We start from the raw sequence: 71349 nt of genomic DNA on the forward strand, positions 1-71349 counted from the left end.
GCAATGATTTTAGTTTTAAAAATTACAGCTGTAGCAATAATTTCAATCAAAATCGATTAATACAAACACTAAACTGAATAAATTATTTCAGCAAATAACTACCAGTTTAGCACATGAATTAGACACCATAAAATTCAAATCAGGCACCTAAAGTTTCAAAACCTCGACTTTGTAAACACAATTAAATTTGAGAAAAGTACCATAAAGGCTATTGTACTAAGAGTTAAATTTTATTTTATCCCGTCTACTTAAAAATTTGACAAATTAGTCCATGTATGTTAGATCAAAGAGTAAATTGGTCGTTCTGTTAAATATTTTATCGATTTCTGCTGTTAAAAACTAATCTATATACATCAGCATGAGGTTGGAGTAGCACACCACTTGTAAGTATTTGATTATTTCATCGGCCACCTCAATTTTTAACAATAAAAATAAGTGAAATTTTTTATCAAAAAGAACTAATTTATTATTTTTAATTTAATATAAAAATTATTTTTTTAATTTTTTAATAAAAGAAGCAAAAATATAACGTGTTTATTAGTACTAAAATTTCTATAGTACTTTTACCGCCAAATTCTTATCCACAGTCATGTATAATGATTGAAAAATAAAGGGGTAAGTAATTAATTCCACTAGGGGCTACAAAAAAGTATAGTTTGTTTCACCACTTTCACCAATTTTCTTGCAATGTCATGGGTTAAAGATCCAACGTCCCATCTCTCTCCACGTGTTGAAAAACCATGGATGATGATGCTGATGATGTGACATACACATCCAGCCATACAAACTCCAACCCCCCCCCATAATTTTTTTCCTTTTTATATCATTGAGGGTTTCCCTCTTTCTTACTTTCTTCTTTCTCTCTCACTCTCCTCTATTTCTTAACAAACATCAACTCCAGAGATCGCCAAACATGCTAGGAACTGAGCATGATTTGAACTTCAAAGAGACCGAGCTGTGTCTCGGCCTGCCTGGTGGAAGTGGTGGAGGAGGAGGAGCTGCCGCCGCCGGTGGTGGTGGTGGTGGTAAAAATGAAGTGGAAAGTTCCCCAAAGACCACCGGGAAAAGAGGCTACTCCGAGACTGTTGATTTGAAGCTTAATCTTCAGTCTAAAGAAGGTTGCATGGATCTGAATCAGAACCTAGAAAATGGTTCAAAAGAAAAGAATCATCTCACTGCAAAACCACCAGCCAAGTATGTCAAAAAAAAAACTACCATTGAAACATATTATATTTGTTTTTTTTCTATATTTGTGTGTATATATTGATTTGTGGTTGGATTTTAAGGGCACAAGTATTGGGTTGGCCACCAGTTCGATCTTATAGGAAGAACATTATGGCTAACCAGAAGAACAACAGTGACGAAATTAGTGACAGAGCTAGCAGTGGCAGTGGGGGTGCAGCGTTTGTGAAGGTTTGCATGGATGGTGCACCATATTTGCGTAAAGTAGATTTGAAGATGTACAACAGCTACCAAAAGTTATCCGATGCCTTGGCTAAGATGTTCAGTTCCTTCACCATGGGTAAGTTTTACGGTTCGAACCTTAACATGCAGCTTAGGGTTGATACTTCATCATCATGGATAGATATAACATTTGTTTTTTACGACAATGATATGATATTTTGAGGGTTGTAATAGTAAGAAATCTGAGTAAATTGGTGGGTTTTTTTTTTTGAAGGGAGTTATGGATGTGAAGGAATGATAGACTTCATGAATGAGAGCAAGTTGATGGATCTTCTCAACAGTTCTGATTATGTGCCAACCTATGAAGATAAGGATGGCGACTGGATGCTCGTGGGCGATGTCCCATGGGAGTATGTTTCACATAATTTATATATATATATATATATATGCATGCTAGTCTTCATTAGATATCTCCCCACAGACATGCATGCACATCTTTTAGCAGCTCACCTCACCTACAAATTAATCTGCTTTCCTTTCGATATATATTCTAGTACACCCACTTAGGTGAAAAAATTAACATTTCTAGTATATAATTGAGTTTTTATTAATTTGTTAAACGTAAAATGATAAAAATATTTTCATAATTATATAACTTACTTTATACATAAAAGAATGTTTTAATAATTTCTCAGATTATAGTACGTAGTTCTATGCACTTAACACATCTACATCAAAAAATTTTAAATCTAAATTTACTTAACTTCATTTTTTAACAAAATCTCATCATATTATTTCTTATTTTTTCACAGGATGTTTGTTGAATCGTGTAAACGTTTGCGCATAATGAAAGGATCAGAGGCAATAGGGCTTGGTATGTTTGATTTTTTATTACTTATATACATACATGAATTCAATTCACAAATCTAAAGTTAATTTGTTGATATTAATTTCAGCTCCAAGAGCAATGGAGAAATGCAAGAGCAGAGTCTAAACCCATTCAAGATCATGTAGAGCAAAGGGGGCAGTTGTCCCCTACAACTTTGTTGAGATGGTGTCATTGTATTGTATTAAATATTTCATGTATTTGGTATATATAGATATATATAATAATTTTATTAAAAAAAAAGAAGAAAGAAGAAGATTTGGGACATTTGTAATGGACAAGAAGCAAGAAACTTAACAGTATTGTCTGGCTTTGTTTATTACTAATGGGGGGGAGAATTGTTGAATGATCACATGTTTTTGCCATTGTCTGGTCGTCTTTTACTGTCATAGTTTCTTGTCTATGTGTTTTGTTCTTCCCCCCCTTAGTTTTTAATGCTAAAATTTTCCTTTCCACCCAATCAGAAAGATTCTTTATTCTCTGTAATTCCATCACTTTATTATCAAAGATAATATGCTGAAGAATAATTTTAATATAATATTATTAATTCTTATACATATTATTAGAGACATAAATAAATGGTTTGAAGTTTTTATTAAAATATCAGGACCCTACCAGAGATGGGGGAACATTACCATGTGCAGGCTGATGGTGGCATTCATTCATTGCCATTAATGCAGGTTTAATTTATATGTTTTTTATGATTTTTTTAATAATAAAAAACATAAAATAAATCACGGGAGTTCTCTCCTATTTTAATTAGTGGTAGAAGTTTCGATCCTCGCTTTGGGTATAAAGCAGCTTTAAAATTCGTGATAAATATCTATTGCTTTAATGAGCCAACAAAATTATTGTGGTTAGAATTTTCTATTCAAAATAGCATCGTAAATTTGTAATCATACAATGCAATTATTTTTATTAAAAAAATCGTCTATTATATTTTACGCTTATATTTAAACAATTAATAATTGTTTTAGAGGACTACAATTATAAATATAGTGTAATTATAAGTATAAATATATTTTAGATGAATTGTAATGTAGAATTAAATCAATATAAAGTATAATTGATGAAGAATAGGAAATAACTATATCAACTCAGTTATAAAATTACTAAAATCCTCGCTTATATACTAATTAATTTATATTTTTAAGAGGGTGTTTGTATCTTTTTAATATAATAGTCAATAAAAATATTTGAATTCGGAACACTATGCGTGATAAATGATTAAATTTATCATTCTAATCAAAACATCAATTAATTTTTATGTGAATTTTTAATAAATATATTTGTTATATAACTTTTTTACTGTAAAAAGACATTTCTAATTTCTCTCAATTTCAAAATTGAGCAAGTTAGTCCCTCTTAAAAAAAACTGGAGCAATTTAATCACTGTCAATTTTGAAAGTGAGTAATTAAGGACAATTAATCACAATATTAATGTATTTCATGAATTGTGCATAACTTTGATTGGTATAAAAACAAATTTAGCCCTTGATGTTTACATATTTTGTTAATTTTGTCTTGATTCTAAAAAATTTAACAAATTTAACCTTAATATTTACACATTTACAAAAATACGGTTAAATTTGCTGAATCATGAACAAATTGATAGAATATGTAAATTATGAGGGTAAATTTATCATTATACCAATAAATTTTATGTAAGATCAATAAAAAATATTAACATCGTGATTAATTATCCTTAATTACTCACTTTCGAAATTGATAAAGATTATATTGATCGAACCTTTTTAAAAGAATCCAATTTACTTAATAACGAATTTTTTTTAATGTTTTTTTACCTAAATAATGAGTAACATTTATGTCATTTATACGAAGTTGTTTCTTAAAATATATATTTTAATTTTTTTTAATTGTTTATTGGATCTGACAGAAGCAGCAGTCTAATGTTCATTATGTTATATATAATAAGTGCAATTTGGTCATGTTATATATATACAACCGAATCATTGTGGGAGGCAGCAAAAATCTCTTTTAATATGCTGCCAACTACTTTATTAGCTTTTCTTCATATTTTGTCAAAGCAAAAGGGTCTTTGTGAGGGAAAATGGTTTTACTGATATTAACCATGTTAACTTTATCATATTAAAATTTATGGATTAGATAATAAATTTAAAATATCATTAATATAATTATACAAAAATATGAGACAAATCAAAATTTAATATCGATAAGTTGAGGTGATAGTTAACTCGGCGTTGTAAGGTTAAGAATACAAATTCAAACCTCGAGAAAATTACTTATTGGGAGGGTTTTAACTTAAGCACTCATAATTGAAATAAAATATAATTTTAAGTCCAATGTAATTAAGCTCTTGAGACTGACTTTTCCATTGGAGCCCGATAAAATAATTTAAAAATTAATTAAGTCCATGATCGAATGTCACACTCAAATTGTGGTTTTATTTAAAAATTAGCAATTAATTAAGTCCTTAAAATTAGTTTTTCCATCGAAGCACCTTACATATGTTAAGTGATGACTTAATGACTTACATGGCAATTGATATTGAAAAAAATATATAGTGTGACGGTTGAATATAAAATTAAAGATGAGACTTATTTTGTTTTATATGTCACGTTAATCAATATTTAAAAATTAAAAATGTTAAATATATATATATATTAAATATTCTGAAATTTTATCAAAATTCCTTAAAAATAGATTGGAAAATTTTAATCTATTTTTAAAAAAATTAAAACATATTCAATAAATTTATAAAAATTTAATCATCACATTTTTAACTTACCCTTAAGGAAATTTCTTTGCACAACAAAGTACTCATTATGCAAAACTTGAATAAAATGATCAAGATCAAACATTCCACCCGAAATTTAAAGTTGCTTAAACATGATTGTAGTTACATGAGATATAGTTATAATTTTGAGTTAATTGACATGTTTTATAATTTCTTAGTATTTTTCTTGAATTTTTATTTTTTTAAATCTTTTTTATAATTTTTTAATGATATTATAATTTATTTTTATTTTTAAAAAAAATATTTTATATAATTTTTTAATCAAATTAATACTCAATCAATTCAATTAAATGCAATTTTCAATTAGAAACTAGATTAATTTTTAATTATTTTATCCCTTAACATTTAAGCCTCTAATGTAAGTAACAAAATGGCCAGCCAGACGAAGCACCGACCCAAATGGATTAAAATTTGTACACATACATCGTACCAAGTTTCCAGATGAGCATTAATAAAAGTTATAATGGAGCATTGTAGGTCCAAAAATCTCCTTTTAATTTTCATATATGAAATTTCTTTTTAAGAAAAACCTATTTCAAATAATTATAAACATTCAAACAAACATAGAAATTGTAAGTTGATAAACTTAAACTCTTAAATATTGTTAGGATAAACTACACCAGTTGTCCCTAAACTTTGATTAACACTATATTTCGGTCCATGTTTTGAGCAATGAATTCAGAATTGAGCTCAAACAGCTTACTACTTTGGCTCAGACTCAACTTGATTTCAACACATCCCTGATCATCTCTCATTCATCATGTATGAGAAACAAAGACATGTCCCACTGGCTTTTAACATGCCTGTAGTAATAAATTCATGGTTTAAGCTTGAACTTATTGCTACATCTACTATGCAATATGGCCCCAACCTTGAGTTAGACTTTAATCACATTCTACTCGGATAAAACTTCTGATCTTCAGTTTGACCGAGTGAATTAACTTTTAAATAGTGTTTGAATGAATTTGACTACTGATTCCAAGTTCAATTGGTTCGACGGGCTGACCTTATTTTTTTTATTCAACGGCATCCATCTTCATTTTCTGGGCTGCAAGTAGAAATATCAGGTTTAAAGAACAAGTCGAAAAGCTCAAAGACAAAGCGGTCTCCCAAAAGTGATGGCAAAGACAGAACAATGGACCAGTCTGGAACCAAAAGGGTCACTAAATTCAACTTTAATGGCAAGATCTTGACGAACTATAAAGCAATATGATCCTACTACTAGACATCAGGAATATTGTACTCACTCAGAAGGCAGTAAAGCTTATTGATTGAATCAATGAAAGCACTTCCCCTCAGATAATTTGCTGGATGCGTTAGATGTTAGTTTGTATGGTACAACGACAATACATGTCGCTAGTTGTTATTGTCTAAGCTAAAAGGGAAGTTGGCTAATCACCAGGAACCATCTTATACTTTTCTAAGCTAAAAGGGAAGTAGGCTTAACAATAATGTTACATCAATATCAAAGCTATATACACTTCAATGTCTGAGACAAGATGACAAACATTGAGAGCAGACACCAAAGAGTTCGACTAGAAATTTGAGAGAACTTCTTGAAATAAAAGTAAAGAAATAAATCATATGGCAATCCTAGCATATATCAGAGCACAAAAGTTAAATTAAATTGTTGTTTTTAGAAGGCCTGCAAAATGGCATGGATGAACATAACCATACTGCTCAGACGATTAGAAAGGACCAAATAGCAATACCTTCGTATTTACTGTATTTGATTTTGAGGCAGAGAAAAGAATTCCTTGGCATTATGTGCCACCTCGGCCTCCACTACTGCTTCCAACACAAGGTCTGATCCTTTTGCACTTTCTGCCATCAAGATTGACAGGTACTTATATGAGTATATATGTACTTTACATGCATCATGAAGAAGTACTAAAATCTCATCTTTGAAATGCTTGTGCATGCATATCAGGTGGCTCTAAAAAGAAGTACTAAAATCTTATCAGCTGGTGTACCACATAGAATATGGTTGCAAAAGCAATTAAACATGGAAATATTTTGATTCCATTGGTAAATGTACATTTTTTGCTGGAAAGGGAGTCCAAATGGAAGGACGGGGAAAGGGGCTGTTAGGGGTAATTATATTATGACTTCTTCACATCAACAGGAAGTTAACACTAGCATCACGAGTTAAAAAGAGAAATAATGCGATAAAAATATGATGCGGGAACCTGAGGTTTTCATCAAAATATACACATCCATGTTAAAACATCCCCAAATGAACATTTTATGTAAAAGCATGGTATGTTTAGTGATTTAGCAGCTCGAGACAATTTAGAAGAGCACCTACAATAATAAACCAAAGCAAAACAACATCTAATAAATGATTCTAGGAAATATTATGACCTTTCCGATCTGGAAGGAGTCCAGCACTTTCAGCTGAAATTGGAAGAACCGAGAAATCACCAATTTCATAATTAAGATTTTTGTCTTCTACACTGAATCTCCCTGAACCAGCTTTAACAGCTTCGGATTCGGCCAATCTTGCATAGGCAGTTGCTTTGCTATGCAAATCAGTTGAAGCCAAAGACTTTGGAGTATGATCCTGAGAAGGATGAATGTGAAAGAATAATGAATAAATCAAAACAAACAAATATAAAGTAAAAAAAAAGGGTATAGTCAATAGGTAACTAGATTACCTTCTTCACAGCATCAGCTGAATTCTTGTCTTCTTCACATTTCTCAGATGGAACTGTACCTACAAAAGAAAATGGTGGGGGAGGATGTTAACAAATGTGAAGTAGAATGAGATAGAATGCAACGGAATGCACATGACTAAACTAAAACTAATACCATTACTATCAGAAGCAAGCTCTGGAGGATTTTCCATCAGTCTTCTAGTCATAGGACCAGGATTCATAAGAGATAAACTCCGTATTTCATGCCGAATTGCATCTAGTTGTGCCATTGTATCTTGAAGCTCTTTGGTAACCTAAAATCGACAGATTCTCATAAGGTGAAATAGAAAACCTCCCTAAATTTGTCTTCACTACTATCTTCACAGTCAAAGCATGCTATAAACAATTCATTTTCTATAACCTATATAACATACAAGATGGTATAGAAATTCTTCTTCCAATGGACATTAAAGCACTTCCAATTCTTGGCAGGAAGAAGAACAAGAACATAAAATTTAATTTGGTAAAGAGGGGTTTTCTTCAACTTTGTTATATTATTCAAAGAAAAAGAAGTACCTGACGAGCTTGAGATTGTTGCATAACATTATCGAACTGACCACGAGCTAATTGAACATATCCAATTGATCGACCTGCTAATCTTCCAGCTACTTTTGCAATTTTAGGCAGATCCTTCGGTCCTACAATCGATAATACAGTAAAACCCATTTCAGCTTTGGATTCAAAATGGAAGTATACCTTCAAATCCCATTGTCCCAATTAGCTCAAATACCTAAAAGATATAGAAATATAAAGCGAGAGAAGAATTACCAACTAGAGCAGCAGTGGCTCCGATCAAAAGGAAGAGCTCCCCGTATGAGATACCAAACATATCGAGATACTTCAAAGGAAAATGTGTTCTTTATTAGTATAAGCTTAGAGGTTGCAAGATTTGGTATTTACTGGTCTGGGTTGGAATACAAGTATCCATAACAAAACTGCAGCCCATGTGTTTGTTAAATTGTCCCAGAGAGTTCAAACCTAAAAAAGACTGTTTTCTCAATATGTACAGACCAGGGAGTTCCCAGATAATAGGATATTCGTATATTGTCAATAGGTATCTAAATTATATAACCTTTCTCATTTAAGTATCTAAAAATAAAAATTTTGTCAAAGTAATTACCTAAAATTTTATTCCTTACCACTTTAATATTTAACACCTTCAAATCAATCAAATTATAGCACTTAACATTTTTAAGTAAAAATATTTAAAATTATGATTAAGTAAAATTTTAAATTAAATTAAAAAAATATTTTTATTGAACATTAATTTTAAATATTTTTTTAATTTTTTAAAATAATTTCATTATAGTTTTTGATCATATCTGCTCTGTAATGATGGTTATATGACAAGTTCAACATGTTAACGTGATATTGCACGAGACCATCACCTATAAATATCTCCAAGAACAATGTAAAGGGGATCGACCCTTCAAGAATTCTAAGCTTATACTCTTTCAAGATTTTTGTAACACGCTTGCCCAGAATGAACAGATACGTTCCAAGCAAAAGATGTCACATTTGGACACTGAAGCTAATTTAACTCAAGCATCAATATTAAGACTTCACTTTAACATAATTTACTCATTTGAAGATATTTAAGTAATTTTTAAGTTTACTTAAAGTTTGGTTACAATTTGGGGTCGTTCGGGGTTTAGTCGGTGCAAAACAAGGTCAATGTCACGACACTGGGCTTTGGATATCGCGACGCCGAAAATAGAATGTTCCAATGACTCCAATTTTGTGACACTAAAAGTTGGGTGTCGCGACACTAGGCTTTGAATTTCGCAACACCAAAAACAGATTACTTAGAACATATTTGAATCATCTAAAAACATGTTCAATCTATCATCAACCTTCCTATAAACACATCTAAACACTTTAGGAACTCAAAATATACTAGATTATCATTCAAAAACTTTACCTAACACATGAATATACTCATCTAAAGAAGTTCAATTCCAAAGCACAAAATGATAATCAACACCTATGGCATAGTTTTAGAACCACATGACAATTTATAATAAAAATTTATATGATTCTAACCCTAAGTACATGCCACTATAACTAATATTTAAGTTTCAAACTCTTCAATCCTTGCTTGATGATGAGATGAGGATGAGGAAAGCCACTTCAAAATTTACCTTCAAAACGATCTTTACCTATGTATTTTAAAACAACGTGTTAACCTTATGAAAACTTAGTAAGTACTAAAGAATTCAAACCTTACTATTGAGTTTAATTAACAATTTTAATAAATAAATAAACATTTTAACATGACCACAGTAATTAGTCTTAGTGAATAGCAACAAGGTCATTCTTTATTTTTCCGCTTACCATACTTTTATTATTTACACATTGATCATGTATCATTCAACATCGCCCATTGTACACATAACTTCTCAACATTATACAATTTGGTCATTTTCTCTTCACTCTTAAATCACATTCACAATATTCACATTCACTTACTACTTCCTTGAGTAGTTCATATATAAATTAAGTTAATAATACTAAATTGCATGAAAATAACATGTTCATTAATTTTATTATTTTCAAAAATCTAATTAGGTAAGGAAAATTCTAAAGTACTTACAAATTTTGCTAAACTAGACTTCCTTCAAGCTTTGTCTACTTGCTTCCCTTTGTCTACACCCCTTCTATCTTCTTCCTTCTCTTTCTCTTCGTTTCACATAAATATCATAAAATATGAAAAATCAATATTCATCCACAACACTTTCATGTTTAAATAATCAAAGTAGACATGAAACTATCCCGAAAACATGAAGATATTACCTTAAAAGCTTAGTTCATCACATTATCTAGATTTTCTCCCTCCTCAAGTCTGAACACTTCATTTCTATTCAAAAATTTGAGCTTGTTAGGTTGTGGGTGACTTGATTTAGCTAAGGTTTTGAATGGTAATTTGATCATTTTTAGCTTGGAATGGCCATAATGGTGATGGAGGATGAAATTGAAGAGAAAAGAAAATCTTCTTCTCCCCAACAATAGTGGCAACGTGAGAAAGAAAAGAAAGATGGGGAACTTTCACCAATAATAAAAAAATAATTTAATACTATAATAATAGTAGTAATGATGATGAGTAAATAAATATTATTATAACTAAAAAAAATCTATCAATCATCATTATCCATTAGATCTTGTTGAAATTGTTTTCCATGTCCTCACATATTCCACCGATAATTCAATTTAATCTTTTTTACTTTTAATTTCTTAATTTGACCTCAATATTTTGTAAAACCTTACAATTTAGTCTATACATCGGTGTAATATCTCCCACTACATCAGTCTTTTAAATTTTCTCCAGTCATCTACTTCTTTCTCCATTAACGCTTATAAATTTTATTTTATTTTATTTATTTAGAATAAATTCGATTCATAATGACTCAAAATTATACTGTTACGATCAACGGATTTTCGAGGATGTTACAATTTTCTCAGCCCTCAGCCTTCAAACTTTTTCAACTGTCATTCTTTATAGCCTTTAACTCTCAACCCCAGCTAGGTAAATTGACCTTCTTAGCAACCATTCTTCTCTCCTCTACATCTTTCCCTTGCTGAGTCTAGTATCAATAAAGTTAAATGCCTTGATTAAAATGAAAAAAATAATAATAAGAGGAGGGAAGGAAAAGTCTCCCATCTTCTTCATGCATTCAAGGGGAGAGAAGCCATAAGCCATACTTGTTATTCGAACACACGAAAAAAATTGTCTTAAGTTTTGGTTAAGTTAGAGAGAAAGAAAGAAGAATTTAATGAAACAATGGTTACTTATACTTACCACCTTCATCCTTCCATCGTTTGGCTTAGGAGAGGGAAGAACCATTCCAACCCATTCAAGGGTATGAAAGCCATCTCTTTTAAATTCTAATTGAATTTTAGTTGAAGCTCTTGTTTGAGATGAATCCATTACTCAATTTTTGTTATTCAATGAATTAGTGTAAGATGTATTTAAGGAGAACATGAAGTTTCTAAGCTTGAAAATATGAGATATATGGTAGTTTAAGCTTGATTTTGAAATAAAAAATACATCTTGTTAAAGCTTTAAAGTTAATGTTGAAATTAGGTACCTATGTGTAAGGGATAAGAACTTTGGGGTTAAATTTCATTAATTGATAGCTCGAGGTCTTTAGAATATAATTATACAATATGATTTAGTTTCAATTGAGTAAATTATAAAATATGGAAATTCAAATATGAAGGCTAAAAGAGACCTAATTGAAAAGAATGTATAAAGGTTTAATATGAAATTATTTCATTATTGACTAAATATTATAGCTTGTGGATATAATGTGTTAATACTAGTTTAACCATTATTATATTTGTTGTTGGATGTGTATAAGTAGCAAATATTGATTTGAATGTTAAACGTATGATGATATATTAGTGAATATGTACACTCGTAATATGATGTGAAAATGGGAGTGCAATTCATCGCGTAATTTGCCTAGAGCACTAGGTGTCCGTGGGAAATGTGTTACTAGCTCCACAGTACTGGTGTCTGTGAACGAATGTTGATAAGTTCTCCAAAGCACTGGGTGTCCGTGAGAATATATTATTAGTTTCAGACTGAATGTCAATTAATGTAAATTAATATATTCAAGAGCATTGGGTGTCCATGAGCATATGTCGATCAATCGATCAATTAGTTAGTATCCCCATGTGTGTATGGGAAGTAATGTTAGTGCTAGAGTTTTGGGGGTCAGTGAGCATATATTGATATAATGATCCATGTATTCATTTGTGAAATTAGAATCAATAATAAAAGCTATTGGTATGAAAATTGTTATTAGTTATTAAAAGTATATTGATAACAGTACTCTAGAATTGAATAGTTATTAAAAAAATGTATTTGTGATTAGTAGTGATAAAATAGTGAAATTGAAAGAACATAGTGAATATGTGTTATGATTCTTGAAATCAAGATGCACATACGTTAGAGTGCATCAATTTATTAATATGTGAAACAGATAACAAGCCATAATCTTAATATAATCAGGTTGTCAAACATTTGTAAGGCATGATTACATTTGTGATTGATGATTACATTTGTGATTGATATTGGTTTAATTTTATGCCATGTAAATATGTTTAATTATTTCGTAATTGATTTGAATTAGTTTTAGTTGTTTCAACAACGTAATGTGACATCATGCATTCGGATTCGTGATCAAGTTGAGTGTGGGGTGTCACAATGGTGGCTAAGGTGGAGAGAGAGAGAGAGAGATCTCCTTTCATGGATAGGTTGATTGGTTTTATACCCTTAACACTGATCCTGAGGTGTCATGTGTTGTCTTTCTATTGATGGCTATGAAACAAGTTGGTCAAATAGTCTGTCACCGATAACCTAAGTAGGGTGACGATTAGATTGTCTAATCACTTCAGATAAGTGGTTGGTTGGTGTTAGAGGTGGCGGGTAATATGCGGGACCCATATGGCCTTATGGTCAACGAGTATGGTAATGAGTTATTCTTAAGGATCTTTTCGAGAAGTATCCCCGAAGAGTGAGCTCTTGAGGGGCGCATCCGTAGAGGAGAGATGTATCATATATAAATATATATAAATATGTGATAATTTAAGTATGAAATAAAAAAAATATATACATTGAAAAAAATTATTATAGCACAAACATCCCGCTTATCTTTCATTGTCTAAAACAAATTTTGGCCCAAACCCAAACAGTGATGACTTGAATAATTAATTTGAAACCTAAAGGTCAACATCTTCATTTAATACCTAGAATGAGATATTGGTGATTGTAAGCTATTTGAGTCTCGATTGAAAAAAAAAAACTTAAACTCTATTCAGTAATTATCGAGACGAGCTCGAGCAACTTGAGATATCGATTGAGTCAAATTCAAGCTTAGTAATACTTGGCTTGAACTACTCATGAGTTTTTTTTAATATAAATTTTTTTAATACTTTATATTATTAAATTACGTTATTACCTTTAATATATATTATTAATCCTAAGCTTAATTATCGTGCCGAGCTCGAGCACATATAAGCTTAATTTTGGGGTAAGATAAGGCAAGATCAAAGAAGTTATTTCATAATTGGATTGACATGAAAATTTTAAATACAATCATACTCAAAAGAGATCAAGGCGAGAAATATAAAAATCGAATCGAATCGAGGTGAACAAAAAATAATCTCGCCTTACCTGTTATCCTACCTAATATTGTATCTCCCCACTTTAATACTTTTGAGATGTCTTTAAATTTTAAACCCTTTCAAAATATTAAAAAATAAACAAATAATCAGTTGAATATATATTTTTAATATTAATCTCGAGTTCAATTCCTAATCCTTCCGAGTAAATAAAGAATGGGTACATACAACAAGTTGTGGTGGGCTAACTAAGAGCTAAAAAAAAAACTCATGCCCAATTTCAACAAAAAGGTCCAAAACCCTAAGACCACTTGGGGTTACTATTTGAGTCAAAGACATTGACCTCGGACAAATCGCCTACAACGAAGTGAAAGAAAAATCAACGCTTTGAACAATTTTCATTTTTGGTAACCAGTTTGAAAATATTTTTCAACTCAAGCAATATGGACTAAAACCGTCATCATCATCCTATATAAACGTGTCAAGTTCAAATCGAAACTTCTTTAAGTTCCCCATGACCAAAAACAGGAAAGAAAGAAAGAAAACGAAAACCCCACCATGGATGAGCTGATAAAACTACTATTAGGTGAACATGGAACAATATGGTACGAAACAACCCCTGTTCTTCAACCTGTTAGACCAAGCGCTTTTCAGCCATATCCAAAAACACCAAGAACCGAACCATGGTTGGAAGCCGATGGATGTAATAATGGAGTGAGATCAGGGAACATAAACAAGAGATTGATCGAGTTCTTGAGGAAAACAAATTGGGTTTCAGTCATATCCAAAGACGAAAAAAAACAGAGGTGTCTTAAGCACATGATGAAAGAGAGAATAAGAAGAGAAAAGCAGAAAAAATGCTACTTCGCCTTGTATTCAATGCTTCCTCTTGGAACAAAGGTGGGTATTTTTTTTGTTTTTGTACGAGTGTTGATTATGTTTTTTTTGAGCTTTTTGGTTGGTCATTAATGGCAGAACGATAAGAACTCGATAGTTCAAACGGCAACCATGACAGTTCGAGAGCTGGAAATGGAGAGGGAGGAATTGCAGAGGAACAACAACGAATTGCTTGTAAATTTGGGTGGCAATGCCAATAATGAAGGAGCCAAGATTAGAGCAAGGATAGATGATCCAAGTTATGAGATTGATTACATGTTGGCGGTTTTGAAGTGCTTGAAGACATTGGATTCGAAACGCGGAATGATCCGAACAACGGTTTATAATCAAGAACTGGTTTTGGATCTTGCAACTAAGGTTTGCCCTCTTTTCTCTTTGCATCATTACAAATTGAGTTTACTAATTGCATCATTTGTTGTTTATTTTGATAGATGAAAGCTGCCGATGTAGAAAATGCTATAAATAGAACATTGCAAGAAGTGGAGAGGAAGCTTGAGGAACGTAGGAGCATATGATTTGATGTCAAATCAGAGACAAGGTTCAAAATTTCTAATCTTACACCACTGGATAAACAAAAGATTAGATCCCGAACATGATTTTGTTCTGATAATTAAATTCTGCTTGTAGTGATGACAATAAGATGAGATTTGATCTAATGAAATGTTGCATATTTACCAATAAAATTTTGGACATTCATTCCGCACTTTCATCATCATTTAAAACCCTAAATTTGTGTAATTGAAGATTTAATATCTTTTACTACTCCACCTATGGTTCAATCGAGAAAATAAACAAACTTCATCTTCATCACAAAATCTAAAGACATCTCCAGCTATCATAACTAATAGATGAAACAAAACACTCTTTAAAACATTGTCAAGTCTCATTATCTAAAGAAGCAACCAAAAGGGTGTGAAATTTTCATTACTAAGAGTGCAACAAACAAAATTTAACTCTCAAATAGTAAACCCCAAATTGAGGCTCCAAGCAGCATGAAAGGGCTTCACTTCAGAGGGATGAACCTTGAAGAATGAGTAGCACCGATACCGGGTCTCCCGTGCTTAACTGGCTTGTACGAAATAGAGAACTCAGCAAGGTAATGGCTGATCATTTCGGGCTTGATCTCAACCTGATTGAATGTCTTGCCATTGTACACACCGATAATGCTACCAATCATTTCGGGTACGATGATCATATTTCGGAGGTGGGTTCTGACTGGTTCTGGCTTCTCACCTGGTGGAGCCTCCCTTTTCTGGGTTAAGACATCCGAACAAAGATTATGCTTTAAGTATAATATTTAACTCAAATAGAACTATCAAACACTAATGAGATTTTATCAAGATAATATCCTGTAAAGCTGGATTTAGAACGAAAATTCTGCAACAAAAACGCTACACCAACAATGAATCATTCTAACATTATACAATTACCCCTAACCATCCAACAATGATCAGAAGTATAAAATTAAAAGGAAAATGAACTAGCAAAATGCAAAAATATGGAGCAGATAGTTGTCATAATTTATCATGTTCTATTATGCACATTCACGGATTGGGATATAATTGAAAATATAAACAAATGAAATGCAACCAATTGAAGTACAAGCATTAACATAAGGCTTCAGTTGCTAGAATTTGGCAGAAAACAAATTTCCAAATAAAAATGAATACATCCATCAAAAATGATAAATGAAAATGGAGAAATAGAGCAAGCCATGGAAAACAATCCTAACATAACTATGAATACTCAAAATTAAGTCAAAATTCTCAACTTTCACATCAAATTTTAGATCTAAGATAAATCCAAAATTGATAAACATAAGAAATGAAAAGAGGAAAGGGAAGAACAAATTACCGCCTTGCGAAGTTTCTTGATTAAAGCCATGGGCTTTCTCTTGAGACCCCTCTGGAACCTATAATAATAATAATAATAATAATAATAATAATAATAATGATAATAATAATAAGGAAAACCCATTTCATATTTTTCACTAATAGCAATTAAAAAAACATATTTTGCAAAAAAAAATGAAACTTGCTTCTGTTTTCTTATTACCTTCTGCGAGCACGGGCAGGAAAGAGCTTGACAAGCTCATCAGTGGACATATCAAGGAGAGCATCCAAATCAACACCTCTGAAGCTAAACTTCTTGAATGTTCTCTTCTTGGGCACTCCAGCCGCCGCTACCTCCGTCTCAACATCCGCCTGTCAGAAAAAAACCATTTTCCCCACCATAAGAGCAACAAAGAATAAGAAGAAAGATGAAGCAGAGGATAGAGATCACTTACCATGGTCGAAAGGCTTGAATTCTAGAGCTGTAGCCGTTAGGGTTTTGTTTGGGGGAGGTTAGTGAAATTTATTTTTGATAAGTAGTTTTGTATATAAAGGCTGAAACCCTAAAGTAAGCTTTTTAGAAATAGTGTAAGTGTTGGCTATTTGTTGGGCTGGGCCTGTAACATAAGTTTTTCAAAAAACTTATATCAAAGTATTTTTACACTTTTGGGTCGGGTTATTTATTCAGTTCTAAAAATTCGTCTGAATAGTGAGAAATAGTAAGAAGATTTAAATAAAAATATAGGCTCGAAAAAAGTCTTGAATAAAAAATAAGATCCTTTTTTTAAATGGGCCAGGCCTTATGTAGATTTTTAACTCAAGCTTAGCTCAAACAAACTATTTTATTACTATTTCGCTATTATATTACTATTATTTTATTATTATTATTAAAATTTCAACTCAAGAACTTCGGTAATTTAGATATTACGTGTTTTTAGCTTAAACTCAAATTTGAAACTTAACTCGAATTTAATTAATTTTTATTTTTAAACATTTAACTCAAATTGAAAAAAAAAAGAATTTATAATTATTAAAATGAGCACGTGGCAGTTATTCATTGGACAGTATCCTTGTAATTTTCCTTTATAAAAAAAAAATCTCTTTCCAATCCCAAATCACATTTCACAGAAAGAAACTTTCTTCTTAACTGATTACCGACTTTTTCCCGCCATATTTTTCACAAAAGAACCGAAGAAACGAGTTGAATCAATGGAGTCGACTGTTGCAGAAGAAGTTTCAGAGAGCCCTATGGCCCAAGAAGAAGCCAAGAACGAAGCGACCATCATCGCCGGCGACGATGGCAACATGGAGAACGGCAAGAACCCAGTATTAGTCGCTGTAGTTACCGCTGCCGAGGTTGCTTCCCTCATTTCTCCTGCGAGAACTGTCGAGTCGCCACAAGAGATCGAGAATATGAAGAATGAAAAGAAGAAGAAGCAGAAGAAGGAGGTCCAAGTTTCCAATACCAAGAAACCCTTCATCTTCTATCTCAATCGTGCTAAGGTAAAAAAAAAAAAGAACATTGTTTCAATTTTGGGGTTAATGATTTTCTTGGAGTAGAAGTTGAGATTTCTTTCTTTTCACTGGTTTTCTATGCTTTTGCATCTTTTCCGAACTGGGTTTTAGTTTCTTCTTCTGTTTCTTGGTGCTCAAATTGGTTTCTGATGTTTTTTTTTTCATATCATGGGATCTTTAATATTTTTTGGCTCTAATAATCATTGGATAAGACTTGGTTTGTTTTAATGCATTTAGTTGAGTTCTGTTCATTGATTAAATTGCATATACACCTTCCTTCTTTATAACTTTATGGGGTTTTAGTTAATCTAATCTAATGCTTCCTTTGTTGCAGAGGTACATAAATGAGTTCAATGAAGTTGAGCTTTGCGGCTTAGGAATGGGTATAATTTTCTCTGATCTTTTTACTTGATTCTTCTTGTAATCAAATAGGATGATCAGTCTTGTTACAAAATCTTGGTCAAGTTCTTCTTCGAGTATTATTAGCCATATGTATGTATGTATGTATGTATGTATGTATGTATGTATGTTTAATGATTTGGACCATATGGTGTAGTTTGTCATTGGAACTTTTGCTGATACTTAAGAGTTATTTAACCGCAGCTATTCCAACTGTTGTCACTATAGCTGAGATCCTCAAGCGAAATGGATTCGCAATCCAAAAAGGTAATAGAAGCCTCAAGTTTTTCTTTCTTAAATTACGGCCACAAAATTTATCATGATAGCTAACATAATGAAATGCTATCACAAAGCAGAGGGCATTAAATCCGCAAAATAAGAGCCATAACATCATATTATCATTGCTGTTTAACTACCTGCTTGGTATGTTGTCACTGATTCAGATTGTTTGGCAATGAAAACAGGGATAATGACATCAACTGTACTCAGCACCCAGGAGGATCGAAAGGGCCGTCAGATTGAGAAAGCTAAGGTTAGTTAGTTGCCTTGCTTGTATACCATCCTAATTGACAAGTCCTTGTTGTTCATATGTCTAATTCTCCGTTTGTGTTTGTCTTTGTTTTTTTGGAAGATTGAGATTGTGCTGGGAAAAGCTGAGAAATTTGGTGCCATGAATGCAGTTGTAACCCCAAAGAAAGCTGCTGATTAGAAGGCATAGATATTAAAGAAAAGCAGTAGCATTGGGAATTAACTACTTGTATAGCATCATGGATGATCTTTCCATGAAGTAGGAGATAGTGGAACTACTTTTCTGTCTGTCTGCGTTTTTTTCTTCTTTTTTCAGTCTTTTATAATAGTTGAGTACCAATCAATTGTACAGTTTGTACAAAAAGTTTAAAAGAGGATGTATTTTGTGAATATCAGTTTGAGCACAGCTGCATTGTCATCTTAAGTCTCAATACTACACTATGATCTCATCTGAATCGAATTCATAAAGAAGCAAGCTTTGCTATTCTCTTAGCACTTTCTATGTTAAGCAGAAAAGAGAGGAGTTATGGCAGATGATTGATATGTTCACATTGGTATTAATATTACAAGAAACAGCCTTTTTCAGATAACCTCTGGAAGGGACTCGAGAGCTGCACGACATTGTTCATCCTTCATGGCAAGGCGTAGCAGTAATGAAGTGACTCCTTCATCTGCTGAGAAATTCCTTCTGCGCATTTCTTCCAAACGATTCATTGCTTTTTCAACCTCCTTTTCACGTAAGAGTCCATGAATAAGGGTATTAAATGAGATCGAGTCGGGTATGCAGCCTTTTTCTTCCATTTCCATGAGCAATTTATTGGCTTCCAGTGACATACTTTGCTTGCAGAGGCCGCTGAGCATTATGTTATATGTTACAACATCAAGAGACAACCCTTTCTCAGAAATTTCAGTAAACATTTTCCTAGCTTCTTCTGATTTTCCAGCTCTCCACATTCCATCAATTAGTATGCTGAAATGTTCAATGCTCAGTTTTTTATTGGTACTTTCAAGCGAATGAAAGAGATCAAGAGCCTCCTCAATGTGGCCATGCTTGCATAGCCCATCCAACATGACAGTATATGTAGATAACGCTGGAGACTGACCATAAACATGCATCTCATTAAACATCTTTTCTGCAGTGCTCACTTGCCCTTCTTGGAAAAGCATTCCTATGAGTGTGTTGTAAGTCACTATAGTCGGCTTAATTCCATTGTCATGCATCTTCTGAAAGAGTTCAAAAGCTTCATCCATCTTCCAACTCTTGCAATAGCCACTAATCATTATATTGTAGCTAAATGCGTCAAGCTTAAGACCTTGATCAACTATCAAACCAAAGAGTTTGGTTGCCTCATCTAAGTGACCGTTTGAACATAATCCACTCAAGAGTGAATTATAAGTTCGTATGTCTGGCTTCGCCCCCCGTCGAATCATCAAATCAAGTATCCTTTGAGCTTCTCCTGTCTTTCCTTCTTTGCCTAGAGAATCTATCAAAGTTGTGAAGGTTACCACATCCGGAGAAATTCCATTTTCAACCATCCGATTGAAAATTTTCACAGCTTCTCCCCACATTCCCACTTGGCAAAAACCATGAATCAAAGTGTTATACATGATCAAATCCGGAGTGAGTCCTCGACTAACCATTTCATCAAAAACATTAACAGCTTCTTTCAACCTACCTAGACGACAAAACCCATGGATCAAAGAACCATAAACAACAGCATCAGGACTAATTTGTTTCAAAACCATTTCGGAAAACACACTCGCTGCCTCATCAACCATCCCATCTTTACAAAAAGCATCAATAACCATACTAAACGTCAGCAAAGTCCCTTGACAGTTACTATTTTCCATCTTCCTGTGCAATTCTAGAGCCATACCCGGATGACCAAAAGAACAAAGCCCGTTAATTAGAATCCCATATATAACACCGTCCCCTTGAAACCCTCTTTCACACATTTTATCAAATACTTGAACTGCATCTAAAACCTTACCATCCGCACACATACCCTTCAACAAAATGCTAACAGTAACCAAATCAGGCTCAAATCCCCTCTTTATAATCTCACCAAAAACACAAAACCCAGAGCTCATTTGTTTTAATTGACAGCAACTATTCATCAAAATGCTTAAAGTATACAAATTTGGTTTAATCCCTTCAACATTCAACTTCCTATACATTGAAAACACATTTGAATTGCATTTAAGCTTTGAAACTGAATCCAATACAATATTAAACGTTTGAATCAATGGGGAAGGTTCAGTTGTTACTAACTTGTCAAAGTAAGTGAGTGCATCGTGGAGGGTGATTTTACCTGATTTACATTGACGCCTGACGAAATACTCGAACTCGTTGGGACACAAAAGGAGGGGTTTTCGTGGGTTCTGGACTCTGGGTTTGGGTATCAATGAAGAGCTTTGAAGAGGGTCTTTGGTGAATAGAGAGGAGAGGGAGCTGAGTGCTTTGGTTGTTCCTTGAACTGCATGGTTAGAATAAGCTTTGCTCTTGAGCAACATGTGTATAACAAAACCAGGAAAGGAAAGCGACTTAACGACAGTTGAGCTGAAACCTGAAAGATGAAACGAACATCAAGGGAACTTATCAGTCAAGGTTTTCCCCCAACTTGAAAGGCTGAAATAGCATGGATTGCCCGAGGCTTCGAGTCCAGGGCTGGCCGCTAAAATGAACAGGGTTAAATTTGGCACCTGCTATTAAAATGGTCAAATTCTTATATTAGTTCGTGCATAAATTATGAATTTATTCTTTATATTTAATTTTGATTATTTTTAATATTGTGATTTTTTAATTTTGAAATTTAAATAATAACCCATAAACGACATAGATTAAATTTATTAAGTTAAAAGTCTCTATTGTCAAAGTGAATAAAAAATAAAGTCAATTTTAAATTCTCAAATTATGTATTGATTTATAATTTCGATATACGTATGTTGAGATTTAATCAATGATGATGATGAGACATTTTAAGAAGAGACATGTTAAGACAACTTACTATTAATTACTTTGGGACTTCATGCGGTTCTCATATAGCTCTATAAGATTCGACACATAGAATATAATGGAGATACAACTGCTTAGTAAGAAAAAAAAAAAGGAAGAAAGATGATCAGGTTTCCATCCTCATGTATAAAAATAAATAATTCCAAATTATAATGATAATGGGAAAGAAAATAAGAGGGAGTTATAAGTTTATTCAAAATTATGTATTTTTAAAATACTAATTTTAACTCTTTCACGCAATAAATAAGAAAAAATTTATTTTTATCCTTTAATTTTTTCTGTTCTTCTTACCAAACATATTAATTAAAAAAAATTCTTTCTATTTTTCTACTCTTTTAGTTTTCATTTTTCTAATTTTCTTTTCACCCCACTGAACAAATATAATTGAAAAAATTTTCAACAAAAATTTACTAAATTTTAAATTTTAAGAAATAAAACAGTAAAAAAGAAAAATTAAAATGACAAGATAAGTAAATAGTAAAACTAAATTTATAATTATTATGTTTTGTGTGTTACTGTCCACAATTCTATCAAATGAATCAAAGATGATTAAGTTGACACCGATATTATTGAAACATTTTTAGAAAATATAAATGTAATTTTTTTTAGAAAAAATGGATTCGAGTAAATTCTATGGTAAATTTCTATAAAAGGAAATAAAGATAAATTCTTGTGTTTGATTTGATAGTTAAGTGTTGAATATTCGAGTTCTGAAAGTAAACTTTTATTTGGATAGATATTTATGGTAGGCCTTTTATTTGAGTAACTCTTTTTAAGTGTGTCCCTTCCAATTGCTTTTTTGCTCATTAATTCATATTGTCATTTTCCTATCATGTTATAATGTTATTTTGTCGTATTTTAATCATTTTCTTTAATCGAGTCTCTAAGTCAATTATAGAATTATAAAATTACACCTTTTAACACGGTAAATAGCCCATTTCGCCTGGGCCCAAACCAATAATGAAAACAAGGTTTTAATGTCCTTTTCTTTTTGGTTTTAAAAAACAAATTAAATGGCTTCATTTAAGAAAAGGGCTCTGCCCATTAACCTGATCCATGCACACATTTTTACCCTAAATGGGTAAATTGCACATATGGTTCCTCACTTTTGCGTTATTATGTGATTGGGCCCTTTTTACATGTCTTTTGTTTTTTAAATTTTCCCTGTGATTTATGTGCTGTTACGGTTTGGTCCATGTTGAAATGCTGCGTTCAGGGACATGGGATAATTTCATTTTTAGTCCCTATAAGTTTGCACGCATTGTATTATATGAGCCTTAACCCCCTGAGTAGTAGGGTAACAGGCTAAAAATTGCAGATCTTGTCTCCATGTGTCGGCTATGGAGCAGATCAAAAATAGCGATTCTTATCTCCATGTATCGACTATGGAGCAGATTTAAGCCATCGGCCTTATCTCTCTGAGATAGCAAGAGAGCAGGTTAAAGATACGAGCCTTAACCCCCTAAGCAGTAGGGTAACAGGATGAAAATTGCAGATCTTATCTCCATGTATCGGTTATGGAGCAGATCGAAAATGGCGAGTCTTATCTCCATGTATCGGCTATGAAACAGATTTAAGCCACCGGCCTTATCTCTTTGAGGTAGCAACAGAGCATGTTGAAGATACAAGCCTTAACCCCCTAAGCAGTAGGGTAGCGGGCTAAAAATTACAGATCTTATCTCCATGTACCAGCTATGGAGCAGATCAAAAATGGCGAGTCTTATCTCCATGTATCGATTATGGAGTAGATTTTAGCCACCAGCCCTATCTCTCTGAGGTAGCAAGAGAGTGAGTTGAAGTTACAGACTTTCCTAAAGCTGGTGTAAGTCTACTTGAAGAAGATGAGCAACAAAGAAGTCAAGACTCAGCAAGACCAGGCAGAATTGACCCATTTGGAGTCTTTGCTCTATTCTCGTTACACGATAATGAGCAAAGAGGGGCAGCTGTGGATGGCCCATTTCGCCCGGGCCCAAACCAATACTAAAATTAAAATAAAATACCCTCAGACCCAATTCAATCAAGCCCAATACAAACCCAATCCTAAAACCCATTTACAATGTGGCCCAATTGGCCCAAAGCTTAAACAACTTCAGAAAAAAAAAACCCTAAGCAGACCACCCTTGCGCCGCAGCCAGCAGCGCGCCTCCCCCGCACGTCGCGCGTTTCGTCCTTGTCATACGCTCCTCCACCAAGGCACGTCAGAGACGTGCTCGATTACGCACCTGCAATAGTTGAAAACAGTTGTAAAAATCGGCTATAAGACTGAATCAAATCGTATGTAAATGAGTTTTTTTTTCAGAGAAAATATTACGAATACAAAGGAAATACAGAGGAAAAGGAAAAACTTCAGATCTAAAATATTTCGAAGGTGATTTTTTTTATTTTGGTTCTCTATTCTTTCATTTCATCCTTTTTTGTGTTGTTCTTTTTATTTTTTTTCATACAAACGAAAATAAAAAGGGAAGGAAAAAGACTTTACCTAAACCCCCAATCGCAGAGCCGAAAAGTGGTTGAAATTTAGCTCAAAAGTGGCGGTCGAACTGCTTCTCTTTGACCTGTAAAAGAAGAGCAAGAGGAAAGGGGGGGAGTTTAAAAAGGGATAATCCCTTGTTTTTAAGCAATAATGAAAACAAGGTTTTAATGTCCTTTTCTTTTTGGTTTTAAAAAACAAATTAAATGGCTTCATTTAAGAAAAGGGCTCTGCCATAGATCTAATCCATGAGCGCATTTTTACCCTAAATTGGTAAATTGCACATCTGGTTCCTCACTTTTGCGTTATTATGTGATTGGGCCCTTTTTGCGTGTCTTTTATTTTTTAAAATTTTCCCTGGGATTTATGTGCTATTATGATTTGGTCCATGTTGAAATGCTGCGTTCAGGGGCATGGGATAATTTCATTTTTATTCCCTATAAGTTTGCGCGCATTGTATTATAGTCCTCAGTGCTGTAAATTAACCTTTTGATTTTATTTTCTTTTAAATCGGTCCTTTTTTTTGGTTTCTTTTTTATTCATTTCAATTGATTTTTTTATTTATTTATAAATTCATTATCTGTTTTAATATATATTATTGGAATTATATTGAATGTATTATGATTGCATTATTTAGTTGTATATATGTATATGTTTATATTTGCACTTACTTTCAAATCTATTTATATCTAATATTTTTTCTAAAATCCTATTTTACTACTTTTTTTTATAACTTTTAAGCATTCTCATCTATTATTATTTTACATATATGTATTATTTATATTAGGTTTTTCACTTTATATATTATCAATGGTTGATGGATAATTTTTTTAAAAAAAAAAATATTTTGTGAAATCATTGACTTCATACTATGTAGATTGTTATTCATATATATTCTTTTGTATGTTTTTATACGATTATATGTATATAATTTATGTTAAAATCTTTGTTATATGTACATAATTGTTTTTATGAGCATACATTATTACGTTGACGTGCATTATTTATATTTATGAATTTTGGTTTATAGCACTATTTTTTAAAAATCTTTTTCTATAGTATTTGTCTTGAACTTATATATTAGACTTATATTTTATGTATTATTTAATTTCATCGTTATTCATTTATGATTAATTTCAAAGTTTTGCATGTATTATATGTCTACATGTATATAGTTTATTTTATGTATTATTCGTTTGTTTATAATCCGTTTTTGGTGTGCTTTTTACATATTTGCACCTTTGTAATATGATTGATAAATGGTAATATATTAACTATGTACATGTCATTAGTTACCTTGCTTTTGTATTTCCGTATATTGACATATGATCGACCTTGCTTGCTATTTCGCCGTAAATTGTTCGTTTCATTTTTTTCAGCGAATAAATGTACTCCACCGTTTCTATAATTACTCATGCTGCTTTTTTTTTAAAAAAAATCCTTCAACATAAAGAAATATTTTGTGTTTGGAAGTTTGAGAGATCGTGCCCAATCTTGTTGGGTTTCAATTTTTCATTCGACTAAAATGCAGAATATCCTTTTGAAATTTCATTCATGTTTTTTTAAATTAAAATGAGGCAATATTTCGTATGTGGAAATTCGATAAACCGTGCCCAATCATGCTGGGTTTCGATTTACCGTTTTGCCAAATAGTCAAATATCTTTTTAAAATTTCAAATGCATGAGTTTTGAAAATTATGAGATGATCTTGTATTGAGGGTTTGAAATGTTGTATCCTATCATGTTGGGTATGATATTTTATTCATTCTGAGCGAGAGAATCTCAATATCCGATTCAAGATATCTAAACGTTTTTCAAGGAACTGCGTTTTAAATTTTTTTTTCCAAATTTTCAATATTAGCACATTAATTGATCAATACAGTACCAATTTTGGGCGCTGCGAGGGTGCTAATTCTTCCTCACGCTAATCGACTCCTGAATCTATTTTCTAGTTTTTTGTAAACAAAAAAGAATATCGTTTTAATAAACGAAAATGTTTTATTAAAATGATCGATCACAAAGTGACCCGATCACATCTAAACAAAAAGAATTAGTGGCGACTCCATTTTCGTTTTAAAAATCGCCCCCCATTTTTCCAAATAAAAATGATTTCGACAAACACCTTTAAATTACTAAGACTAATTTACTATAAATAATAAAATGTATGATTTGAAATTTATTAATACAATAATTTAATATGGTATTGTCATTAATTTTGAGTCAATATCGAATTAAATTATGACTATAACAATGTAAGTAAATAAAATTCTTTTATATTAAAACAATATATTTCTAAAAATATATAATAAATTATTATTAGTGGGGTGGCAAGAGTTTTTTATATGAATTTGATGATTTTATGTTCAAATATCAAATAATGAAATTATTATTTTATTTAAAAATCATATAAAAGTGTAAAAAGATAAAATTACCTTATAGTAATATTAATTTTAATTTAAAATAATAATATTTTAACAATTTCATAACTGAGTTGATTTCGAGTTAACTCGTGATACTAATTTAATCAATCATTTTATATATAGTATAAATATATATAATGAATATATTAAAATGTACATAATAAAATTAAAATATATTAAAAAATTCAAAATTAAACAATATAATTAACATGAGTTTAAGAACTTAAATAATAGTATAAATAATTAATATTATCATGATAATGGTTTAGTTTTTTTCATAATTTTATATATCTTTAAAAAAAATTAAAAAAATTAAAAATATAAAAATCAAACAATACAAATTTGTTATCATTCAACTTAGATTCATCATTTAATAATTTTTTTAAAAAATTATATAAAAAATTTAGTTTTAATATAAAATATTTGATTTTAAAAAGATAAATTTCTCTAATTAAATTAATATCTAATTATCTGGACTCAAATTTAAAATTATAAAATTAGTAAAGGTAGAAGCAAATGTAAATTGATAAAATTAGAGAATGAAGAATTAAGAAAAAATATAGAGCTGTGCTAGACTGCATTCCAACGAAAATGCTCTCCACTTCGTAGAGATTCAAAAGCCGCAACGCGATGTGCACACGTGCTCACCATTGTTGCGGATTCAACATCTAACAAACACGTTTCACCATTGTTGCGAAGAATCAAGATCTGAACGAAATAAAATAAAATAAATAACTTGCATCAGCAGCTGTTTTCATTTCCATGGCCTGAACCCAGTTTTCTCAAGAAACGAAGAGGAAAACAAATTCGATGATCCAAAACATCTGTTTGGACAGAGTAACACGATTGATTTAAACGAAACCTGTTTTGCTAAACAGAATTAAGAGTATTTAATCGACCGTGATTACTCTGTCCAAGCAAATGGACCGGATCTGAAACTTCAAGTTCTTCAATGGCTATAGATCGAAAAGAAAAAGGAAAATAATGAAGAAATTTGGCAGAGAGATCTAGGGTTTAAGGTGGGTAGGGGAGAGGTTTACGTGTTGTTTATATATAGTGGAGGGGACGGTGAATAAGAGGGCCTGTATATCCAATGAGAAAACCCTATCTTTTTGAAGGAAAATGATCTGACGGATGAAAATGATCTTTTCCCTTTTTCAAGAAATTGGGTTTACGTTATTCCTGACCGTTGGATTCACTGCATAAGCAAAAAGTATAAAGATTAAAATATAAAGGGTAAACTATTTTACCAATCACTAAACTTTTCACCTGTTTTTGTTTTGGTCATTTAATTACAAAAATTTTCAATTTAATCACTAAACTATTTCAATTTTATTTTTTAATGATTGTATCGTTAGTTATATAATTAACATTGTTATGATATAAAACCCAATTTCCACCATTTTTTTCTGATTGGTTTATGGAGAGTTGGCTCGGTCAACTCAACCATTTATCCTCACGTTCTATCGTTAATCTAGATTGGGTTATTATAACTAGACCTATTCATAAGTCAGGTTATTAACCTGAAATTTAATAGGGCTTGAGTAAAAATATTAAACTTAAAAAATAAGCTTGTACTTGAACATTCAAGGTCTGACCTATTTTTAAGTTTATAATATTTTATATTATGCTATCTTTATATTTTATGAAATTTATAGCACACTAAAAAAAATCTATATTAAATATAAAATACTACTCCAATATAAATATTAAAATAATTTTATGATGACTATATAAAAATTTTCAATAAATAAAAAATATTAAATTGTTAAATATTAAATTAAAATATTAGTTTTAAATATTTAAAAATAATATGAGAAGATTTAAGTAAAATTTTAGATTCATATTTCGGATCGAGCTGAACTTAGACAAAAATAAAATATATGGGTTTTGTAGGCTCAACTCCTCAAGGCGCCATTTTAATGATTTGAACAACTAGACAGAGGAGGGAGACCAAGAGAGTAACATATCCTAGACTAGCAGCAATCCAAGGGCATACAACGATGAAAAGGTAATCCACCTATATAAAACATTCAAGCAATTTCACTATTTAAATTTTCTCGAGTAATAAGGTTTAACGATGGTTCTAAACGGCATTTTCTTTTTTTAGAAATTAAACTATGCTCTTGAAATGAGGTTGTGTTTGGCCCAAAGGAAGATGGTAGTGTTTGAGAACTAGGTCATTAAAAAAAACAAAACCGTAACTCATTCGAAGCATAAACAAAATAAAAAATTAAACTTACCTTCAATTGCTTCAAACTTCCATATTTGTTTTAACTTTGAAAGTAGGAAAATGGAAATAAGGAAAGCAAACAAAAAGTTGAAATTGAAATCTTAAAAATGGGATCGTGCAGAAAATGAAAGCTTCTCAAATAAGCTATTTTAAATCAATCTACAAATAGCCAAGACAGGCCTTCAACTGCTTCAAAATTATCTGAGGAAAAAAAAAAACATTTTATCTCATTTAAGAAAACCCTCAGCCTTTCATGAAAAATAAGAAGGGAAAAAATCTAAAACTCTACTTTTCCTTTCACTCTCAACAGGGGTTTTTCAATCCGGTGCCACCATTTCCTTTCACTCTCAACAGGGGTTTTTCAATCCGGTGCCACCATCCATCATCACCGTGTTGGAATTGTGTTCGTTTTTAGACACCCGTTTCAGGACCATGTTTAATTTTTATTTTTATTTTTTTACATATTTTGGTGTGTCCGACGAGTGTCGGTGTCGGAGACATGCACGACACTGATATGAGGAGGGATAAGCCGTGTCCGTGCTTCCTAAATCAAAAGTTTTTATTTCGAGAGCTTTTGGGAATTGTGGTTATTGTTTTCAGAAAACTACTTGCGTAGTTTAAAAAAAGATAAAAAGGGCAGCATTTTGGCTACAAGTTTAGTAGTTTAAAAAATGATAAAAAAAGGGGAGCATTTTGGCTACAAGTTTAGTCAAAGGCAACATTGGACGATAGGGGAGTAGGGTGATGACTATTAGGGTTGCTAGAAGCAAAGAAAATAAGAAAGAGAAAAAAAAAGGAGAAAAAAAAGTAAAGGAGGAAGGAAAGAAATGAGAAAAAAATGAGAAAAAAAATATGATGGAGAAATTATTTATGGACGCTTTCCATCACATCATTTATGGTCCATTTTCAATTATTTAATGACATTTTATAAAAATTTTCCAAGTCATTGATACACAATTTTGACAACTTTTTTACACTAAACCTCGAACCTTGAACCTAGAATACAGAACATGAAGAACCTCGAACTCAAACCCAAACCTTGAACCCAGAACCCTAAACTCAAACTCAAACCTAGAACCCTAAAGTTTAAGGTTCAGGGGTCAAGTTTGAGGTTTAGGATTTTAAAGTAAAAAAATTATCAAAATTATGTATCAATGACATGAAAAAAGTTGTTGAAATATCATTAAATAATTGGAAAGGGACTATGGTCGCAGGGGCGTAGCCAGGGGGTTGGCATGGGCTCCGCCCCCCCTAAAATGGAAAATTTCATTTTAGGCTCTTGAAATTTTTTCAAAATTTTAAATTAGTAAAGGTAAAATTGTACTTGGCCCCCCCTAAAATTATAAAAATTCAATTTAATCCTTTACAAATTATAAAAATATAAACTATAAAAAATTAAAATTTCATCCGGCCCCCCTAAAAAAATTTTCTGGCTTCGCCCTTGTATGGTTGATGTGGTGGGAAGAGTTCATAAAATGATTTCTCAATATGATGAGACCTATTGCTTTAAATAACTTTTTACAAAAAATCCGCATCATCCAATTGTTTATACTTTTAAGACACCGTGACTAAAAACGAATTCGGATAGTTTGGTGGTTAAATTTTCATAAGAAATTTAGCAACTATTAAAGTAGTTTACTCAATATTAAAAGTGTCTTCAACTATTTTAGTTTTAGGAAAGGCTTAATGAATAATTTAGTATATAAGCTTGGCATTTTTTTTCTTATGTGGTATTTATGTTATTTTTTGAGCAATGTGGTACTTGTATTTGATAAAAGTTATACATTTTGGTACTTGAAGATAACAATGTCAACTTTTTAGTGCTTAATTCATGTTTTAGAGTTGATTTGATAAAATTTCATAATTAACTAATAATATTAGCACTTAACTTTTATCAAATCAACTCTAAAACCATAATTAAATCATATCCATTAGACTATATTTGACAAATTAAACGCAAAATTAAACAAATTCACAATTAATACTAAATTTATTTTATTAAAAAATCATGAAAAATTCAAACTTAAAAATATTAGTAATTAAATTTCATCAAACCAGACTTAAAACTCACATTAAACACTAAAAAATTAACACTCACCTTTAAGTACTAAAAATATATAATTTTTATCAAATATAAATATTAAATTAAAAAAAATTAATACAGACAACACATTAGAAAAAAATGTCAATATAAAATGCGAAAGGTATATTAAGCCTTAAAGAAAGCTAGAATTTATCAATAAATTGGACCAAAATATTTTTTCCTTTAAATCATAATTATATTCTAAAGGAAAATTGGTTTATTATTTAGAGTTAGTTATTTTAAATAAAAACATTTAAATGAATTTTACACTAGTATAGTTCCTATCATGGGTAAATTATATTTTGGGGCAAAATAATAAAATAAATATTTGAAGATTAAATTATACTTCAAGTTTTTATATTCTTCGTACATTTGAAATTTAATTTCTATATTTTTATTTTTAGGAATTTGGTACCTTTATTTTTCAAATTAAAAAATTCAATCCAATTGTTAACATCATTAAATTTTTTTGTTAAATCCGTTGGTGTAATATTTTTAAATAAAAAAAACACTTATTTGGTAATCATATAACAAAAAATGGCATTGCGAATGACTTGAATTTAATAAATAAATTTAATGGTATTAACAACTCTTAAAATTTGCATATACATTTTGATCAAAATAAAGTGTTTGAGCTAATAAATGACATTGCAAGAGTTGAGATCCAAATTATATCAAAAAGTTGAAGTATAAAGATTAAATCTCAAATTCGAGTCTAACACAATGATTAAAATTGAAATTTGATAATATTCTTATATAATGCAAAATAAAAGAGAGAGTGCCGCATGTGTTTAATATAGGAATGCCTTAAAGAGCAAAAATTTAAAAGGTCGCAATATGCTCTAAATTTTTGTACTCTCTTTATATTTCGAATTTAGTCATCATGCTTTTATTTTTAAAAATCTAGTTCCTTTACTTTTCGAATTGTGTCTTGATGCATTGAATGTTACGCTTTGATGTAGCTTGATTGTGTTTATAGGTGTTCAAATAATGTTTTGTATTCGTGAAATGTTTGAGTATATTTTAGGTACCATTAGAGATGGTTTATATGCTTGAAAACGGTGCATTTTTGGTTATTTACCATTTAGTATCGAGATATGAAGAACATGTCTCGAGACCTTAAGAATAAATTTTTTCATTTGAGACATTGTTTTAGACTTGGTCTCGAGACAATTTAGCTTAAGTCTTGAGACATGAACGCATCGAAGTTAAATTCATTTTGTCCTGTTTCAGGTCTCAAGACAAGGATCCAAACATCAAAACAGAAATAGTAAAATAGAGGAAGTCTGTCTTGAAATCTAGTCTCCGGACATGATAATTTATATTATTTGGTATTCATTTTCATGTTTCATGTAATATCCTTTTCATATATTCAAGTCAAAATATCATATATAATACGGTACACTACTTAAATTGTCATATTTACATGCTCATTCAGGGTATCCGAACCTACCTGACTAAATTGCAGAAATACCAAGATTTAAGGGCATATTGGTAATTTACCATTTTCCCAAATTTCACCCAATCTTAAATTGATAATTTCATTCAATTTATTAATTTAGATAATAAAACAATTTATTCCCTTCAATTTAGTCATTTTTTACATTTTTACAAAATTACCCCCTAAAGTTTTACTTTTATTCAATTTAGTCCATGAACTTAAAACATGCAAATTAGCCATGCTAACTGAATATTCATATATATTTTTCCTCCTCCTCCTCTCCATTCCACATCCTTAATGTATATAACATTCTTGTAAGTACGATTTCACAATTTACTTATTAATGCTCACATCAATCTGTTCACACGAGTCATAGTCACTCAATTATTTATAATTCGAGCTACAGAGCTCAAAATTAAGATCCGTAAATTTTTCCTAAAACTAGACTCACATATCATTCCACCATAAAATTTTAAGAATTTTTAGTTTAGCCAATTAGTACAGTTTATTCATTTAAGTTTCCCCTGTTTCACTATCCAACAGTTCTGACCTCTCTTCACTAAAAATTAATTATATCACAGTACAAAACTCGGATAATGTTCCCATTGATTTATATTGAAAATAGACTCATTAAGGATTCTAAGCATATACATTTGAGACTCTAATTAGTTTTCTCCAAATTTTGGTGATTTTTCAAAGTCAAAACAGGGGAACCCGAATTCATTCTAACATTGTCTCACAAAATTCATTATATCTCATAATTTACAAATCCATTACTTACACCGTTTCTTCTATGAAAAACTAGACTCAATAAGCTTTAATTTCATATTCTATTCATCTTCTAATTCGATTTATAAAATTTATGGTGATTTTTCAAAGTTAGTCTACTCCTGCTGTCCAATATTGTTTTAGTTCAAGATGTTTATTACCATTTTTCCTCTAAATTTCAAAGGTCATACAATTCAGTCCTTGCTCAATTAGCCCATCTATTAAGCTAATTTTTCTCAATTAACATTTTATTCCATGATTTTAAACTATTACACAATCTTTGAAAATCAGAATTTTAACACTAAACTTTAATTCACAACTTTTTCACAATTAGGTCCTAAAATCAATATCTATTGAAATTACTTGATAAAATCATCAAACAACAAAATAAAAGCTTCAAATTCATTTTATTTCATCATAAACAGCTAACACTTATCAATGATAGCTTTTAATTTTGTTCATAAAATCAAAAACTAATGAATTAAACACTTGGACCTAATTGTAAAAGTCACAAAAACATAAAAATCTCAAAGAAAAGGATAAGAATTGAACTCACATATGTCAAAGTATGAAAAACCAGCAGCTTTCAGACCTCCCATGGCGTTTTTGCTGAAGAAAATGATGATATCTCTAGATTTTTCAAATTTGTCTTGTTTTATATGTTTAATTTGCAAAATTTCCCATTTTGCCCTTGTTTCTCCTTGTCTTTTTTGCTGATTTTCTTGCCCAACCGTCCAGCCCATACAATTTGGGTCCAATTGCCTTTTAAATCCATCCTTTTTAATCACTTAAACTATTTAATCACAATTTAATAAATTTCGCACTATTTTCAATTTAGTCCTTTTTAATTAATTGACTAACCAAACATTAAAATTTTCTAACGAAACTTTAATACTAACTTAATAACACTCCATAAGTATTTATAAAAATATTTATGGCTCGGTTTATAAATCCTAGGTCTCGATACCTTGTTTTCAACCAAATTTACCTGATTAATTCTTTTAAAATCGCAAAATTCACTAATTAAAAATAATTCTTTTAAGTTCGCGCTTGGCCTATAATTATTATTTGTTAAAATTTATAAACTTACTCGTCGGATTTAGTGATCTCGAATCACTGTTTCCGACACCACTGAAAAATTTGGCTGTTACAACTCTCCCCCCTTTAGGGATTTTCGTCCCCGAAAATCTTACCAGAAAAAGTTGCTTTCAACTCTAATGAAAAACTTCCACTAAATTTCTCAGAATCACAACCGAATTAATCTCAAACATCTCTTCCCAATAACCTTTAGATTGTAGCATACAGTGTCGGAGCATATCATCAAAATCTCACTCATTCCCTCATAATTACAACTCTGGTAAGGGGGTGAGGTCGTAAAGCCTCTAACTTAACTCTCATAACTACACACATATGACTTGACATTCATACATAACATCATCGTTTTCACATAATTCACTTCAAGAAAATTTATACACTTATATAGTCTATCAATATTTTCTGCCATCTACAATTTCAAACAATGAATTCACTTAGTTTAGCTCAATATCAACAATTAATCAATTTCAATCTTTTAAGTCCATTTATCACTTACCTTTCTTAATCAATTTAGGGAACCATTTCAGAATTGAGTATTTCGTTTTCATCATGCCATAGTAAAACTATGGTCTTGTACATAGTCACATATCACACACCGTAGCCATAGCCCAGCCATGGTCTTACACAAATCACATATCACACTGATGTCATATATCAGATATGGTCTTATACGGAAGCACGTAATCACATATCTCTGATGCCATAGCCCAGCTATGGTCTTATACAGATCACATATCACATTGATGCCATGGTCCAACCATTGTCTTTTCCGTCAATTCGTCTTAGCCACTGAACGAAAGTACTCAAATCCGTTGTTCCACTTAATTTGTACTTTTATTCAAATATCATTTTACAACTATCACAGTTTAATGACATTCATATGCAATAATATACTATATCATTCATGAAATTTTCATATCACAACATTAAATTTAGCCATATGAACTTATTAATCATACTTATTCAACCAAGTGTACATAAACACACACTTATTCAGTTTTGAATAAAATTTACTTAATCAAACATGTTGGGCACATAACATCGTAGACATGCCAAACAGACACGGATAGTCTTATCATAATAGACATAGTCATCATAAACCAAAGAACATACTTTAAGGATAAATCATGATAGATAATTTACGAAATAAGAGTTATAGGAAAACCGAGATAAAGAACTCCAAAATATGATACCATACCAGAAATCCGAGAACATAACTCATACGAAAATAATAATAAATATCCAAATGATTTCTCAGAGAAAACCGGAAGAGACAGAAGAATAGTCTCATGTAAGTTTCACCATCGACTTCTTTTTCCAAACATAATAGAATTGAATCCCATATGGAGTGATAGGGATTTAACACTTAATAATAAAAAATAATTTGAATTATAATAATATAATCGTATGTTGAGCATGTTTGTACTCAGTGGTATTACCATAATTCAAATTATAAATACTATAATAAATAATAGACATCAAACATGTAACAATATAAGTCATATGTGTTAATTATGCTTTAATTTCATATCTCGGCAACAGTCTTTCATCAAATAGCATCATATATCATCTATATTATCTTTAATCAATTCATGAACCTTTGGTTCAAGCTTTCAATCTCATATCTCTATTTCAATTCACAATTCACATTTCTTTTCATAATTCCACTTTTTCACACTTTCAATAGTTTATTCGATCAAATTCATTCGATTTTCTCATTTCATTTACTCAACCCTATTAACATAACTCGGACTCAGACGGATACACGGATCCAACCAAACACACCAGTAAGGCACATTGTGCCTAAAACGGTACATAGTACCTGATCAGAATACGACACATAAGTGACTGAAACGACACACGAGGTGCCTGAAACGACACACGAGGTGCCTGATACGACACACAAGGTGCCTGAAATACGACACATAAAGTGCCTGATCAGTATAGCCGACAAATCCCGTACACTTCCAGTTCCTATGGCATGCCAATTATATCCGACTAGTCCGACAAGTTAATAGGGAATTAAATTCTCATTTCAATTTCACTTAATATTCATATTTACCCCTATTAACAAGACTCGGACTTTGGCGGATACACGGATTCCATCTAAACACACCAAAATGTCCAACCAAAACACACCAGTATAATCCTCCAAAACACACCAGTATAATCCTCCAAAACACACCAGTATCATAACATCAAAGTAAAATTTATAAAAATATAAAATAGCCTGTCTCGAGACATCATGCTGAAATTTGATGAATAGTATTTGATTTCAAATCCTAACTCTATTTTTAAATTGACATTGAATCATCATGTTTCTGTTGATAATGGTGATTGTTTGGTGATTATTATGAATTATTGTCAAATTTTTTTATTAAATTATGTGAAATAGTCTGAGTTGCTTCAATAATAACATCACGCATTCAAATCCGACTATTATAGGTCAATTTTGGCCCATTTACATTAAACCCCATGACCCATTTACATTTTTACAAACCCAACAAATTTAACCCAAACTAAACCTACCCAATACACATCAGCCAACCCTTACCCACTAACCTTACAAAACCATTAACCCACTTAAACCGCAGCCCATTTACATTATAACCCAAAACCCAATTACACCCTAACCCATTAACATCAGCCCAATACCAATACAAAACAAATCAGAAAAAAACTTAGCCGACTCAGCCACTTGCCCACCTGCCCTTTGACACTAGCCACCAGCACCATCCCCTGGCGCCACCAGCTTTGCTCCACCACCACAATACCTGCAAACAGTAAAACGAAGGGACAGAAACAATAAAAAATGAATGTAAAAGGGTTATAAAACCCGAATGAAATGTTGTAAAAAGAAGATTAGGGGATAAATAAAAAAACAGCAGATTCAACCATTTGGGAACATCAATACCAGCAAAGAGATTTAAACAACATATAGCATAAATCAAATAGAAAAAACAAAAGAAAAACACAAACGAAAACAGAAACCGGAAGGTAATTTGTTCATTTTTCTTTTCCTTTCTTTTTTTTTTCTTTTTTAACATACATATACATACATACATACATACATAATTTGATTACCTTGCTCCGCGAATACAAAGATGTATTTGCATGGTCATATCAGGACATGCCAGGATTGGATGAAGATGTAGTGGTCCATAAGCTCCCATTAAAGCCAGAATGCAAACCCATTCAACAAAAGTTAAGACAGATAAGACCCAATATGTTGTTGAAAATAAAAGAGGAAGTCAAGAAGCAATTTGATGTTGGCTTCCTACAAGCCTCCAAATATCCAGAACGGGTGGCTAACATTGTCCCGGTACCAAAGAAAGACGACAAAGTACGAATGTGTGTGGATTATCGTGACCTGAATCGAGCAAGTCCTAAAGATAATTTTCCCTTACCATACATTGATACGTTGGTGGATAACACAGCAAAACATTCATTGTTTTCCTTCATGGATGGATTCTCGGGGTATAATCAGATCAATATGGCCCCTGAGGATATGGAGAAAACTACCTTCGTAACAATGTGGGGAATATTCTGCCATAAAGTGATGTCATTTGGGTTAAAGAATACTGGGGCAATATATCAGAGGGCTATGGTGACGTTATTCTATGACATGATGCATAAAGAAATAGAAGTCTAAGTCGACGATATGATTGCTAAATACCGAGGGGAAGAAGAGCATGTAGTGAACCTCAAGAAGTTGTTCAGAAGGCTGAGAAAGTTTCAGCTAAAGCTTAATCTAGCCAAATGTATGTTTGGGGTTACCTCGGGAAAGTTGCTAGGCTTCATTGTCAGCAAAATAGGTATCGAGGTTGATCCAGATAAAATAAAAGCCATTCAAGAGTTATCACCTCCGTGCACGCAAAAGGAAGTCAGAGGATTTTTAGGGAGGTTAAACTACATCGCTCGGTTCATTGCTCAACTGACCAACCAGTGCGACCCAATTTTTCGACTCTTTTGAAAACATAATCCCAGAGAATGGAATGAGGAGTGCCAAGAGGCTTTTGACAAGATAAAACAGTATTTGTCTAGTCCCCCGGTGCTAGTACCGCCAACTCCAGGAAGGCCATTAATATTGTATCTGACTGTGTTCGAAAATTCAATGGGTTGCGTACTGGGGCAACATGATGAGTCAGGGAAAAGAGAAAAGGCGATTTACTATCTCAGCAAAAAGTTCACAGAGTATGAGGCAAAGTATTCGTCAATTGAAAAATACTGTTGCGCTCTGGTTTGGGTAGCTCGGAGACTCAGGCAATATATGTTATAGCATACGACATGGTTAATTTCAAAGATGGATCCAATAAAGTACATGATGGAATCACCTGCACTCTCAGGAAGAATGGCACGATGGCAGATCTTACTATCGGAATACGACATTGCCTATGTAAGTCAAAAGTCGATAAAAGGAAGCACAATAGCTGACTTCTTAGCAACTCGAACAACTGATGAATACGAGCTATTGAGATTTGATTTCCCGGATTAAGACTTGATGTGCATTACTGAAAAGGAGCACGTGTCATCAAAAGAAAAGTCATGGAAAATGAGCTTTGATGGCGCATCGAATGCCTTGGGGCATGGGATTGGAGCAGTTTTGGTATCACCAGAAGGGAACCATTATCTGTTCACTGCCAGGCTAAATTTCTTCTGTACCAACAACATAGCGGAATATGAGGCCTGTATCATGGGACTTCGTGTAGCTATTGAACGAAAAATCGAAAGCTTAGAGGTGTACGGGGACTCAGCGTTGGTGATATACCAAATCCGTAGAGATTGGGAAGTGAGAGATTCGAAATTAGTCAAATACAGCAATCTAGTATCAGGGCTGATTAAAGAATTTAAAGAAATAACTTTTAATTACTTCCCACGAGAAGACAACCAATTGGCTGATGCCCTGGCCACCTTGGCCTCAATGTTCAAAGCGAACAGAGAAACAGAAATAATGCCTCTTCAAATGAGTATATATGAAGTCCTGCACATTGCTTCAGCATTGAGAAAGAGCCAGATGGACGACCATGGTTCCATGATATGCTAGAATATGTCAAGAATCAAAGGTATCCTGAACAACCAAATGAGAACGACAAAAGAACAATAAGAAGAATGGCATTAGGATTTGTTCTTGATGGGGACATTCTGTACAAAAAAGGAAAAGATCAGGTGCTCTTAAGATACGTGGATGCTGTTGAAGCCAGAAAAATACTTGAAGATGTCCATGAGGGAATCTGTGGGACACATGCCAATGGTTTCACTATGGCCAGGAAGATTATGAGACTCGGTTATTACTGGTTGACGATGGAAAGCGACTGCATTAGTTTTGCAAGAAAATGCCACAAATGTCAAATCTATGGCGATAAGATTCATGTAGCCCCTTCGCCCCTTCATGTCATGACCTCTCCATGGCCTTTTTCTATGTGGGGCATGGATGTTATAGGGCCAATTTCCCCAAAAGCTTCTAATGGAGACCGATTTATTTTTATGGTTATTGATTACTTCACAAAATGGATAGAAGCTACTTCGTTTGCTAATGTGACGAAGACTGCAATTTGTAGGTTTTTAAAAAAGGAAATCATTTGTCGATATGGTTTGCCTGAAAGAATTATTTCAGATAACGCCATGAATCTGAACAATAAGATGATGAAGGAGGTGTGTGAACAATTTCATATAAAGCATCATAACTCATCTCCCTATGGCCCGAAAATGAACGGAGCTATTGAAGAGGCCAACAAGAATATTAAGAAGATTATTGGGAAAATGACCGAGACATATAAAGACTGGCATGAGAAGCTACCGTTTGCTTTGTATTCATATCGCACATCTGTACGGACATCTACGGGGGCAACTCTTTTCTCTCTGGTCTATGGAATGGAACCTGTGCTACCTATCGAAGTTGAGATCCCTTCTCTACGAGTCTTAATGGAGTCGAAATTAGAGGAAGCAGAATGGGTTCGAGCTCGATATGACCAGTTAAACCTCATCGAAGAAAAACGTCTAAAGGTAATTTGTCATGGACAGATGTACCAGAAGAGAATGATCGCGGCCCATGACAAGAAAGTACGGCCAAGAGAATTCCACGAAGGAGAACTCGTGTTGAGAAAGATTCTCCCAATACAAAAAGACCTGCGAGGAAAATGGGCACCAAATTGGGAAGGACCATACGTCGTAAAGAAGGCTTTCTTTGGTGGAGCTTTGATTCTCACTGAGATAGATGGGAAGGAGTTACTTAATCCAGTGAATTCAAATGCTATAAAAAATATTATGCCTGAAAAAAGAAAATCAAGATGAAAACCCGAAAAGGGCATCTTAAAAAAAAGGGATCAAGGTGAAAACTCGAAAAATGCGTCTTGATTAACATAAAAGATTAGGATGAAAACCCGAAAGGGCGTTCTAATGAAGCAAACCCGGGCTTAAAAAGCAAGGCGTTTTGAACGATGGGTTAAACAGAGAGATTACAGTATTTGAAGCATTTCTGAAAGCTCGAAATCTTCTACGCAAGAAGCCGGGCTCGAAAAGATTCTTGATTGAGGAACATGGAAAAGTTCATGCGTTGAATATCTAGAGCATTTGTATCCGTTGAATGTGATTCCTTTTTCTCTTTATGACACTTTTTCACTATCATTGGTAAACTTTTTTGGTTTGCTACATTTGAAATAAATAAATGTGAGGTATCCTTCTGTTCCTACCTGACCATCTTCATGCATCTCATTAGGTGGTTTATTTACATGATAAATAGTGAAATGACATACTCTAAACAAAAGAAATGTTAAGCATTACCCGGATAAGAATTTGATAAGTACAAGAGATTCAAAACAAAGACAAAGTTCAACCAAGGGCAAAAGAGTGATATTTGAGAAACACAGATTACTCGTGAAACTTGGAGACGGGTACAACGCCTAAAGAGAAAGTCAAGAGTCAAAGAAATGAACGCAGATCCTCAAAAATCGTGACGAAAAAGGACATATGACAAACATGCCTAAGGCGCATAGCATAATCATGTAGGCATAAAGGCATTTAAGATAAACATGTGCATATCATGATAACATCATGCATGACATATACAGGTACTCTAGTAGAGCAAGAGGATGTGATAATAGCTGTATTGAATCAAAGGAAAAGGCACCTGAGTTCCACCAGATGATAGGTTTTGGTATTTTGATGTTTTATTTTTGTTTTCAAAAATCAACTCATATTGCGAGAGGTGAGTTGAGCCTCAAGACACGTTGAGGTATTTTCAATTTCTATCTTTCAAAAAAATCAACTCATATTGCGAGAAGTGAGTTGAGCCTCAGGACACACTGAAGTAATTTAAATTTCTGTTTGTCAAAAATCAACTCATATTGCGAGAGGTGAGTTGAGCCTCAGGACACACTGAGGTATTTTCAAATTCTGTTTTTCAATTTATGTTTTTCAAAAATCAATTCATATTGCTAGAGGTGAGTTGAGCTTCAAGACACGTTGAGGTATTTTCAATTTCTATCTTTCAAAAAATCAACTCATATTGCGAGAGGTGAGTTGAGCCTTAGGACACGCTGAGATAATTTCAACTTCTGTTTGTCAAAAATCAACTCATATTGCGAGAAGTGAGTTGAGCCTCAAGGCACACTGAGGTATTTTTTATTTTCGTTTTCCAACTTATGCTTTTAAAAAAAATCGACTCATATTGCGAGTAGTGAGTTGAGCCTCGGGTCGCACGCTGAGGTATTGTTAGTTTATATTTTTCAAAGAAATCAACTCATATTGCGAGAGGTGAGTTGAGCCTCAGAGCACACTGAGGTATTTTCAATTTCTTCTTTTTAATTTTTGTTTTTCAAGAAAATCAACCCATATTGTGAGAGGTAAGTTGAGCCTTGGCTCACGTGCTGAGCTATTTTCAATTTTTGTTTTTAATGTCTGTTTTTAAAGAGTCAATTCATATTGCGAGAAATGAGTTGAGCTCAAGATCACATGCCGAGTAAGAATAAAGATTGAAGCTGATGGAAGACACCAGATTTGGCCTCCCTGAAGTTGCAGCGGAGCAGGTTAAAAGTTGCAAGTCTTGTCTCCCTGAAGTTGCAGTGGAGCTGATCAAGGATATCAAATCTTGCCTTTCTAAAGTTACAGAAGAGAAGACTACAAACCTTATCTCACTAAAACGATAGAAGACCAGATCGAAGCCACAAGTCTTATATAATTGAAGCTACATTGAAGTAGAGTGAAGCTACGAGGAATATATCAGAAGATGCAGTGGATTGAGCCAAAGCTACAAGATGCGATGGACTGGAAAGAGACTACTTGAACAAGAAGAGCACCAATGAAGTCAAGACTCGGCAAGACGGGGCAAAATTGGCCTTTCATTATATATCTGCTCTATTCCCGTTACACGACAATGAGCAAAGAAGGGCAGTTGTTATAGGCCAATTTTGACCCATTTACATTAAACCCCATGACCCATTTACATTTTTACAAACCCAACAAATTGAACCCAAACTAAACCTACCCAATACACATCAGCCAACCCTTACCCACTAACCTTACAAAACCATAAACCCACTTAAACCGCAGCCCATTTACATTATAACCCAAAACCCAATTACACCCTAACCCACTAACATCAGCCCAATACCAAATACAAAACAAATCAGAAAAAAACCCTAGCCGACTCAGCCACTTGCCCATTTGCCCTCTGACACCAGCCACCAGCACCATCCCCTGGCGCCACCAGCTCTGCTCCACCGCCACAATACCTGCAAACAGTAAAACGAAGGGATAGAAACAATAAAAATGAATGTAAAAGGGTTATAAAACCCGAATGAAATGTTGTAAAAAGAAGATTGGGGGATAAATAAAAAATAGCAGATTCAACCATTTGGGAACATCAATACCAGCAAAGAGATTTAAACAACATATAGCATAAATCAAATAGAAAAAACAGAGGAAAAACATAAAAGAAAACAACGAACGAAAACAGAAACCGGAAGGTAATTTGTTCATTTTTCTTTTCCTTTCTTTTTTTTTCTTTTTTAACATACATATACATACATATTGTAAAATGTAAAAAAAATATAAAACAAAAAAATATAAAATTTTTACTTTCTCACGGTGGCCGGCGCCGGGGCCGGCGATGGATCGATGGCCGGGCTCCCCACCGGAATTCGCCCCAGCTCTCCCTCTCCCTCTTTTTTTTTCTTTCCAAGCTCCAAATGAATTTTTTTTTCTGATTTTTAGGCTATTTATAGCCTTTAAAAACGGTGCCGTTTTGGCATTAAATTTCAGGGCACAAAACGACGTCGTTTTGCCCTGGATTGGGTCGACCCGACCCTACCCGCTAGGATCCGTGTGTTTTTGTAGCGGAAGGGCTAATTACGCTTTTGGCCCTTCCGCATTTTTATTGTTCTTCAATCAAGTTTATTTTGATTTTTAATTCGACTTTGCAATTTGTTACACTTTTCAATTGAGTCCCTCTTACTGTGCAGCGTTTTAATAACTGGGAATATTGCGCTCTTGGTCCCTCTAAGTCATGCGCGGGTTGCAATTTGGCCCTGTGTCCTATTTTATTTCTAATTTCGCCCCAAAATTCTATTTTGATCTCAATTTCGTCCTTTTTGTCGTTTTTGCTCTCAAATAAAATTTGTAATATTAATTTTGCTATTATTATTGTTATATTATTGTTACTTATTATTATTATTATTATATATTAGTGTATATCTTCATTACATATGCATACGTATATACTTATCTATAGTGTTTTTTTTAGTTACTTTAATTTCATGTTATTATTATTAGTATTATAATATTATATTTATTATTAATGTTAGTATATATTTTAGTATATGTGTATGTATATATACTTTTCATACAGTATTATCATTTCTATTATTATTATATCTATTATTTTCACTATTATTATTATTTTTTATCATCATTATACATGTATATATATAGATATTTTTTAGTACTTATTATAATATTTTCTTATTATTATGTATATTATTTTTACTCATTTCTTCACTATTTTTATTTATATTTTTAATACTCTTATATTCTTATATTATGTATATTATTATTTTTATTATACATATCACGTATGCATTTTTTAAATATCATATTATTCATGTATTTCATTATATATGTATATATCTTTAATATATATATAGGTGTATCTTTATGTAATATTAGTATTGTTCTTAATATTAGCATTTTTTTTAACATTATAATTATGTGTGTATATATATTATGTAAATGTTTTAATATTATATTCTATATACGTTTTTATATATTACGAATATATATGCCTTTTAAACCTTGTATTTATTTATATATCATGTATATATTATTATTAGATTTATTTTATTCCTATTATACTTATTATTAATATTAGTACATATATTTTATTATACGTGTATATATATTTATATATATAGCATTATTTTCATATATTATTATGCTCATTAATATACTTGTTATTTTCCATATTGCCACTGATTATATTGTTAGGTGTTATTTGGTGTACATATATCTTTCTATTATTACTATTATTATTATTGTTATTAGTATGTGTTTATTATATATGTACATTGTATATGTTCATTTTAAATATGTTATGTATATATATATATTATGTACCTATATTTAGTATTATTATGTAAACATTTTTTCATTCCTATATTACGTACATACTCTTAGAATCATCATTATATATATGCATTCATTGTTTCTATTTCGTGTTCAATTCTAGTATTACGTTTAATATCGCATATATCTTTATTATTTTTAATTGTCACACTTATATTTGCTTCAATATATTTCTAGCTTTGTCATTCATTTATTTTATCAATTTGCTTTGGACTATTTCGAAAATCTTATTCTTGTTTTCCTAATTAACTTCAATACATGAGGCAACGTATTGGTTTAATACTAAGTCGCCGATTTCAACGCTATGTTGGGTGAACATCAATCGACTCGTGTTAAAACGGTATGTCCTTCTCAAAAATCAAAAGAATTGAATATTCTCGTGTTTCAACCAGATCACAACTAAATGTTACATTGAACTCGTATTTTTGAAAATCAAGACAACACGTATTTTACAATATACCAATTTTGGGCATCGCGAGGGTGCTAATACCTTCCTCGCGCGTAACCGACTCCCGAACCCTAATTTTTCTCTGGCTTTTTGACGTAGACCTAAACTCGGCATTCTTTTTGTTTTAAAAAGAAAAAAAATCTAATAGGTGTCCGATCACACCTAAAAAAAAGGATCGGTGGCGACTCCCTTTTTATTTCAAAATCAAACTTTAGCTTTCAAGTTTTCACTAAATCGCCATAATTAGCGACCTAGCGAAAATTTTACGTCGCTACACCGACGATCAGATCAAATGTGAGGTATTACACAAAACCATCATTTGGAGACTGAAGATGAACTTGAACATTCGCTTCATCTCCTAAAACAAGGTGATTTGAATTCTCAAACTCATCACCAACAACAATGGGGTTTCTATAAAGAGGACAAGTGGAGTGTGATTGAAACCATATATGAATACAAACAACGTGGAAACCATGGTTATATTTTGGAAGCAGCCTAGCTTTCTTTCCTTCTACAAGCTCAGACAAACAAATCTCACATTCAAGCCTTTCTTTGAACTCGTCTTGACAGAAAATTAACACTGGAGAGTGAAGCGAGACTTGTTGATTCGAGACCTTTGGTTGCATGTTGAGGGTGAGCAGTGTCTTGCCCTAGAGCAAACACGAAACATGTCAACCTTCCCAATTCCTTCCTCTTCATTGCTGCGTTAGAAACTCACACAAGAGACCCAATTAATGCAAATGTCTCAAAATATTTTGAGTTACCTCATTTTTAAATTAAATTAAAAATGTCATGTTAAAATTTCATTTAATATTTTAATGCGAGTGATTAAAATAAACTAATTATATAACGTAAATATTTAAATTATATATATTTTTATTTTAAATACTTCAATAATTTTTTATATTTTTATTTTAAATACTTCAATAATTTTTTTTATTTATAATTGAATGATTATCTGTATAATTTATTTAATGGGGTAAAACGGAATGATTGAGGACATCCACTCTTAATCCCTAGTATAGAGAAATAAAAAGTATGGCAAATGGGTGTTTGGTTCACATCCACCTCCAAACCCAATCGGCTATCGACGATACCACCTTAGTAAAATTGTGAACACCCATCCTTTCAACTTTCCATTTGTATAGCCGAATCCATCCCACCCAAGGCCGACAAGAACCCTCTCCATCTCACTTCCACCTTGAAGGGAACCTTCAGTAGAGGTGATTAGTTTAGCTGGATAGAACTATTCATTATAATTTAATCTCGTCCTCAATTTTTTTCATTTTTGTTTCTTGGTCCTCGGTTTTCCACAAACAAATTAACTCTTGAGTTAGATATATGCAATTTACAAAAAAAAACTTCAAACTTTATGTGATGGCTTGATAATCAAAAGTGTTAATTGCCTAAAATGTAACTTAGGTTTGAGTCATAGTAGTGGCGTTTGTTTGTTCAGACTTTATCAATAAATATCTAAATAATAATTAAAACAAATGAAGTTGCCTTGAAATATTTCTAAAATTTTAATTTGTATTATTCCTACTTGATTTTATTTATTATTTATACATTAAATAAAAGAAAAACCCAGACTAAGCAAACTATGTACGTAGTGAACAGGGAAACGTTTTCACCAATCAAAATCGTGCGCAAATCTTAGTACGCGACGCGAGTAGGGGTAAATAACGCACCGTCCACCAACCGAAAGAATCACCAGCCAACTTTAATGGTGAAGACGAGATTTTGAAAAGTCTAAAATTTCTTGCACAGCAGAAACTCTGTCGAAAATCACCGACAATTTTAAAAGTATTAAAAAGATTTTCTTATTGGCATCTTTACCTATATATATATAGACAAAGAGGGTATGATTTTGTTGCAAGTGACAATATGATCTGACTTGTTTGAATTAAATTTTAATTTCTCCAATTAATTTAATATTAGTCGTGTTGGTTATTCGGGTTTTATCATGTTATTATAATTTATTAAAAAAAGTTAAAGTTAAAAATTAAATATTATTTTCAAAACTTTATATTATCATTAGACCAATACTTCATTACTAGTTGATATAAATTTTTTTTTAATAATCTCATTATAAATTCTGATTATATCTGCTCTTTTTGACACAATGTCTAGCACTACCCATAACTTCTTCTCACCTCATAAATAAGAGAACAATACATTTCAGCTCACTCGAACTTATGTCCCCTACGTTGATAACAATACCTTTATTTATCCATATTGTATCCTTATAAAGAAAAAGAAACATGAAGCTGTATATAATCTTTTAACATTATTATTGTTATCCGAACTTCATCTCACACGTTATCTTTTATATAAAACCAAAAAGAGTTTACAATTAATTAATAGCCTAATTATTAAATATGGTTGTGTCTGGCTTTTCAAGTGACATCAACCATTATAGCAAAGGAGTGTGTTGATAGGAGTAGAAGAAGAAGAAAACCTTCTGTTTTAGATGTTCTGATTTGACAAATTGTTTTGGTCACGATTTGTCAATAATTAGCATGGTACGAGAAGCAAAGTACACCAGACAATACAGCACGTTTGGTTCGCTGTATTAGAATAGAGGCGTAATGGAATAAATGTGTAATGGAATAGAGGCGTAATAGCAAATCAATTGTTTGGTTGAATCTAATGGAATAGAGGCGTAATAATATTATTGTGTTTGGTTGAATGGAATAGAGGTGTAATAGCATAATGGAAAAAAACTAAAATAACTAGAATACCCTTAACATAAATTTGTTTAGGTGAATGATTATTGTTATTGTTATTAAATTTTAATAAGATTATTAATATAAATAATAAATAATTTAATCATATTTTAACATAATTATTATTAAATATAATTTAATAAAAATATATAATTTAGTAAAATTCTTAATATTAAATATTCTTATATGAATTTTCTAAAATCATAATATATAATACTATAAAATATAATTTAACATAATTATTATTAAATATAATTTAATAAAAATATATAATTTAATAAAATTCTTAATATTAAATATTCTTATATGAATTTTCTAAAATCATAATATATATAATACTACAATACTTACAAATTCTATTAATCTGGTCCTAACTTTAAAAAATTCAATAAACTTAACCTTCAATTTTACATATTATATAAATTTAACCATTATTCTTAAAATTCAAAATAAAAATTAAAAAACTAAAAAATTTAAACATTTATTTTTCGATAAAAATACATACAAAATTATAAAAATATTTATAAATAAATGAATATCTATTTTTCTCATTTTTTAACATGACATTTATTTATTAGAATAATAAATTTATAAATAAAACAATTTAAAGAGAAAAAGCAATAAAAAGAATTAGACAAATTTAAAAAAATATTAAACATTAACTTGGCTGGATCTTGTACAAGGAAAACAAAGCCATTAACTTGGCAACCATACATCTGAAATAAGCATATGAAATTGAAGTTCAAAATAATCAAAAAAAATGAAGCTTCAAAATGTGTGACATTGAACACATAATCAATTACAGAAAAGTTGCTATGTTTTGGCACTAAAAGCAACCGCAAGCCACAACTACCAGCATGTCAAGGATTAAATTTGTTTTGGCACCAAAAGTAAACCACAAGTCACAAGAACCAGCATGTCAAGGATTGAATTTGTTTGGGCACTAAAAGCAACCGCAATCACAAGCCACAAGTACCAGTCCAACCCCTTAACCTACAGCTTAATTGCAGAAACCTTATGAGCCCTCAAACTGATATATATTGCCGAATCTTGGTAAGAAGAAGCAAAGGAGAGAAAAGGGGTTTTCCAGGAATGAAAGAAAATGAAAATGAATACCTTGAAAACGGCATAATTAGAAAACAACATGCTCAGTTAGTAAGCAATAAAGAATATTTAGTTTAAATGACAGGAAGGAAGTCTAATTCATTATGCACTCCTTTGTGCTAATAGGAACCATTTCATAGTCGAGCATACGAACAATCAGAAACAGAAACTTATATAATATCCAAGGCAACACCAATGTTCGTGAAGAGAATTCAGAATTACGAACAGCCAAAAACAAAACTTGAAAATAACCTACATAAAAGCGTTCAATGTTATATTTCATATTTACTCCAGGCTAATGTTATTTTCTCCACCAATTTTAAAAACATTGAGCATGACTAACTATCCACAGAAGCAAGTAAGAAAACGAAATTCTAAATTCCACAAAAGAAACCAACTACTGCAAAACTTGAGAGCATCAGGAATAACCATTCTCTTGTCTTGTCATATGGTGCAAGAATCCCCTCATAAGCCTTCAATTCACACCAGCGAAAGCTGCCACCCCATGCTTAGTCTTTGCAAGGAATCATCCTGCAATCAAAGAAAATATCAATTACCATAAGGACAGTCAAAATGAAGCCCAGTTATATACTCCATATATGCTGAAGCCAAACACATTGCCTTTGCACCATAAGATTCATAGACCTTGTCAGCTATTAGTTTTCTCTCAATCCAACAATAATAACCTGAAGCACACTCATTCTACTCTCTTTCAATTCGTCCCTACATTTTACCTATAACCAACTATAACAAACACACAGATCTCTAACAAGAAAAACCAATAGCAAACTCTCATTATTAAACATAAAGCCAAATTGATTAGGAAACTACTTTGGAGGAAGATTGGCAGTAAGTTGCTCAAGTCAAGACTGGGAAACGGATCTCTAGATTCAATTTTGTAACACATGCAAGTTTACCAAGTCTACCACTCATTTCACTACACAAAGACACCCTGAAAATATTGCATTCGATCATTTCACAAGAAAATAGATTGATAATCTAAACATCCATCAGTATTGCAAATGATAAGCTAGAATTGGCAGAGATTTACAGGTCCACGATAGAAAGTAAAGCAATCCAGTATAATAGAACCAGAAAGCCTTACATAGAAAAGAACATATATGATATTAAAATCAATAAAAACCTGGGAGGAGTTTGTCCCAGCGAAGAGTCCTCTTCATCACCAGTCGAGTACAAATTAGTAAAATTTGACTCGAACTTTTCATCATCCACATCGACTCGTGGTTGCACCTCCAATTCATCCATAAATTCATCATCGGTCTCCTTATGCTTCCCAGCCAACTTTCTCCGCAAAATGGCCTCAAGAACTGAAGGGAGTGCCTCTTCATACCCTTCAAAGTACTTCTTGATCGGGTTTTCAGCTCTGGCACCAAAGAACTAACAAAGTTAAACAACATAACAAAAAAACAAATTAAAGACTTGTTCAAAGTCGGGCAAGGTTTAGGGATTCTGATTTGGGGAAGAGGGGAAACGGGAAATGGGGAAATGGTTGTTAAAGACTTGTTCAGAGAGGGAGCTGGAAAGAGTCGAGTTTTCAGCGTTGGTTGAAAAAGACTGGGAGGGTAAAACAGGGCATAGAAATTGGGAAGACGTCCGTAATAGCTAATCGTCGTTTTGGGAAGGGAATACAAAAGCAGAGATTTTGGGGAATAGGCCGGTAATGTAATACGCCTGTAATAGGCATACAGTGAACCAAACGCCGGATTAGGTGAGGCGCGCGGAATAGATGGGTAATCGCATACCCATTACAGCGAACCAAACATAAGAATCAGTCGCTTTGCATTCCATTTCAATTTGAATTTCTTGATTATAAGTTGATATTTCCTAGAAAAATTGAGATTTTGGGAATTTTAAGATTTTATATTCAATTTCGTCTTAAGAAATGACGGGTATCGTTTCTAATATTATATAAAGGAGTCTTAATATTATAAGATAGTTTTATTTATCTCTTGAATTGAAAAAAAAAACCGAATATTTTAATTAAAAAGATTAAGTAGAATATTGAATCTCACAATTCAAATACCAAAATTTGATCGATGTTTAGCTAGATAATAATTTTAATCTTGGTTTAATTAGAAAGAAAGAGTAACACATGACAGTATGTCGGCACATAATTAAACTTTTGGTCTATTTATATGTTAAGTCTATCCCATTTTGAAATTAAATTTAAATAGCGTTAAAAGATATAAGAATAATAAAAATAAACTCTTCTCATTTAAAAAATTAAAAATATATAAAATTCTCATTTAAATTACCCAATATAATTTTTTAAGTTTATTGGGTAATTTAAATAAGAATTTTATATAGTTTTTTAAGTTAATTATTTTAAAAAAAAAACGAGAAGAGTTTATTTTTGTTATTCTTATATCTTTTAAAGGTTATTTAAAATTAGTTTCAAAAGTTCAATTAGGTGCCACAATACTTTCATAAGGCACATTTTTTCAACCAATCTGAAAAAGATAATTATTTTATCAGGTCCCTGAATGTTTCGCCTCTATATGCTTCAGTCTTATGCCGCCAATTTATTAGGTGGCACCAAAAAAATTGTTTTTATGGACGAGATTTTAGGGTAGTGTTGCCTGAGAAAATGGCAACATCCAACTCTACTATAGAAATCAAATCATTCCCATAATTAATGATTTTCATAATTTTTTAAAGAATCATATTCCTAAAAAAAGCATATATCCTTTAACATCATGCTCTCTCTCTCTATGTATATATGTCAAACAAAAATTCCTAAAAAAGCATATAACCTTTAATATCATGCTCTCTCTCTATCTATGCATATATGTCAAACAAAAATGAGGAGTTTGACAATGAATCTATGTATATATGCAGCTTTCCCATAAAGATGTGTATGACTTTTCAAGTCACATAAATGATAGCAAAGGCAGCAAAAGGATAAGAAAAAGAGTGTTGGTAGAATAATAGAAAAACAATTGCTGGTTTTGTGAGTTGTCAATAAGTAGTATGGTACAAGAAGCAAAGTACACTAGACAAAGAGAATCTGTTCACTTTAAATTCTATGTCTATAAATAGCACACTTTGTGCTCTCCTATATCCCAGATAGTTGATTGTTTTCTTGTCCAAACATTAATTAAACTTGCTTTCTTTCTAATAAAAATGGAGGGCAGAAAATTTGTTAGGATTGTTGTAGTTATAATGATGGTGGTAATGGTGGTTTTCAGTGGAATTTTGACTACAAACCCGATGATGATGGCACTAGCAAGGCGGTTGAATGAAGAGGTGGTGGCCGTAGGTGGTGTTGTGCCGGATGACCATTCGCCTATTCCTCCGATCAGGTCATCTTGCAAAACCCATATTCCGAGTCCCACATGCCCTCCCTATTCTTCAAAGCATAGGTGAGTCCTCTATCTATATAAAAATGTATAAATAACTATTAATATGATATAATTTCGATTTAATTTTTATATATCACTAACATTATTGTTGCGGAAAGGATCGATTCGAGAACTCCGATATGACTACAAGTAAATTGACCGGAACGAAAAATAAAGTGAACACAAGGATTTACGTGGTTCGGCTTTAATGCCTACGTCCACGGGCAGAGGCGAAAAGAAATTTCACTATAACAAGATGAAGATTACAAGTGTTTTACACTCAAGACACAACCCGAGAACCTCACAACTCTCAACCCCTATAGAAAACCCGAAAGCTAAAATCCTAGCTTTCAAAGAACAAGCTTTGCTCTCTCTTGGTTTGGGATGATGAATATGGCTAATGAACCTCTCTATTTATAAGAGAGTTCAAGGACATAATTGTCCAAAACTTTGGCAAAGATTTGTGGTTGAAAATGGACACCAACAACCATCCACTAATCCACTACCACCAACAACCCACTACCAACAACAACAATCCACTACCAATTTTAAGCCATTTCTTAACAAATCTCCACCTTGGCTTGAAATTTACCAAGCTGAACATCATAGTGAATTCCTCGAACTGGATCACCTCTTCCAAACGCCTCTCTGGCGCTAATCAATCCCGAATACCTATCAAGTCCAAGCAATGCTTGAACTTATATGCAGGGATCACCTTAGTTAACATATCTGCAGGATTCTTCTCGGTAGCAACCTTGCTGATAACAATGTCACCTTGCGTAACATGTTCCCGAACAAAATGATATCTGACATCAATGTGTTTGGTCCGTTCATGAAACATCTGATTTTTAGTCAGATGTATGGCACTCTGGCTATCGCAAAATACAACAGTGAAATCCTGTTGTAAACCCAAACTGCTTACTAGACCTTTCATCCACAATGCTTCTTTCACTGCTTCTGCTAACGCCATATATTCCGCCTCAGTCGTAGATAAGGCTACGGTAGACTGTAACACAGCTTTCCAACTAATGGCTCCTCCAGAATAAGTGAAAACATAACCCGTCAGAGATCTTCTTTTGTCCAGATCTCCAGCATAATCAGAGTCCACATAGCCCGTGACACTGCTAGTGCAGTCACTCTGATCATATACCAAGCATAAATCTGCAGAACCTCTCAAGTACCTGAGAATCCATTTCACGGCCTGCCAGTGTTCCTTGCCAGGACAACTCATGTATCTGCTGACCACACTAACTGCATGTGAAATGTCTGGACGAGTGCAAACCATTGCATACATCACGCTTCCAACTGCACTCGAGTATGGAATGTGAGACATTTGCTGCTTTTCTTCATCAGATTGTGGTGACAACTCTGCAGAGAGTTTGAAATGTGGTGCCAACGGAGTACTCACAGTTTTCGCTTTATCCATGCCGAAGCGTTGAAGAACCTTTTCAATGTAGTTCTTCTGCGACACACGAAGCTTGCCCGCCTTGCGATCTCTGTGAATATCCATGCCCAAAATTTTCTTGGCAGCACCCAGATCCTTCATCTCGAACTCACCACTCAACTGCGACTTTAACTTGTTGATTTCCGACATGTTTTTGGAAGCAATTAACATGTCATCAACATACAGCAACAAATAAATGTGCGAACCATCTGAGAGCTTCCGATGATAGACACAAGCATCATAGTCACATCTTGTGTAACCATGCTGAATCATGAAGCTATCAAACCGCTTGTACCACTGCCTTGGGGATTGTTTCAATCCATATAAAGACTTCTTTAATAGACAGACATGGTCTTCTTTACCAGGAACTGTAAAACCCTCTGGTTGACGCATGTAGATTGTTTCCTCGAGCTCACCATGCAAGAACGCCGTTTTTACGTCAAGCTGCTCAAGTTCTAGATCAGACTTGGCCACCATGGCAAGTAATACACGAATGGAAGAATGCTTTACGACTGGGGAGAAAACTTCATTGTAGTCAATCCCCTCTTTCTGAGTGAAGCCTTTAGCAACCAATCGTGCCTTGAATCTAGTTGCTTCAACCCCTAGGATGCCTTCCTTTTTCTTGAAGACCCATTTGCAACCAACTATCTTCTGGTTACTTGGCGGCTTAACCAACTCCCAAGTATGGTTCTTGTGAAGAGATTCTATCTCCTCACTCATAGCAATTGCCCACTGTGCCGACTCATCACACGTGACAGCCTCATTATAACTGGAAGGTTCTATACCAATGGACTCCGCCACACTGAGCGCGAAAGACACCAGATTAGCGTAACGCGGATTTGGTTTGATTTGTCTCTTCGTTCTTCCAGTGGCAATGCTATATGGTTTTTCTTGAGGTGACTCATCTTCATCGGAATCTTGCACCTCAACTTGATCATCCTGGACTGAAGTACCTTCCGTAGGAATTGGAGCGTCCACCTGACACTCCACCTGCTTCTCAACACCGTGATCTCCCATTCTATCTGACTCCTCCTTTTCCCGGGAATTTGTGGTGGATCGAAGCATGGATGACTCATCAAAAGTCACATCTCTGCTGATGATGAACTTGGACGAAACCGGATCAGGACACCACAACCTGTATCCTTTCACCCCTTGGCCGTATCCAAGAAATATGCATTTCTTCGCCCTCGGTTTGAGTTTTCCCTCATTTACATGAGCATACGCAGGGCAGCCAAACACTCTTAAACCAGAGTAATCAGCAGGAGAACCAGACCATACTTCCTCAGGAGTCTTCAGCTCAATAGCTGTTGACGGAGATCTGTTAACCAAATAACAAGCAGTATTAACAGCTTCAGCCCAAAATTCTTCACCGAGCCCAGCATTTGATCGCATGCAACGAGCTCGCTCCAAGAGAGTTCTATTCATGCGTTCTGCAACTCCATTTTGTTGTGGTGTTCGACGAACAGTGCGGTGTCTCACTATTCCTTCATTTTTGCAGAACTCATTGAATTCACCTGAGCAAAACTCCAAGCCATTATCCGTCCGGAATCGCTTGATCTTCTTTCCTGTTTGATTTTCGATCAAAGCTTTAAATTGCTTGAAGTTGATGAGAACCTCATACTTGCTCTTCAGAAAATACACCCAAACCTTTCTCGAGTAATCATCGATAAAGGTAAGCAGATATCTGTAACCACCTTTAGAAATTGTCGGAGAAGGCCCCCAAAGGTCAGAATGGAAGTAATCCACTGTGCCTTTTGTCTTGTGAATCCCAGTGCTGAACTTTACCCGAGTCTGCTTACCGAAGACGCAGTGCTCACAGAAATTCAACTTTCCTGTACACTGCCCAGACAATAATCCTCGTTTGCTTAGCACCGATAAGCCTCTCTCGCTCATATGCCCGAGCCGCATATGCCATAACTTCGTGGTGTCAGAATCTAGATCATCTGATGATGACACTCCCGCAACACCTGTAACCGAGGAACCATCGAGGAAGTAAAGGCCCCGCTCCAAATTACCACGTATCACAGTCAAAGCACCCGAGAATACCTTGAGAACTCCACCTTCAGCAGAGTACCGAAAGCCTTTCTTGTCCAACGTACTCAAAGAGATCAAATTTTTCTTCATTTCTGGAATGTGCCGAACATCAGTTAGAGTTCTAACAATACCGTCAAACATCTTTATACGAACTGTGCCAATCCCCATGACTTGACATGCGTGGTCATTTCCCATTAGTACTGAACCAGAATGCTTCTCGTATGTTGAGAATGCATCTTTCGAAGTACTTATATGAAATGTAGCTCCCGTATCAAGAATCCATCTCCCACCAGCGTAAGAGTCGGATACTGCAAGAACGATCTCGGCATCACTTGAAGAATCTGCATCAGCTACATTCGCACGATCATTTTGTTGCTCCTGTGATTCTGATTTCTCCTTCCTTTTCGGACAATCTACCTTCATGTGCCCGTACTTCTTACAGTAGTAGCACTGTATTCTCTTCTTGGACTGCGATCTAGGATGGCTTTTACTTGAACTTCCACCCTTTGCCTTGGATCTTCCTCGAGCAACCAAGCCTTCGCCTTCATTGTTTTCGACCACCTTACCAGTGATTTTCTTCCTCAACTCACTGGAACTTAAGGCATTTTTCACCTCCTCTAGAGTCAGGTCATCACGACCGTACATCATTGTATCAACAAAATTCTCATACGAGGGAGGCAAAGAACACAAAACAATTATTGCTTGGTCCTCATCATCGATTTTGTTATCGATATTATTCAAATCCATGATAATGGAATTGAATTTATCCAGGTGCTGGGAAACAGGTGTACCTTCCTCCATCTTCAGGGCATAGAGTCTTTGCTTGAGGTAGAGCCGGTTCGTCAATGACTTCGTCATGTACTTGCTCTCTAACCGGAGCCACAAACCGGACGCGGTTTTCTCATCCGCTACTTCTCGTAGCACTTCATCTCCTAGACATAGCAGAATAGCACTATGTGCTCTTTCTAGCATGTCATCCTTTTGCTCTTCCGAAAGCGTGCTTGGTAATTTATCTTTACCAGACAATGCTTTTAGCAATCCTTGTTGAACCAGCACTGCCCGCATCTTGATGCGCCATAAACTGAAACTATTTTTCCCGGTAAATTTCTCGACATCATACTTAGTCGATGAAACACTTGTAGCCATAATTTGGAACCTTTGAATGAATGATAATATTTTCTTCCTGATGTGAAAGATCAGACAAAGCTGCAGTCACAGGGCAATTCAGAAAATATTATCACTCCTTCAACTACGCTCTGATACCAATTTGTTGCGGAAAGGATCGATTCGAGAACTCCGATATGACTACAAGTAAATTGACCGGAACGAAAAATAAAGTGAACACAAGGATTTACGTGGTTCGGCTTTAATGCCTACGTCCACGGGCAGAGGCGAAAAGAAATTTCACTATAACAAGATGAAGATTACAAGTGTTTTACACTCAAGACACAACCCGAGAACCTCACAACTCTCAACCCCTATAGAAAACCCGAAAGCTAAAATCCTAGCTTTCAAAGAACAAGCTTTGCTCTCTCTTGGTTTGGGATGATGAATATGGCTAATGAACCTCTCTATTTATAAGAGAGTTCAAGGACATAATTGTCCAAAACTTTGGCAAAGATTTGTGGTTGAAAATGGACACCAACAACCATCCACTAATCCACTACCACCAACAACCCACTACCAACAACAACAATCCACTACCAATTTTAAGCCATTTCTTAACAATTATAGTACCATTATATATATAATTTATTTGTTTCTTGGTTGGACGCAGGTAAAATGGCAAATTGGGATAGCAGAAAAGATGAAAAGAAAATTAAAGTAAAAAAGGTTGATGCAGAGGTGTGATAGAATCAGCTTGTTTGTTGATTATGTTTAAAGTTGAACATGTAGTCAAAGGATTAATGTTTGTTTGGCTGATGCTTACGAATAGTTGTAATTGTAGGGACTACGTTGTTATAAAAACACTTGATTTAAGAAAATAAATGAAAGGATTATTGTGTAAATTAAATTAAATTAAATTAAATTATTAAATTATTTTGTTTCTTTAAATTTTTGCCAAAAGGAATTATGTTTGTTATATAAGATATATTTAACCCGAAAGCACGTTATATATATATCTGATTCGATATCCGACCCTTCATTTGTTCTCCAGCTTTTCTATTAAAGATGTGTGTGCTCGTCACTCACCCCAGCCCGTGAGGTATAGTCCAACTAATTATGGTCTTGCTCGTCCCCATTCGTCGATATCTTTTGGAGAGTGTTTGAGGGCATGTATAACTTTTAGGGAAGTAACTTGTCACCTTATACGACGCTTAATTATTTTTAACACGTTACGTCAATAAATCATGCCTCTTATATATAGATATGAAGATGAGTCTCTGTTAGGGGAGATAAAAAGAAATAAAAACAATGTTAATTAATTAGGGTAGGTGGTTTAGGGTAGGTGGTTTAGAAGGACTTAATTCTCTTTATGAATGTGGTTTATGTTTTGCTTTTTTCTTTTGATCTTTTGTCTTTTAAAGAGAAGATGCGCCCTTTACCTTTTTTAATATATTTTATGAAGACGATATGCCCTTTACGCTTTTTAATGAAATGGGGTTGATGCTATTTATTTTGTGTATATTATGTATATTTTGGATTTAATTCTTATGTTATAATTTAATATATTTAGTTTTTTTATTGTTTGATATTGAAATTTCAATTTTAATCAAAATAATTAATAGCATTTAAATTATTGGGTCAAATTTTGTTTAGTCTCGTACTATGTAAGTTATGGATTTAGTCTTTATTTTTTGAATTTTGAAATTTCAATCCATTAGTCGTTAGATCATTAACTGAAATGATATAGATTTTTGTGAATATTATGTGGAAATAGCAAACTAAAGTGACATTACATGTATGATAATATGTTTGCTGCATAAGATTTTAGAGATAACAAAATTTAACAATTACGATTTAAGACAATACTGAAATTTCAAAATTCGAAAAGTAGATTAAAAATAACCAAATTCAAGTATAAGGACTAAATCCAAAATTTTCACATATAGTACAAATATTAAAAACAAATTTTTACCCATATATTTTGAGTGGAAAATAAAAAGCCAAATTTTATAGAAGGTTTATGTAACCTTTTTTTTTAAATTCTTTTTATTATAATTTATTTTTAAGTGCTATTTGATAAACTAAAAAAATTAGGAGTTAAAAAATTAATACTAAATTCAATAAGTATTAGATTTTAATTATAACAATTTCTTGATATATATTGAAATTTAAATATTGATTATAAATATATTGTTTGATAAAGATAAATTTCAAAATTTGAAAATAAAACATATAAAAAAATTTAAATATTAAATAACAAATCATAAAAATAAAAATAAAAATTAGCAAAATCCAAATTAATAATCTTAATTTAAATTATTATGATTTAATTTTTTATTTTAAAGAACAATATAATGTTAAGATAAAAAAATTAATGATTAATTGAATGCATTCTCTAATCTCTAAGTAATTCTCATAATCTATTTATCTTAATATTATAAGAATGAAATCAATTAAGTTATCAATTATCAATTTAATCGGTACAAAGAATTGAATTTCAAATTAAATAGAAATTATAATAAAACCCAATGACAAGAAAATCAAGGAAAATACAATAGATAATACATTGACATATAAAGGAATGCGACCCTTATCCTTCCTTAATACCATCCCTTCAATTACTACATAATTCATGACAATAATGTAAAACGATAGCATAATTCGAGACTTGTTGAATCGAGACCTTTAGTTGCATGTTGAGGGTGAGCAGTGTCTTGACCTAGAGCAAACACGAAACATGTCAACCTTCCCAATTCCTTCCTCTTCGTTGCTGCGTTTGAAACTCAAACAAGAGGCCCAAAAAATGCAAACGTCTCAAAATATTTTGGGTTACTTTATTAAATTAAATTAAAAGTTTTGGTGACTAAAATGATAAATTTTTTAACGGATTATAATGGTATAGATAAAACGAAAATTACGTAGAAAATTAAGATTAAAAATAAAAATGCCATGATAGATTTTTATTTGATATTTTAACGTGAGTGTTCAAAATGAATTAATTATATAATGTGAATGTTTAAATTATAAATTTTTTTATTTTGATTACTTTAAATTAAAAAAAATTATAATTGAATTACTATATATGTAATTTATTTAGACGGATAAAACGAAGTGACTGAAGAGAACCACTCTTAATCCTTAGTGTGACAAATGGGTGTTTGGTTCACATCCATCTCCAAACCCAATGGGCTATCAACGGTACCCCCTTCGTTAGTAAAATTGTGAACACCCATCCTTTCAAAGTTCCATTAGTATAGCCGAATCCATCCAACCCAAGGACGACAAGAACCCTATCCATCTCACTTCCACCTTGAAGGGAACCTTCAGTAGAGGTGATTAGTTTAGTTGGATCGAACTATTCATTATAATTTAATCTGGTCCTCAAGTTTTTCATTATTGTTTCTTGGTCCGCGGTTTTCCACAAACAAATTAACCCTTGAGTTAGATATAAACAATTTAAAAAAAAACTTGAAACTCTATGTGATGGCTTGATGGTCAAGGGTGTTCACCACCTTAGGTGTAGACTAGATTTGATTCATGCTAGTCGTGTTTGTTTATTCGGGCTTTGCCCCGTTATTGTAATTTACCAAAAAAAACTTGAATTCAAATCGATAATATCGTGGATAAAATTAAAATCAGTTCAAATAATAGATATGTAAATATTAACATCACATTCATTATTTAGAATGTTAGTTTACCCTAGTAAAGGAAAGAGATTGTATGAAACAAAAATGTCACAATTATTTAATGCTATTTAGGTATTCTTTTTTTTCATATCATTGACACATTATTTTGGTAATTTTTTTTAACTTAAACTCCAAATCCTAGACCCTAGACCTTGCACCTTGGACATAAGGTTCAGGATCGAGAGTTCAGGTTAAAAAAATAATCAAAATAATGTGTCAATAATATAAAAAAGGAGACTGAAATAATATTAAATAATTAGTAAGAGATACGGGATGATGTTGTGTTTTTATTTTATATAATCCTTTCCCCTAGTAAAATATAACTTACATAACTACGCTTTTTAAGTTAAATGCTCTTAGAAACGAGTCAATTCTAGTGGGGTAAGCTGAATTTATTCAAATGATTAACTTGGACTATTATGTATGCCTTGATCACATATTTTTGTGCACACCTTGTGACACAAACGCCTTTTCAATATATACTAATTACATGTTATGATAGTGATTATAATTATAATTATAATTATTCAAAAATATTTATTGTAATTGTAATTATAGATGGATGATAACAGGGGTGAGGGGCCAAAGGCCACAATTTTAAAAGAATCATACGTTGTGATGACTGAAGCAGATTAAAAAGATGTTCTTATCGGCACCTTTACCTTTTATATAGATATTCTTATGAATTTGTTGCAAGTGACTGGATTTCATAAACAATTATATGACCTAACCTGTTTGAATCAAATGCTAATTTCTCCAACTACTTTTAACATTAGTGCATGGCAAGGCAATTATAATCACTAGTCCAATCGCAAATACTACAAATTTGATTAACTATAATTAGAAATAACTTAATAATTTATTGTTATCCCACCACCTCACACGTTATCTTTTATATAAAACCAAAAAGAGTTTACAATTAATTAATGGCCTAAAGCTGTGCCTGGCTTCTCAAGTCACATCAATCACTATAGCAAAGAAGTGTGTTGGTAGAATAATAATAATAATAATAAAACCTTCTGATTTGACAAATCCCTTTTGGTCACCATTTGTCAATACTTAGCATGGTACGAGAAGCAAAATACACCAGACAAGAAGAATCATTCGACTCTGCATTCCATTCCAATTTGAATTTCTTTAAGGTTTTATTATTATTATTCGCACTTTGTTAATTGTAACTTGTTCTCCTATACCTAAAAGATGACTCTATATTTTCACTTGTTGTTCATACTTTAGAATTTTACTCTACCTACATAAATTTAAGTAATAAACACTAACATTAGTATATAAATATGTTAATTTAGTACGCTATCAAATTTTCTTTACTTAATTCATGCTTGTCTTCAAACATATTCCATCATTCAGTTCATTCATATTTTTCTTAAAAAGATTATAATTTACTATCTCACACAAATCAAATAAACATATAAAAAATTGAAATATTTTGAAAAAAAATTGAAACATTAAATTTATTCATTAAATTTGTTAGAAAAAATAAATTAAAAAAAATAAAGGTTGATAGTAAAAAAAATTCAAGAATATAATTAAGACAATTTTGATAAAATATATAAATATTAATGATCAAATTTATCATTAAACCTTTTTTAATTTTATAGGGTGACATTCCTTAAAACTATCATATAATCTTTAACGTCATGCCCTCTATCTCTATCTCTATCTCTGTATCTATGGAGTCTGACAATTAATCTGTGTCTACATATGACTTTTAAAGTCATAAATGACAACAAATGCTGCTAATGGACAAGAAATAAATGTGTTAGTAGAATAATAAAAAGGTTAAGTTATAAAAACAGTCAATTTTATTTACCTTAAATTACATTTTAGTTATTTATGTTTGAAATATTATATTTTAATAACTTACATTATCATTTTGCTATGATGTAGCCACTCTTCGTTAAGTTCTATTGCCTCCTTAACGGCAATCCTATGTGGTAGTCTAAATGGGTTATAAATGCCAATTTAGATGTCCAAATGAGATGAGAATAGTTTTTCAGTCAAAATGAAAAAAAAACTAAAAGAAAGATGAGGCAAACGGTTGTTCTTTTTCAGTTTAAGGTGTAATTAATTTAAATTTTTTAATTAATTAAATTTATTTAATTAAAAACATATTCTTGTCCCAATTGGACATCGAAGTTGGCATTTAAAACCCATTTGGATTGCCACGTAGGTTTTCGATAGGGACGTAACGGAGCTTAACTAAAATATAATATGAAGCAAACAAAAGTGACTATTTTTATAATTTAATCTATTAGAAAAATAATTGTTGGATTTTGTGGATTGTGAGTAAGTAGTATCGTGAAAGAAGAAAAGTACACCAGACAGAGAGAATCTTTTCACTTTAAATTCTTAGTCACCAAGATGGCTAGCTATCTCCCATATGTCTATAAATAACACCACTTTGTGCTCTCTATATCCCATATGGTCGAAAAGAAATTTCCAATATAGTTGATTGTTTTCTTGTCCAAACATTAATTAAACTTGTTTTCTTTCTAATAAAAATGGAGGGCAGAAAATTGTTAGGATTGTTGAAGTTATAATGATGGTGATGATGGTGGTTTTGAGTGGAATTTTGACTACAAATCCGATGATGATAGCACTGGCAAGACGATTGAATGAAGAGATGGTAGTCGTAGGTGGTGTTGTGCGGGATGACCATTCGTCTATTCCCCCGATCAGGTCATCTTGCAAATCCCATATTCCGAGTCCCACATGCCCTCCCTATTCTTCAATGCATAGGTGAGTCCTCTATCAATATTAAAGTATGTAAACAACTATAAATGTTTAATATGATATACAATATACTTGAGAATTTGATTTCAATTTTATTTTCATATATATATATAAATAATTTGTTTGTTTCATGGTTGGGGCGCGCAGGAAAAATGGCAAATTGGGATAGCAGAAAAGATCAAAAGATAACTAAAGTACAAAAAGGTTAATGCAAAGTTGTGATAGAAACAGCTTGTTGCTTGATTATGTTTAAAGTTGAACATGTAGTCAAAGGATTAATGTTTGTTTGTCTGATGCTTTCGATCGAATCGTTGTAATTGTAGTGACGACGATTAGTTGAAGTAAAAACCCTTGATTTAAGAAAATAAATGAAAGGATAGTTGTGTAAATTAAATTAAATTATTATTATTATTATTATTTTGCCAAAAGAAATTATGTTTGTTATATAAAGAATATAGAGCACATCACATAGCTGATCCGAAAGCATGCCATATATATTTAACTCGATATTTGACTTCTCACCCGTTCTCTAGCTTTTCTATCAAGGATGCTTGTGTTCGCTGTAGTAGCCAACTTTGGCCCAGACCAACAAACAAAAATAAAACCCAAAATAAAATAATCAATCAAAAGTCCAAGTTTTTTTGGTCCATTTACGATATATGTGTGGCCCAACAATTAAAACCCATAAAACCCAAACTACCCAGGCCCATTTCTAACCCTAACCCAACAACATTTTCAGAAAACAAGAAACCCTAGCCCTTTCCAAGCTTCAGCCGCCGCATGCCTTGGCCACCACACCCCTGGTCGGCGCCTCTTCCACGCGTCACGCGACACCTGCAACAAAATCAATTAGTACAGCAAAGGAGGCACGCGAATGACAGAGAAGTAAATAGCAAAAGAACAAAAACCATGAAACCAACAGTTGGTAGATTGGCTTTAAAAGCCAAAATCTATTCTTTGTAACTGGTTACAGACATTTACAAAACAAGATTAGTGAATACTTTGTTTGGTTTCAGTTCTGATTTTTGTATTTTATTTTGTTTCTTTTTTTACTCATTATTTACGAAATAATAATAATAGGAAAGTAATAAAACGTACCTCCGATTCACTGTTTGGGGAAGCTCCGGCGTTCCCTCTCCGATTTGAAGGTCGTTGAACCCCTGGGGGTTCAGCCAAGGGCCGTGGAAGGGAACGACGAACAGAAAGGGGCCTTCCCTTTTCTCTTCTATCATGGTGGGCTGTGAAGGCTCCGTCTTCGACCCCGTTCGGAGGAGGACCAAAAGGATCCGTTTCGCCCAATACTGACCGCCGTTCGTGACGTGGGCACGGACAATCGCCGAGGATTCCATGGTTGGCCATGGGGGAGGCTAAGAGAAGAGGGGAGGGAGAGAAAGCAAACAGCTTTCTGTTTTTTAAAAAAAGGAGGCTGGAAATGAAAAAAAAAAAATTTTGTTTAAATGATGATGATGAAACGGTGCCTACCCGACCCGATTAATCGGGGGATCCGCGTTTTTATATCCCAAATGGGATATTTTCTGTTGTGGCCCCTCCACGTTTTCGCGTCTTTTAATTAAGTCCAGCCCTTACTTTTATGTTTTTAAATTAAACATATAGTTTCTGTTGCAGTTCATTTTGGTCCCCTTGAAATGCAGCATACAGTGGGGTCTGGGGAATTTGCTATTTCGCCCCCCTTTCGTTTTCAGTTCGCTGCGATTTGGCCCTCTGTTTCATTTTAGTTATTTCAAATCTATACCTTGAATTTTGGTTTATTTTCAATCACGTCCTAAGTCCTTTTAATTTATTTGTTTATTTGTTTATTTTAAAACGTTTTATTATATGATTATTTTATGTTCTAACTACTTTAACTTATTTTAATATGCTGTTTATTCAAATGTTTATTATCTATTTTATGGTATTTTATATTTTATATTCTTTACTCATTATGTATATGTATATACATAGTTTATTTTAAGCCTTTTATATGTTTATTATTCTTTTAAAAACTGCTTTATTATATATATTTATTTCAAATTATTTTGTATTGTTTATTCTTAAGATATTGTATATTATGTATCTCAAATAACTCACTTTTGAACTATTATTATTATAAAATATATTTATATTGTCTATTTTTAATTCTTTTACATATTGTATATTTTAAACCTGTTATATATTATTTTAAATTGACTTATATATATTGTTTATTCTAAAATTGTTTTACATACTTTATTTTGAACCCTATTTATTTATTTTGAGATGTTTTGTTATTATTATTGACTTTAATTTTTCATACATTGTTTCATATTATTGTATACATATATATTATCTATTTTAAAAGTTCTTCATATGTATGTATCATTCTTTAAAAAAAAACGTTTTGTATATTGTCGATTTTAACCCTTTTTTACATTATTTATTTTAAAATCATTCATGGTCATTTAAAATTCATCTTGCAATTGTTATTTTAGTTTACTTTTAACTATTTATTTATTTATTATATATATTTTTCTTTTTCTTTTTTTTAAAAAAATTGTATTATTTAATTTATTTGTTCTTGATTATTAATGATTAGTTTTTAAAGAGTGCATATTGTGAGATTATTGCTATTGCATGTATATTAATTTGCTTACTCGTGTTCATATTATTGCCATGCACTTGTGGAATATTTTATGCATGAATCATTGTTCCATGTCGCACTATACTTTTATTTCTTATCATTGCCCCATGAATCAAGCCTTTTTACATTTATCCAATAAATTATTTTATTTTAACCTAAACAAATAATGTACGTCGTTTAAATATTGCACTCGCTATTATTCAAAAGCAAAAATTTCAAAATAAGGCAATGTTTCGCGTTTTGGAACATCGAGGAATTGTGCCCTAACTTACGGGGTTTCTGTTCTCTCGTTGATTCTAAATAGACAAATATCCTTTTGAGTTTTAAAATACATGGATTTTCAATTAAAATTAAAGACAAACTTGCGCTTGGGAGTTCATGGTATTGTGTCCTAACTTACGGGATGTGATACTCTGATATCTCGAGACGAGGAAATCTTTAGCAATCTTGTTGATCTAATTCAAGCATTTTTTTTAAATTGACATTAATAAAAAAGGATCGTATTTTAAATCCATTTCTCGATTTTTAACTTTCGACTTTAGGACGATAACTAATCAATTTGGTACCAATTTTGGGCGTGACGAGGGTGCTCATCCTTCCTTGCACGTAACCGACTCCCGAACCCATTTTCTCGAGTTTTGTAGACCAAAAACACCGTTTTAATAAACTAAAAAGTTTTATTAAAGCAAAGGTGATCCGATCACACCTAATAAAGATCGGTGTCGACTTTCGTTTTAATTTTCATTTTCAAATAAAGTCGATTCCCGTTTTCAAAAAAACGGTTTCGACATTCGCCACTCACCCCAGCCCCGTGAGATATAGTCTAGCTAGTCATGGTCTTGCTCGTCCCCGTTTGTCCATATTCTCTGGAGAGTGTTTGAAGACACATGTAATCTCTAGGGAAGTAACGTGTCGCCATGCATGGCGCCTAATTACCCTTAGCACGTTAAGTCAATGGATCGTAACTTATATATATATTAAGATGAGCCTCTTTTAGAAATAAACACCCAACAATGTTAATTAATTAGGGTAGGAAGTTTAGAAGGGCTGAATTCTCTTTATGAATGTGGTTTATATATGTATATATGCATGTGTAACAGTCCGTTTTCAGTAATGTCGGAAACAGTGGTTTCAATACCATAATTTTGACTAGTAAATTATTATTTTAAGGTCTTCGAGATTACATTAAGGTCATAATAAGATTTCGTTAAGAAAATTTAATGTTTAAATGCCTAATTAAGTAAAAAGGACTGAATCGTAAAAAGTGAAAAAATTGAGTTCTATTAGCTAAAAGGGTTAAATGAATTTGGAAATGAAAGTTAATGGACTTGAATGGTAATTATACGATATTTGTTGATAGTGGATGTACATGGATAGGCCTTAATGTAATTATGATAGTATTTAAAGGTTAATTTAGTAATTTGGTAATTAAAAGAAAATTTAATAACAAAAGATGAACCAAATATTGTCATCTTCATCTTTTTGTTGTTTAGAACCCTAAAATAGCCATTGAAAAAGAAGAACATTCGGTCAAGCTTAGTGTTGTTGCATGGTGAGTTTTCAAGCCCCGTTTTTAATGATTTTTATGTTTTTGAATCCGTTTTAGCTTAATCTAGCTAGCGCGAGGGTTAATTTGTAAAATTGTTAAAGGTTGAGGATTATACTATGAATGCTTTTGAATTTTTTTATGTTAATTGATAGATTATGAATTTTTGTTGAAAAATAAACAAGTTTTGTTAAGTGATTTTTTATGAATATTGGAATTAGGGACTAAATTGTTAAAGGTGTAACTCTATAGGATTTATTATGAAATGATGGTAATTATGAGTTTTATCAAGGTTCCTTGCCTCTATGGTTAACATGGATTTAGGTTAAAATGGTTAAATTTTAAGTTATGAGCTTAAGGATTAAATTGTGAAAAGTTAAAATTTTAGGGGGAAATTGGTAATTTTTTATAAATATGAAATATGGAATAAATTGAATTCTAGATGTACTTAATTAACTGAAATTATCTATTCAGGTCAAGATAAACCACGTTTGAATTTAGATCGAGGAAAAACTAAAGTTTCAGACTAGTTCGATTAAACTACTACGCCCTGATTATAGAGGCAAGTTCGTATGAACTAAAATAGTTTCAATGTTGTTTAAATTGAATGTTAATTATGTTTTTTTAATGTAAATTAATCAATATACAATGTCTCGGTTAAACCTTATGAATTCTTCGGATACAAATGATATGTCATTAGGGATTTCATGTTTCAGGAGCTGGTCTTGAATGTCTTACCGATGGTTGGGGTCTTGCATTTGTTGTGGATTCTCCACAGCTCGTGTGAGCAGTATCGTGTAGCTTACATTTCGACCTACAACTTGCGTGAGCAGGCCCATTTCACAGTTCGTGTGAGCATTGATGTAAAGGAAATGTTATAGTTATATGTAAATGCACAGTTCGTGTGAACTTCCTGAGTATCTTATGTAATTCTAGATGGTTCAACGGGCAAGAAAATGGAACAAAATCATAAGTATGAAATTGCAATGAATCATGACATTATGGTAACATTGATGATGAAAAATGTTATGTTTATGCATGGTAAACCACATATCTTATGGTTGATTTCATATATATATCATGAACAAGGATACTAACATGTGAGTTTTATGATGTTGCATAAGCTCAAATTAAGCTTATCGCAATGGTGTTGAGTTATGTTTAATCTATGAATCGCTTAATAGAAATGGCAAGTTGTGTTTAAGTTTATATGAGCTTACTAAGCCCTCATTGCTTACGCTGTTTTCTTTCCTTTATTTTATAAATCATCAAAAGCTCGATTTGGTTGGAAGCTCGTCAGAGACCTATCCAGAAATCTATTTGGTAGTTTTTGAACATTCTGGTCAAGGTTATTAATGGCATGTATAGGTCATTTTGAAATGGTACTTAATGGATGTGCTAATGTAAGTTTTGGTATGTATATGTATGAGATTATGATGATTTGGTGCATTTCAATGCTTACCAAGATATGCCATTTTGGTCACTTCTATATGATTGTGTATAAGGCTCCTTTATGGTATGTTTTGAATGGTTGAAATTGGTTATATATGGTATGTTTTAGCACCTATTTGACTTAGGTTTATATGCATGAAATGAAACATTATTGACATGTTTTGATAGTTGTTGGTGCCTTTGAAGGGCATATTGGTTAGTTGAAATAAGATCTTGAAATGGCATTTTGATGTGTGTTTAGGTGATGTTTAAGTCTCTTTAAAGTATGCATGAATGGTTGAACAGTTATACATGGAATGGTTTTGGGATGGCTTGATTATAGGAAATTTTAGGTTCACACGGCCTAAGACACGGGCGCGTGACTCAGTCGTGTGAGGCACATGGGCTGGCGACACGGTCGTGCATCATCTGATAGTTTTTTAGTATTCAAGTCAATAAGTTACATGGCCTAACACACGACTTAGCACATGGATGTATGGGACAACTCAAAGAGTTACATGGTCTAGTACAAGGGCGTGTGACACGACCATGTAACCCTACTTAGAGAGTTACACGGGTGAGGACATGGGCTAGGACACAACCATGTGTCCCTTGTTCGAATGTTACACGACCTGGGGTGATTCCGCAAGGCTTGGGCACATAGCCGTGTGTCCCCTTAGTTCAAATTTTGCTACTTTTTCCTAAACTTTCTGTTTTGTTTCAAATTAGTCTCGAATTGTTTCTAAGTTATTTTTAGGACCTTGAAGGCTCAATTTAGAGACGAAATATATGTGATTGAATGGTTTATAATATATTTAAGTTATTGAATGTTATGATGTTATATGATTTTTGGTTGATTGGTAATACTCTGTAACCCTAATTCGACAACGAATATGGGTTAAGGGTGTTATAGCATGCCTAAAGAAATGCTTAAATAAGAGTCAGCTTTGCCCAACACTATGCCGACACTTTTGGGCCGACACTTTCTTAAGTATTGGGATAGACTTTTCGATATGCGCTTTGGCCAACTCTTTGTATAAGGGTTGGGATATTCATGCCTAAGGCAACACTGAAATAAGAATCAACTTTGCCTGACACTTTTGGGTCGACACTTTCCTAAGTGTTGGGATAGACTTGTCAACATACGCTTTGACCAACTCTTTGTTTAAGTTTGGGATATGCATGCCTAAGGCAACACTTAAATAAGAGTCGACTTTGTCCAACATTATGCCGACACTTTGGCCCGACATTTTCCTGAGTGTTGGGATAAACTTGTCGTCATACGCTTTGGCCAAATCTTTGTATAAGGGTTGGGATATGCCTACCTAAGGCAACGCTTAAATAACAATTGACTTTGTCCAACACTATGTTGACACTTTCCTAAGTAATGGGATAAACTTATCAACAGACAGTTTGGTCAACTCTTTATATAAGAGTTGGGATATGCATGCATAAGGCAACACTTAAATAAGAGTCTGCTTTGTCGAACATTTTGCCGAATTTGTTATACCTTTCCCAATTGTATAAAAGCATCGTCATATGAAAAGCCTAAGTCGACTTTTTTTGGCATACACAGACCCTTTTTTGTGTCGTTTAAATTTGTACATTTAAGCAACTTTTTTGGGTGTTAGCAAAATCTAATCATATCCTAACTTTTTAGAAAGAGTTGGGAAAATGTTAATCTATCAAACTTTTATTTTTAATTGGAAAATATTTTATCCAACCTAACCTTTTTTGTGTTGCCTTTGTCTGCTCATGATTTATCCCAACATTTTTTTTGTCGGCAATTATTTGACTTAGCTCAACCTTTTTTGTGTTGTCTTTATCTACTTTCAATCTTCAGCATCATGTTGTTGTTTTGCTATTGTAAGTTGTCATACTCATATTA

The 71349-nt window shown here is 32.5% G+C and overlaps 8 protein-coding genes and 2 long non-coding RNA genes across 15 annotated transcripts; 3 read left to right on the forward strand and 7 right to left on the reverse strand.

Moving 5' to 3' along the window:
- The first annotated feature begins 803 nt into the window (after positions 1-803).
- On the forward strand, positions 804-2750 carry LOC107940169 (auxin-responsive protein IAA14). The gene is made up of 5 exons (XM_016873600.2): positions 804-1194; positions 1287-1522; positions 1679-1814; positions 2217-2278; positions 2361-2750. Exons 1-5 carry the CDS (start codon positions 914-916, stop codon positions 2396-2398), a joined length of 753 nt encoding a protein of 250 aa, XP_016729089.2. The 5' UTR covers positions 804-913; the 3' UTR covers positions 2399-2750.
- A 2879-nt stretch (positions 2751-5629) lies between these two features.
- Positions 5630-8882, reverse strand: LOC107940167 (sec-independent protein translocase protein TatB). The gene is made up of 7 exons (XM_016873599.2): positions 8534-8882; positions 8282-8403; positions 7881-8019; positions 7727-7785; positions 7434-7632; positions 6782-6893; positions 5630-6117 (listed from the first exon to the last, which is right to left on the reverse strand). The coding sequence occupies exons 1-6, from the start codon at positions 8592-8594 to the stop codon at positions 6790-6792; spliced, it is 684 nt and encodes a 227-aa protein (XP_016729088.1). The 5' UTR covers positions 8595-8882; the 3' UTR covers positions 5630-6117; positions 6782-6789.
- A 169-nt stretch (positions 8883-9051) lies between these two features.
- On the reverse strand, positions 9052-10758 carry LOC107940177 (uncharacterized). The gene is made up of 3 exons (XR_001695380.2): positions 10559-10758; positions 10359-10444; positions 9052-9924 (listed from the first exon to the last, which is right to left on the reverse strand). It is a non-coding gene; the product is annotated as an uncharacterized lncRNA (long non-coding RNA).
- Positions 10759-14365: 3607 nt separating this feature from the next.
- LOC107940181 (transcription factor bHLH92) lies at positions 14366-15587 on the forward strand. Its single transcript, XM_016873610.2, has 3 exons — positions 14366-14791; positions 14867-15145; positions 15220-15587. The coding sequence occupies exons 1-3, from the start codon at positions 14450-14452 to the stop codon at positions 15301-15303; spliced, it is 705 nt and encodes a 234-aa protein (XP_016729099.1). The 5' UTR covers positions 14366-14449; the 3' UTR covers positions 15304-15587.
- A 4-nt stretch (positions 15588-15591) lies between these two features.
- On the reverse strand, positions 15592-17231 carry LOC107940182 (40S ribosomal protein S15-4). Its single transcript, XM_016873611.2, has 4 exons — positions 17076-17231; positions 16844-16992; positions 16643-16700; positions 15592-16040 (listed from the first exon to the last, which is right to left on the reverse strand). Exons 1-4 carry the CDS (start codon positions 17076-17078, stop codon positions 15792-15794), a joined length of 459 nt encoding a protein of 152 aa, XP_016729100.1. The 5' UTR covers positions 17079-17231; the 3' UTR covers positions 15592-15791.
- A 507-nt stretch (positions 17232-17738) lies between these two features.
- On the forward strand, positions 17739-19468 carry LOC107940162 (uncharacterized protein At2g34160). Its single transcript, XM_016873594.2, has 5 exons — positions 17739-18123; positions 18470-18518; positions 18739-18801; positions 18999-19066; positions 19166-19468. The coding sequence occupies exons 1-5, from the start codon at positions 17830-17832 to the stop codon at positions 19241-19243; spliced, it is 552 nt and encodes a 183-aa protein (XP_016729083.1). The 5' UTR covers positions 17739-17829; the 3' UTR covers positions 19244-19468.
- On the reverse strand, positions 19423-21763 carry LOC107940160 (pentatricopeptide repeat-containing protein At1g12300, mitochondrial). Of its 6 annotated transcripts, none has more exons than XM_016873592.2 (3): positions 21630-21763; positions 21375-21539; positions 19423-21232 (listed from the first exon to the last, which is right to left on the reverse strand). In XM_016873592.2, exon 3 carries the CDS (start codon positions 21178-21180, stop codon positions 19645-19647), a length of 1536 nt encoding a protein of 511 aa, XP_016729081.1. In that variant the 5' UTR covers positions 21181-21232; positions 21375-21539; positions 21630-21763; the 3' UTR covers positions 19423-19644. The 6 variants fall into 6 exon arrangements, with proteins under 6 accessions (XP_016729081.1, XP_016729082.1, XP_040945129.1 ...); XM_016873593.2 differs by having other exon boundaries at positions 21648-21725; XM_041089195.1 differs by having other exon boundaries at positions 19423-21539.
- Positions 21764-23636: 1873 nt separating this feature from the next.
- LOC107940174 (uncharacterized) lies at positions 23637-25045 on the reverse strand. The gene is made up of 2 exons (XR_001695377.2): positions 24558-25045; positions 23637-24300 (listed from the first exon to the last, which is right to left on the reverse strand). It is a non-coding gene; the product is annotated as an uncharacterized lncRNA (long non-coding RNA).
- Positions 25046-43211: 18166 nt separating this feature from the next.
- LOC121216314 (RING-H2 finger protein ATL3-like) lies at positions 43212-46279 on the reverse strand. Its single transcript, XM_041091924.1, has 2 exons — positions 45960-46279; positions 43212-43317 (listed from the first exon to the last, which is right to left on the reverse strand). The coding sequence occupies exons 1-2, from the start codon at positions 46277-46279 to the stop codon at positions 43212-43214; spliced, it is 426 nt and encodes a 141-aa protein (XP_040947858.1).
- Positions 46280-64340: 18061 nt separating this feature from the next.
- On the reverse strand, positions 64341-65346 carry LOC107940163 (uncharacterized). The gene is made up of 2 exons (XM_016873595.2): positions 64966-65346; positions 64341-64701 (listed from the first exon to the last, which is right to left on the reverse strand). The coding sequence occupies exons 1-2, from the start codon at positions 65224-65226 to the stop codon at positions 64603-64605; spliced, it is 360 nt and encodes a 119-aa protein (XP_016729084.1). The 5' UTR covers positions 65227-65346; the 3' UTR covers positions 64341-64602.
- Between the last annotated feature and the right edge of the window lie 6003 nt (positions 65347-71349).

Source organism: Gossypium hirsutum, chromosome A02 (genome assembly GCF_007990345.1).
Source record: "Gossypium hirsutum isolate 1008001.06 chromosome A02, Gossypium_hirsutum_v2.1, whole genome shotgun sequence".
Classification (NCBI taxonomy): Eukaryota; Viridiplantae; Streptophyta; class Magnoliopsida; order Malvales; family Malvaceae; genus Gossypium; species Gossypium hirsutum.

Excerpts from the sequence above, each read along its gene's own strand:
- LOC107940169 (XM_016873600.2), top strand. The coding sequence starts at position 914 with ATGCTAGGAACTGAGCATGATTTGAACTTCAAAGAGACCGAGCTGTGT. Across the intron at positions 1,815-2,216 it reads GTGGGCGATGTCCCATGGGA|GATGTTTGTTGAATCGTGTA; the intron begins GTATGTTTCACA and ends ATTTTTTCACAG. Across the intron at positions 2,279-2,360 it reads ATCAGAGGCAATAGGGCTTG|CTCCAAGAGCAATGGAGAAA; the intron begins GTATGTTTGATT and ends TATTAATTTCAG.
- LOC107940167 (XM_016873599.2), bottom strand. The coding sequence starts at position 8,594 with ATGTTTGGTATCTCATACGGGGAGCTCTTCCTTTTGATCGGAGCCACT. Across the intron at positions 8,404-8,533 it reads AGCCACTGCTGCTCTAGTTG|GACCGAAGGATCTGCCTAAA; the intron begins GTAATTCTTCTC and ends TATCGATTGTAG. Across the intron at positions 7,633-7,726 it reads CAGCTGATGCTGTGAAGAAG|GATCATACTCCAAAGTCTTT; the intron begins GTAATCTAGTTA and ends CATCCTTCTCAG.
- LOC107940181 (XM_016873610.2), top strand. The coding sequence starts at position 14,450 with ATGGATGAGCTGATAAAACTACTATTAGGTGAACATGGAACAATATGG. Across the intron at positions 14,792-14,866 it reads TGCTTCCTCTTGGAACAAAG|AACGATAAGAACTCGATAGT; the intron begins GTGGGTATTTTT and ends CATTAATGGCAG. Across the intron at positions 15,146-15,219 it reads TTTTGGATCTTGCAACTAAG|ATGAAAGCTGCCGATGTAGA; the intron begins GTTTGCCCTCTT and ends TTATTTTGATAG.
- LOC107940182 (XM_016873611.2), bottom strand. Across the intron at positions 16,701-16,843 it reads CCTGCCCGTGCTCGCAGAAG|GTTCCAGAGGGGTCTCAAGA; the intron begins GTAATAAGAAAA and ends TTATTATTATAG. Across the intron at positions 16,041-16,642 it reads TCAAGAAACTTCGCAAGGCG|AAAAGGGAGGCTCCACCAGG; the intron begins GTAATTTGTTCT and ends GTCTTAACCCAG.
- LOC107940162 (XM_016873594.2), top strand. The coding sequence starts at position 17,830 with ATGGAGTCGACTGTTGCAGAAGAAGTTTCAGAGAGCCCTATGGCCCAA. Across the intron at positions 18,124-18,469 it reads TCTATCTCAATCGTGCTAAG|AGGTACATAAATGAGTTCAA; the intron begins GTAAAAAAAAAA and ends CCTTTGTTGCAG. Across the intron at positions 19,067-19,165 it reads GTCAGATTGAGAAAGCTAAG|ATTGAGATTGTGCTGGGAAA; the intron begins GTTAGTTAGTTG and ends TTTTTTTGGAAG.
- LOC107940160 (XM_016873591.2), bottom strand. The coding sequence starts at position 21,576 with ATGTTGCTCAAGAGCAAAGCTTATTCTAACCATGCAGTTCAAGGAACA.
- LOC121216314 (XM_041091924.1), bottom strand. The coding sequence starts at position 46,279 with ATGCAACCAAAGGTCTCGAATCAACAAGTCTCGCTTCACTCTCCAGTG. Across the intron at positions 43,318-45,959 it reads TCTCCAAATGATGGTTTTGT|GTATTGTGGCGGTGGAGCAG; the intron begins GTAATACCTCAC and ends TACTGTTTGCAG.
- LOC107940163 (XM_016873595.2), bottom strand. The coding sequence starts at position 65,226 with ATGGCCAACCATGGAATCCTCGGCGATTGTCCGTGCCCACGTCACGAA. Across the intron at positions 64,702-64,965 it reads CCCCAAACAGTGAATCGGAG|GTGTCGCGTGACGCGTGGAA; the intron begins GTACGTTTTATT and ends ATTTTGTTGCAG.